We start from the raw sequence: 54,197 nt of genomic DNA on the forward strand, positions 1-54,197 counted from the left end.
CTTTTACCCACGAGGGGATGGGTAACTTTGGGTGCTTCATTTAGAAACTAGACTCTTTGCCTTACCTGTATTGTTTCCTAGTTTTATTAAAGTTCCTTCCCATTAAAGTCTCATATGTTTTGTGTTGATGCGGCGGATGGCAGAACCCATGTAGAATAGGCAGGTTTGCGGGGTTTGGGCTGCCCCTCTCCCTGCCCTATAACAGGAGAAATGGATGAGGTATGAAATTTCAGTTGTATAAAATAAATCTTGGGGCTGGAATGTACAGCATGATTATAGTTAATACTGTACTATGTATTTGAAAGTTTCAAATACTGTACTATGTATTTGAAACTGTAGATCTTAAAAGTTCTCACTGCAAGAAAAACATGTAATCATATGTTGGAAGTTAACTAGATTTAGTGATCAATTCACAATATAGTAAATCATTATTTTGTACAATTGAAACTCTCAATTATCTCAAAGTAACCCAAAAAAGAAATGCAGTGACCACAAATATTTTTTGATACTGCTAGGAGTAGGAGCAAGAAAATCATCTTTCCTTAAATGTACGCATACTACCTTGTGAAAGCATAGCTACAAGTTGTTAGGTGAAACAGTGCAATTTTTCAGTCACAAAAAACACTGATTAGTTGTGGATCTTAGGCAAGTTACTGAATGTCTTTTAATCTAATTTTTAAATGCAGTACTGTTTATTAAAATATTGTAAAGTGACTACAAACTATACATTAAAAGTCCGTAATTATTAAATCTCCCCCATGCAAACTTAAACTCCGAATATTTATACTTTGTCAAGGTAGACTGAAATGAGCCACAACCATTAAGAAAGTGGGAGAATGGGGCCTCCCCGGTGGCGCAGCGGTTGAGCGCTGGGTTGCGAAGCTGCCCGCGGCCTCTGTGGCGCCGGTTCGATCCCCGGCTGCTCCCCGGCCACCGGAGGAGGGTCCCACATGGCGCGCAGACCTCTCCTGCCGCCCTCTGCTCCCCTCAGCAGTGTACCTCGGTCCTTCTGCCTGCTCTGCTCCCCACCGAGGAGGGTCCCACATGGCGCGCAGACCTCTCCTGCCGCCCTCTGCTCCCCTCAGCAGTGTACTTCGGTCCTTCTACCTGCTCTGCTCCCCGCTCTGGCTCTGGTGAATTCTCTCACCCTCCCGCACTTCTGACTGTACCCAGTGCTTGTATAAACAAAACAAACAAACAAATAAATAAAAACATGCCTCTATAAAAAAAAAAAAAAGTGGGAGAATGACTTGTTAAAACAACAAAAACCACCAGATGTTTTGCATTCAAATCATGTTTCAAAATAGCTTTGTATTTCTTTCACTTATGTTATTACTGCTTGGTTGATTTTAGGAATGCTCCATTGAAACAGTTTTCTTTTGAAAAACTTTTTTCCAATGGAGGGAAATCTTAGTCTTTTGAGGGTAGATTTCCCTTGTGAAGACAGACATAAAATATTTTGAATCAGGTCTGATGAATAAAGTATGCACAGCCATTTAAGATTCTGTCAAAATTGATTCATGACTACAATAAGACATTTTCTTGAATGACTTACAAATGGAATCTTTAACTTATTTTCAAAAGAGGAGCTTCAAAGTTTTTTAGTAAAAATTAAATTTTTTTCTTAAGATTTATTTATTCATTCATTCATTTATTTACAAGAACTGGGGTGTAGGTCAGAGATGCAGGGGAGTGGGGGTGAGAGGAATCACCAGAGACAGAGTGGGGAGCAGAACAGGCAGATCTACTGAAATACACTGCTGAGGGGTGTAGCTGAGAGACGGGAGGAGAGGTCTGCTGTGCCATGTGGGGATGAAACTCGTTCTGCAGGGGCTGGCGCTAGCTTGATAGTGCTGTCTTTAACCCCTGTGCCAGCAGGGAAGTTCTCATCAAAGCTTTTTAGTAATGGTAATGTTAGGGGGAAAGGATGTCCTGAGATAATCTCATACAGGCTTTGTGGACTCCACCCCCACTCCAGACTAAAGCCATCAGGTTTTTCTTAGTCATCAGGTTTTTCTTTTTTTTTTTTTTTATTTAAAAAAAAAAAAAAAAACCTGATGGCTTTAGTCTGGAGTGGGGGTGGAGTCCACAAAGCCTGTATGAGATTATCTCAGGACATCCTTTCCCCCTAACAGTAACACTGCTTAAAAAAACAAAACTGATAGCCTCATGAGATTACTACTTAGAAGTGATGTCATTTTGTGGAGTTGTGGGGTCCTTGGGTTCACTCTGGGAAAGATTTCACCAGAGCTCCTGGTTCAGCAGCACACGGTGAGATCCCCAGGTGGGTTTCTCCACTAGACTGAGACATTGGTTATATTTAAAGAACAGGCTTATTAGGGAAAGGGTTAGGGACAGGTTTGCTAAGAAAGGCCTGCATGGTTGCAGGCAGGCAGCCTTGAGGCCTCCGCTAAGGGAGGTCAGTGAGAAGCCCCGGCATGGTACAGGTCATGGGCAGCCAGAAAGCTGCTGCCCTGCAAAGAGAGAGAGCTGGTGAAGAGGCACCTGCATAGTCATGGTGGGCAGTGGGAGTACTGCTCCGAGCCTGTGCAGAGACTGCACTGATACAGTCCTTTTCTCTTTGGGAGGGGTCACTCCTCCGTGGAGTGGCTGCCTGTTGCCGATGTTGGGTAACAGGCAAAACTGCAAAGGGATCAGAGATTCCAGGGTGGGCCCAATCTCTGTATCTTCACCCTTAGGCCTGTGCTCCACTCCCTAGAGCATCTGATCCTGCTTGGGTCTCATGCCTTGTGATAAGGCCCTGGTGCCTGAGGGTCACGACCTCTACAGCTGGGTTAATGGTCATGTTATTTCCCTCAACCCCCACCTCCTTGTGTGAGTCAGGTTTTAGTCGTGTGAGGTCTCCTTTCTAGCTTTTCTATTCTTGTCCTTCATCAGGACAACATTCAACTGAACTCATAAATAATCTCAGTTCTCTACAGCATAAATTCGTAATTGCTGAAGAGAACTGCCTAATCAGTCGCTATGATTAGTGAAACTGTTATAGAGCAGCCCCGATATTAAAGGGGTTCCTGGCTGTGGGTCCTCACCCACGCGCTTTAAAGGGACTTATGAATACTCCACTACAGACACACACAAAAGGTTAATAAAAGGTTTATTTACAAGAGAAAAGGAAATAAGGAAAATGTACATCTCAGGGAGAAAATAGGGAAATAAAGTCTTTAATGCGTCCTACCCGATCCGACCACCTGGAAACCCAAAGTCACTCTCAGAGCTGGCCGGACGCTGCGAGCTGGTGGAGAGCCAAAAATGGGGGATCCTCCAAAGCCCACGTGTCTGCCTTTTGTATCCACCTGGCTGCTTAACCCCACCCTCAGGTCCCAGCCACCTTCCCTTTGGTGGTGATGGGATTTGGAGTTCCCAGTGTCTTTAACTTTGACCTAGGGTGGGGGTGGAGTCCACAAAGCCTATATGGAATTAGCTTTGGGACATCTTTTTCCCCCTAACAAAACTACATCGGTTGCTTTTAACCTTTAATTTCTGGAAGGGTCACAAAAATTTATTTTCAGTTAAACATGAAGATCTGCAACAGGGTGGTCCCCAGGAAAGGGGGAGGTTCCCTGCCCCACCCAAGGGAGGGTGGAGCTGAGCAGGGAGAGGAGAAGCTGCAGAAGAGACTAAGGAAGGAAGGAGGATGGAGCCAGAAGGAGACCTGGAGGAGGCGCATGGAGCCTAGAGACACGTGAAGAAACTGCGCTTGTCTTTTGGTCGTGGACTGGGTGACACAGATGTGGGTGAGACCCATGGGGAGGTGACAATGGCAGCTTTTATCTTGATGTTGATTTTGCTCTTTTCCTTCCGGGCTTGTCCGGTTGTTTCTGGCCCTTTTCTGTGGGTCCCCACTGGAAGATGCTTTAGACTTGTGGCAGGCTTTGGGGCCTTGCTCTGGGCCAATCCCATATGGATGGACTTTTACCCACGAGGGGATGGGTAACTTTGGGTGCTTCATTTAGAAACTAGACTCTTTGCCTTACCTGTATTGTTTCCTAGTTTTATTAAAGATCCTTCCCATTAAAGTCTCATATGTTTTGTGTTGATGCGGCGGATGGCAGAACCCATTTAGAATAGGCAGGTTTGCGGGGCTTGGGCTGCCCCTCTCCCTGTCCTACAACAGATCCTCTGTAACAGGAGAAAAAAAAATGACAGCCAACCTACTAATTCTGCATTTGAGTCCTGGAGAACAAAGTTTTGATAGGATTATACAAAAACAATGAGAAGCAAAGTTACACAGATCTTAGAGAACGTCCTATTCATAATATATGAAAGGTTTGGCGCGGTAAAGAAAAGGAGAGCCAGGCTAAATTTCTCAAAGAAAGGGAAAATTTATTGCGCCCCGGGCGGACCTCATGGACCCAAGGTGGGGGTCGGTGAAGTTGCGCACGTTGTCGGGGGAGGCAGGCTTTTATAGGGTAAGGAGAGGTCAGGTGGGAAACTGGGTTCATAAGGCGGGGAAAAGGTTTGTAGGGCAGGGGGAGGTTCTTTGTCTGAATTCTCTAGGCAGGCTTCTGCATTCCTGCCCCCAGGTGGGTTTCCTGGCGGGCTTTTGCATTCTGGCCTCCTGCATCGACCTTTCAATAGATACTTGCAATATATTTTGAAATCAATAAATAGCACTGATGTGAACCCAACTCTGATTTTAGTATTTGGTGTATGAGATAATTTATTGCTTTAATTTGTTGGAGTGTTACAATACTTATAGTTTTCATACAGTTTTAAGAAAAATAGGGAAGTTTATTGCCACTTGTAACTCCACATAAAGGGGAAAAAGAGTCAATGACATCTCAGTAGGAACTTCTTTAAAAGTCTCATATGTAAAACCACAACAAACATTCTTAATTGTAAGACGAATTCAATTCTAAGTACATTATCACACAAGACAGGAAAAAAATTATCAAGTTTACATTTGTAAGAGTAGTTTATACAGTTTCAACAATCTTTAAGCGTTTAACAGCATTGTCAGTTCAAAATTTGAGAAATAAGAGAATACTCATTCGAAACAGTATGAAGTTTATTCAAACAAAAAATAGTTACACAGAACATAGCAAAATTAGTTAAAAATAAAATCAAGCAATTTGTTTTTAAAGTGACAGTGCAATATAGTAAAGCAGTGGCTAATGACTACAGGGAAGAACCATACAAAATACCTAGAAATAGCTCTAGCAATATGCAAATTTTAACTTTTTTTCTATTAACTTCAAAATTTTAGCTGCATTTTATATCACTTTTTGGTAGGTTACAGGCCTCAGAGCTAAGTGGCCATCTTCTCTAAAAATTCCCTCTTTCTAGGAGTACCATCTCTCAACAGCATGATTCTTTTAGTCTGGTTCTCATTTCATATCTCAAGAATGTGTTTTCAGTAAACTATGCATATTGACTGCACCATTTATTTTTTCATACCTTTGTCAGGTCATTCAAGGCTATGCTTCTGACTGGTTGTGCATCAACTAACAAAAATAGTCACATGTCCTCTTTACTTTATTTCCCATTTGAGTTCACATTTTGTGGGTACTGAGAGTACCAACTTAGTACGACTACTGCATAATAAAAATCAGAAATGGAAATGTAAGATCTTTATGCCCCTAAGCTCTATATATACAACAAAGGCAGCAATGTTTTTTAAAAAAAGACATTTTAAATAATCTTAGAAACAATGAGACCAAGATATCCTCCGCCACAAAAATATATCAAACATACTACTAACCATAGGAAGACAAACATTATAATACAAGAACTCTATTAAATATGAGAAATAGATAACTGAAGTCAGATTCTGAGACCTATTTTCCACATTCAGCCAGCTGTAACCAGTCCAGTCAGAGGTATAGAATTAAATGATTTTGGGATTGACTAAAGTATGGTTACAGTTATGTAAGAGAACACCAGCTCATATGCAGCAATGGCTGATGACAAAAAATTGCATAATTTGGGAACTTTTAAATGTGCTCAATGAAAAACTTTTATCTGCTAGCCTGAGCCCTTACAATTTCTTTCTTTTTTTGGGTCTCATAAACCCGAACAAGCACTGATTTGTAATGGGGCTTTTGTCCCTATTGTACTGACAAGCCCATGCTGCCATGTGGTGAGACACATCACAGATACTAGGTAATAAACTTCAGGGCTAGCTGGATAGCGGCAGTGTTCTTCATTGCCCCAGCTTCGCTGCGACCCACAGGACTGACCAGCAGTGAACTGCACTAAATCTAAGGCATGACTAAAGGAAAATTTAGGAAGGCCTGAAAGAAAAATACCAAGATGCATTGCAAATACAAAATAGAATGCTTTAATGTTCTTAATATATATAAAAATATACATAAATAGGTTATTTATAATGCTAGTTTAAATTATGAAGAACTGTTAATTCAGTGGTATATCAATATCCTGGCTTCAAATTAATATGTTGAAATATTTTCAATTAAAGTTTAATAAATATATTGAAGGGGATTAAATATAATAATTGTAACAACAATTTCTTTTATTGGTAATGACAGACTTGAACTAGTAAGTAAACTGCAGTCTATAAAGGTGTTTTTTTAATGCATCCATTTTCTTTTTTTTTTCTTCAAAGATTTATTTATTTTTATACAAGAGCTAGGGTATAGGCCAGAGGCGAGGGAGGGTGAGAGGACTCACCAGAGACAGATCAGGGAGCAGAACAGGCAGATGACTGAAAACACTGCTGAGAGGAGCAGCGGGAGTGACAGGAGAGGTCTGCCACACCATGTGGGAATCTCCCTGGCCGGCTAAGAATCAAACCCGCGCTGCAGAGGCTGTGGACAGCTTCACAGTGCTGCACTCAACCCGCTGCGCCACCAGGGAGGCCCAAAGCATTCATTTTCTGATAGTAAGTCCAGATTCTGTACAATTTGTAAAACCAAGAAGATGGCAAGCAGCAAAATTTAAAAAAAGAAAATTGGGTTCTAAGTCAAATGATTAAATCAAAGACAAACACTAAACATGTTTTCTGATGCCCTTATTAGGGAGTCATAGCACCATCCCTTCTCAAAGTCTTTCCACCGGACAGGAGAACAACATCTACTCTAAAGCTTTCTCCTCTAATATTTCCTCTGATTCAATTTTTGCTTACTACAAAACACATCCTTTGTACATGAGATGAAAAAATAAGTGTTAATTAATTCATATAGAATTAGTTCAGCTAGGTTTTTTTTTTTTTTCAGCTAGGTTTTTAGATGACCTAATAATTCAAACAGAAATTAAAGTCTTCTTACAGCACTCCTACAAGAGTCTGAAAATGTAACCAAGTGGTACTCAGAAAGATGAAACATTTTTTCTATCTCTGTAAATATCCAAGAAATTGAAAAACCAACGCCTAGAAAAACAGCAGGGTATAAATTCATCAGCACCAAGTAGAAATGATCTTCAAAAGGTCTCTTATATGTCCCAGTATTGTGTTGGTGAACAGGTTCTAATCTACCCTCTATGAAAAATCTGCTTCAGGGTAACATCTTTAGGCAAAAGAAAAGGTAAAACTCAGTGAAATGACCTGGCTTTACATTTTGATCAATCCAAGGCATTACAAGGTTTTGGCACTACTTTAAAAATTTTCCAGAGAAGGTATGCTTTCAGGTTAGACTCTCTTCCTTCCCTACTCCAATTATTTACTAAAATGGAAAGTATCAAATTGAACTTTGTAATTCTTCAACTACCAATGCAGAAATTGCATTTAGTTACAACAGTTTACATTTAAATAAGACCTTAGTAGCAGTTTGAACTGTTTAAAGGTAGTCACACAAAGTTCTGGTTGTCTTTCTTGTCTTCAGTTATGACTAAATAATAGTTGATGGTTGGAATTCAAATCACATACAATCAACCACATTATTGGATCCATGACCTACATCTCGAATTTGGCTAGTTAAACAGGCACACACGGCTACACCTGCTCCAGCTCTACAGTGAGACACAGATCCAACAAGTTCCCACCTGAAAAGAGAAAAAATGTTATGGGATTGATTTTGAAAGACAGCAAGCTTCCTGAGGGAGATAAAATATCCCAAAGGTTTTATGTTAACAACCACATTTAGCAGCATTTTAGCATTCTGAAGTAATCTGTTACTGAAATACTCCATTAAAACACAGAGAAAACAGAAAATTACCTATTCAGTACTGGATCAAATGCTTCTACTGTATTTAAGTATGCGTTGCCATTGTGACCACCAACTGCAAAGATTTTGCCCATCACTGTTGCAATCCCCACTCCACCCCTGGGAGTGGTAAGTGCTGCCACATAATCCCACTTGTTGCTTCGAGGGTCGTATCGCTCAACTGAACTCAGAGGAGAATTATCATCAAAACCACCTATATAAAGAAAGATTTTAAAAACAGTATTACATTTCAGAGATGTTAATTACTAAATCTCAATTCTATAGCTTCCACAACATAATCTTAAAAACATTTAGAAAGCAGAGAAAATATTTCCCTTAACACCTCTCACCACTCCAACCCCAATAGACATTTTCTGCAATTCAAAAGAATTTTTGTGTTTTACTTCAATAGTAGGATGAAAATCTTAAAGCAGGAAAAACTAGAATCCTTGTATCTAAGCAGATAATTTAGTAGGAAAGCAAAACAAAACACAAGCATTTAGGTATTTTGTTCTATGGCTCCTAGGGATAAGCAAGACAATATTGAGATTCCTTCTCTCTGAGTGCACAGTATTATACTTTTATTTTATTTAAAGATTATTTATTTATACAAAAACTGGGGTACAGGCCAGAAGCGCGGGAGGATGAAAGGATTCACCAGAGACAGAGTGGGGAACAGAACAGGCATATTGACGAAATACACTGCTGAGGGGAGTAGCGCGCGAGACAGGAGAGGTCTGCCACGCCATGTGGGACCCTCAACGGCCAGCTGGAATCGAACTGGTGCTGCATAGGCTGCGGACAGCCTCACAGCACTGCGCTCAACCGCCTGCACCACCAGGGGAGGCCCTATTATATTTTTAAATAGTAAGCGCTGGAGAAGAAAATTAACTACATCAAGTCATTTACCGCCAGTTAGACATGTTTTCCAACTTTCGTTTAATAATATAATTGCCATGATCACAGAGATGCTGGACTATTATTGAACTCTTACCAGCCAGCACTACATCTTCATTTTATATTTTCTCGATGGTAACAATCTTCTCTATAGGTCACTCTAACAGTGTTATGTATTATAATCCAGAGATTAAATATAGGGACTATTATTTTGACAGTGCTCTTTCCTTTAAAAATAAATGTCTCGGGCCTCCCCAGTGGCTCAGCGGTTGAGCACTGGGTTGCGAAGCTGCCTGCAGCCTCTGCAGCTCTGGTTCGATCCCTGGCTGCTCCCCGGCCACTGGAGGAGGGTCCCACATGGCGCGCAGACCTCTCCTGCCACCCGCTGCTCCCCTCAGCAGTGTACTTCGATCCTTCTGCCTGTTCTGCTCCCCGCTCTGGCTCTGGTGAATTCTCTCACCCTCCCCACGCTTCTGACTGTACCCAGTGCTTGTATAAATATATAATTTTTTTAAATAAATAAATAAAAATAAATGTCTCTTTTTAAGCTCCATCTCAGTCACATTGAGCAATAGCTCTCTTGGTGACTAAGCCTATCTTCCTAAGAAAAAGTGCTGATATTATAAGCAGTCTATTTGTAAACAATGTCAGTAAAAAAATAAATCAACTTCTTTAATGGGTTTAGTTTAATGAAATCAACCTAACTAAGGTATAATTTACCAAAAATTCCGTGAGTTTTGACATACGTACATAGTAGTATCATCACTACAATAACCATGACAAAACCCTTTTTTTCATTAAAATAAAGGTTTTAATTTTACTTATAGCTCATGCTAATATAAAAGATCAAGTTTTCAATAGTTACCTTTTTTGTAGTTTTCTTATCCACTGTCTACCTGTCATTTCCCTAGGTAAAACACGTAAATTTATAATAAAGAATTCAAAGAAAAGGAATAGAAAAGGCAGATGCAATTAGCTTGCTAGACTTGTGCAGAGATGCCTTTGACCTTATTCCAATCAGTTCTACCTGTTTTAAATACATTTAAGTGACCAAGAGGAAGGTTTCTGTTTTAACTATAAAGGCCCTCCAAATTAAAAAATAACAGTAAAAATGATACTCTGCTGATATATATGTGTCAATGTCCATGCTAGATAGGGAGCTAGGAAAAGTAGTTTACTGTAAGGTTTCTGGTCTCTCACAGAACCCAGTTAAAATTCCAGTCTTGCAACATGTTTAGACATGCGACTATGAGTAAATTATTCACTATCTCTGACTACCTTACATAACTGCTGTGATGATCAACAAGATAAAAAGCTACATTATGTTATTTCTCTTCTTCCTCAATACAAAGGCATTCTTCTATCATTTGAAGATCTTTAAATGCTAACAATACCCCACTCTTACTGCAAACTGTAAGTTAGGTAACACCAATTTACATCAACTTTAAGTAAAGGGGACATATGCTAATGACAACCTCCAGGAACTAATTTCCTCTTCTGCAAAAGCAGAGGAACACTGAAAGAGGGTTGCAACACTGCAACCCTTTAACTGGGCAACTATAAAGTACAAGATGTGGTTTGAGATGCTTATCATATATTATCTCTAATTCTTAAAACAATTCTGAAAGATAGGCATTATTATTATTCCTATTTGATAGTCCATTAATGTCTTGTTACTGGAAGTGTGTTGAGTGGACACAGGTAGCACCCATTATTACGTGGGAGCTGTCTGAAACACAGAATCTGGGCTCCCCTCTTGCATTTACCAGTATTTTCAGATTGTTCATATGCATATTAAAGTTTGAGAAAACAATGCTCTATGGTCCCCTTTGAGTATACAACTCAGTAAGTCAAAAAGCAATATAAAGATGCCAACAGCCACTATGCATATGAAGTATTGATGTTTGTTTAGTCAATAGTTCTCTTGAAATGAACGTGAGAAAAATATGTCTTAAATCATCTAAAGATTTTAGCAAAGCAATTTCAATTTGTGCCCTTACATTAAAAAATAATGTGAGAAGAGCAAAAGAGGGAAGGGTTGAACTCAAGGGACTTTGATGACGGTTCATGGGTGATACAGTGGTGGGAGAACTACGGGAATTACAATGATGTAAGGAAAAAAATTTAATTAATTAAAGAAATAATGTGAACCTTAAAAACTCAAAAGCAAATCTTAAGACTGTTTCCACTTGAGCCTAAAGGAAATATGATTTTCATTGTGCTGTTTTACGTCACTGTCATTGTGTGGACATGTACTCCCATAATAAACCAGAGAAATACCATCCACTTACCAACAACATACAAGCAACCATGAAGCTCACTAACTCCATTGCCTGCTCTTCGTTGACCCATTTCTTTAACTTCTATCCACTTATCCAGATGTGGATCATACCTTTCCACACTAGATAAAGAAGCTACTCCATCATTGCCACCTACTGCATAAACATGGTTCTAAAAACAAACAAACATGACATTAGATTTTGAGTTGATCTGTATATATTGTCCCAATACTGTATTGTATGTATTTGTATATATTGTCCCAATACTGCAGAATGTGCAAGAAAGCAGTATTTCATGAAATATGGTGTGCAATCAGTATTGGCATACTGGAGATATGAATTTTCAGTTAGGGATGTAATACAGTGAAATAATGAACAAATTACCACATAACTTACTACAAGAGCCACAGAGCCAACTCCTCCACGGGGAGTGTTCATTGGTGCCACTGTACTCCACTGATCAGATTCTATATCATATCTTTCCACATCGTTGAAGCAAGTATTGTCATCTAATCCTCCAATTGCATAAATTGGGCCACCTAAGGAGGCCAAGGCAATCCCTCGCCTGCAAAGACAATAAAACATACTTTAACATCTGGGTTTGTTCCCAGAATAAAAGCAGCAAAAAAAATTGCGCTAATTCAAGTGATTTATCACATTATGCTTCAAAGTGATGATTTCCAATTATTTTTAGAATTATCAAAGCTTCTGAATAGATGGCTACAGGGTTGCCAAATTTTGCAACTGTGTGAGCCTTGTGTAGTTTATAATACAAGGCCTACATAGATTACTTCAGTCAAATGAAATAATAAAAATCCAACAAAATATTATTAACAGAGTCCAAAACATTCAATTAGTAAAACACACAGCTGCATAATTGAGAGGTTAATGAACTGATAGCAGTGGTGTACTACAAAGAAGTCAATTTTTATTTCTAAATTATTGTAATTGCAGAACATGTTTTGTTGTAAGACACAAAGAAACATAATTTTTACATTGTAAGTTTTATATCACATTGCTTTACTTCTCAAGAACATTTATTTCTCTTTTTGGAAAGGAAGATTTCATTGTAATGACGACTGGGAAAAATTGTATCAATTTCTTAAAAATCAAAGTTTATTCTATAATCTTCTCTGTCACTACCTTGGTATGTACTTTGGATAAGGTTGTCTATTTTATAAACTTCTACTATCTTGCTTCTTCATCTATAATTCACTTGCAAGAGTAGATACAGTTGACATTAATGAGTTACTATAAACACTTAGAATAGTGACGTCCAATATTTAATACTATGTATTACCTATTATTATTATAAGAGCTGCTGTTCTGAGATTCTAAGAGTATCCTAGGAAACAATTCTTAAAAATATTATTTCTTTTGGTCTTTTAAACTTCCTTTCTCTTGAGTATAAAGCAATGACTTACAAAATACTGTGTTTATAAAGATTCTTCAGGTGTGTGAACACATGTGTGCACTCTAGAACATAAGGGTGTTACATTATGGCAGAATTAAGTATACCTAATAATTCCTCACCACCTCTACATCCCAAACCACAAGCACATATGATATTACTGACAATTTCCTATTCCTTAAAATTCTTCTCTTGATTTTCATGATACTGTATTTTGAGATCACGCTTGTATCTCTGGCTGGTGTTTCTCAGTTTCCTTTATCAATGCTTTCTCTACTTCATCATTAATTATGTTCCTTAAAGTTTCCCAGCATTTTATACTCTCTCTCCCTAGGCAGTTTCATTCTTTCCATGGATTTTCATATTTCCAGACATATATCCAACTTCAATTTCAAATCTGTCTTGCTTTCTCTTCAGTCTCAACTTTAATATGAAATTAAACTCTCTACCTACTTCTCTGAGGCAGAAGTTTAAGGTGTACCCACCCAACCATTACATTCACCTTCAGGTTTAATTTCCATGGCTTTGCTACATCTAATGGTAAAAGAGTGGTTATCTGGGCAAACATCTGTCCATGACACAAGACTTATAGAAGTAGAGTCTTCTCTAGCTGGTACAGGTTTCTCCCATATACTGAAGTACTAAGTTCTACTGGTATGATTTGGTAGGATATTTTTTGGGTCTCAGAATGCTATTATCATTAATTAATTAATTTTTTAAAGATTTATTTATGCATACAAGAACTGGGGTACAGGCCAGAGGTGTGGTGGGTGAGAGACAGAGCGGGGAACAGAATAGGCAGACTGACTGAAATACACTGCTGAGGGGAGCAGCGGGCAAGTCAGGAGAGGTCTGCTGCGCCATGTGGGTCACCTCCCTGGCCAGGGATTAAACCCGTGCTGCAATGATTGTGGACAGCTTCATAGGTTGTCTTAATCCCTTGCGTCACCAGGGAGGCCCTATTACCATTAATTTATATGACATAATTGTTAAACAGTCCCAGACCCAAAATTAACCTATCAAATCATACCAAATAGAATGTTTTACTTTCAGTTACCAGGGAAAACCTGTATCAGGAGAAGAGTCAGAAACTCAGAGGTGGATACTGCACACTGTAGCTTGTCTGAAAATAGAGGAGTCTACCTCGGAAGGCACTGAGAGCGGCCTGTAGGAACTGAGAGTGACATCTAGCTTACAGTAAACATGAGAAACTCAGTCTTATAATCACTAAATTCTACCAATAACGTAAATGATGCTGGGAACAGTTTCTTCCTCACAGCCTACAGATAAGGGCCCAGCCCAGCCAACACCTTGATTTTAGCCTTGTGAGATCCTAAGTGGAAAGCCCAGTCAAACCAACTGGACTTCTAAAATAAATAAATCATGGGAGATATAAAGTATAGCATGACAACTCTAGTTGATACTACTGTATTACATATTTCAAAGTTGCTGAGAGGAGATCTTAAAAGTTCTGATGGTAAGAAAAAGATTTTAGGGCCTCCCCGGTGGCGCAGCGGTTGAGCGCTGGGTTGCGAATCTGCCCGCGGCCTCTGCGGCGCCAGTTCAATCCCCGGCTGATCCCCGGCCACCGGAGGAGGGTCCCACATGGCGCGCAGACCTCTCCTGCCGCCCGCTGCTCCCCTCAGCAGTGTACTTCGGTCCTTCTGCCTATTCTGCTCCCCGCTCTGGCTCTGGTGAATTCTCTCACCCTCCCGCACTTCTGACTGTACCCAGTGCTTGTATAAACCAACCAACCAACCAACCAAATAAATAAATAAAACATGCCTCTATAAAAAAAAAAAAAAATAAATGTAGTTTGACTTTAAAAAAAAAAAAAAGAAAAAGATTTTATAACTATGTAAGGTGATTTATATTAGATTATTGTGGTAATCATTTCACAATAAAAACATACAAATGGATGTTATTTTAAGCTGTTGAGTTTATGTAACTGGTTACAAAGCAATAGAAATTCAGCCATCACAAAACAAAAAATTTATTCTGAGACAACTTGTTTTTCCCAATTCAGAAAACCATACCACAATCCATATCCAGTTAAGTCAGAAATGGAAGGATGATCCTTGAACAGCCTCATTTTTCTCTCTACCTCCCACATCTAATTAGCATAAAATCCTGCTCTACACTTTTGCACTATCTCTCAATTATGTCCTCTCTTCTTTATCCCAACTTGAAATCTTACTGCAGAATGGGGGAAAGGGGAGGGAGTAAGGGAGGGAGAGTAGAACAAATAAGGAGGGGAGCAGAAGGGTCTATAGTGACGGACTAGAGGTTCTTTGGTGGTGGGCACACTATGGCAACAATACCTGAGGGGGGGGTCATATGCTTTAATTATGGCAACAATGATGTAAACTAATGTTAACTCAATTAAGAAAAATAAAAGATACAAAGGGCTATGAACCAGAGAACAATAAAAATAAAAATCTTCAGCAGACTGCTGCATTTACCAACATATACCACAATTTACCATAGGTGATAATTCTAAATATTAATGCTAATAATAACAAAAATAATGAAAACAGAAACTGAGGGATAATTTCTTAAAAAATTGAACTACACCTTAGTCCTAAAGTTGGTATCTTATTTAATAAGGAAACACTAGACATTTCCAATGTCATCAGGAACATTACAAAAACACTATCTCTGCTAGTAGTATCTATTAAATTATTGGCCAATACAATTAGATAAGAATATGCCAATTACTCTAGTAACAATGCATGGAAAAATTGGTAAAAGTTCAATAAGGCCTCCAGACTAATTGATAACACTGTATAAGTATTAATTTCCTAGTTTCAATAATTGTATCACTATGATGTGTAAAATGGGAGCTGGGTGAAGAATACAGCAAAGGATTTCTGTACCTAAGCACTGTTGAGAACAGAACTGGAAATTCTCTGCTGTGGGTGGTTTCCTACACATTATAGGATTTTTAACAGCACCCTTATACTCTCCCAACTATGTGTCAGTAGCAACTTCCCAAACTCCTCGCTCCCAAATTTTGACAACCAAAAATATCTTCAGACATTGCCAAATGTTCCACAGAGGGAGTAAAATTATCTTTAGTTGAGAACCAATGGTATATAGGACCTCTATTTTTTGCTCTTTTTTTTGTTCTTTTTTTGCAATTTTGGGGAAAATCTAGAACTATTTCAAAATAAAAAGTTCTTAAAAATCTGCTCTAGATGAAAACTATGAGAATCATTATCATACTCAAAAACATGATGATCTTTTTAATTCTTAAAAAAATATAAAAAGTTGTAACAAAACATAACACTGAACATTTTACAAAATGTGCTTAAGTAGGTACTTAGCTTCTGAAAACATAAAAAGTATCAGCCCTCTGAATAATAGGAAACTTTATTTTCTAACATCAAATCAAAAGAAATTTCCATGTTCATCTACCTCTTTGTGTTCATTGATGCTTTCATCATCCATTTATTAGTGAGAGGATCAAACATCTCCATACTACCTAAGTGTTCATTTCCATCATGTCCACCCACTGCATACACTTTACCTGTCAAATAGAGAGGTGTTTCATTTTATTCCAAACAGTTTATATATAAATATTTATATAAGCAATATGTAATAGTATGACAAATTAATTTTCAGCAATTACTCTTCTGTTCAACATTATGTACAATGTCAGTTCAGAAGTCAAATGAAAATAAATATATGCTTCCACTTATTAAAAATCCCTTGGACCTACTATTTTACATAGAGTATTTAAATGCTTAAGCACTATCTTTCCCTGAGATTTCTCAACTTTTTATTACTTAATAGATGAAATCACTAATTATGCTTTCAAAAAATGTTTAATAAAATGGAAAAAAATGCCCTTAATGTAAATTTAAGAAAATATAAAGCCTTTGATACAGTGTGAGCAATCTTTTCCTAAGTGAAATAAAAATACACAAAGTAAAATTAAGACGATTACATAGTAAAATGTTAACTGTGACTACTGGGTTACAGATCATTTTTATTTTTTTTAAGCATTTACATTTCTTCCCACCAAAATTTTTATTTTTAGAATCAGAAAAGCCTAAAAAATGCCCTAACAATTGCAATTTATCTGCAATTTTTAGCAACCAGTAAAGAAAATTCTCATTGAACGAACAGGCATAAAAAAAGGATACATACTTATTATTTGGGTTCAATAATCATTTTTCTTCAGTTTGCTTCTTCCAATATAACTGAGATAATTCATTTTACCTCTTTAACTCCCTTTTCTCTGATATTCACCTCCTGTTAAGCACCTATATGCAAGCATCTGAGGGGCACTGCACAACTATGCAAGTAAATAATCACTACCCAAATATTTAGCAATTTTCTTAAAGAAATTCTCAAGGTTGAAATATTCAAAAAGAGCATTATGATCACCTGATGTGATTTAAGACAACAGTAGACCCACCTTCCACAGAAATTACACCCACATGTCGCCTTCGACTATTCATCTCTGGTCCAAAGAACCAACTGTTTTTGTTGACAGAATAGCATTCAATACTGCGAAATGGGTCACCAGATCCACCCCGACCACCAACACAAAATAGCACACCTACAGGTAAAGACACAAAATAGAGACAAAAATCATAGTTCTCTATGTATTTTTTAATTAGTATGGAAAAAATATTTAGGAAATAAAAATTTTAATGGCAGAAGGAAGTGAGCTGTATAAATATCAAATACCATTCAATGTCAGTATGTTACTAAACATCTATTTTTCATTTCATTCCCTCATTTGAATTTCTCAAATAAGATACATCACCAATCTCTGCTTGCTAACATTCTACAATATGGGTTATGCCAATTCTGTAAAATTATTCTTGCTATGGTCCTAACAAAATTCAGTAAACTCTTAATTTCTTACCGAACACAAATGCAACATTAAACATGTTGAGGACCCTGTTTTTTTTTTTTTTGAAACTCTTTAACTCTTCATTTCCATAATATCAGTCTCCTTTTACCTCCAGTTATTTCTCACCTATGTTTTCAATGTTTCAACCTTACCCTACTTCTCACATATTACATATTACTTCTCACATATCACATAGGAAAAGTTCGTTCCTTTATTTTAAATTCCACCTGTATCATAATTAGTCTTCCAATCTACAACTCCAAGCCACATTTCCACTTGATGTCTCACAGCCACCATGTTTAAAAGGATCTCCCTTACTCTGTATCTACACAACCTCTTCCTTCCCTAACATGTCCTCCCCTCTCTCTCTAGTCTGAATACCACACTGCCTTAGTTTAGGTTCTCATCAGCTAATACACAATTATTAAAAAATCCTATCCTTTCTCATTAGTCATCTTGTTGCTTTCAGATTATCAAAAGAGCAATCTAATTAGAAAGCTCTTTTCAGCAGCTTTCTATAACTTATATCAGTTCTTAAAAACTTCACTGAACCACTGAACTGTACATTTAAAAATAGTTAAAATGGCAAACTTTTTATGTAATATAGATCTTTCCACATTTTTTAAAATTCAAACTTTAGTGTAGTTCAGAATAAGCTGGAAGACATAAAACACATTATTGATGGACCTGATCCCAAAATCTTTAATTCAGTAGGTTTGGGTACAAAAAATTTCTATTTCTAGAAAGTTCTCAAGTGAATGCTGATACTACTGGTCGGGGGTCAACATTTTCCTCATACTTTGAGAAACAATGCCCTACAAGATAAAATTTTGGCAAAGCATAAGGGCTTTGCAGTGCCTCCCCTGATCTTCTCTCTCTCAAATGTCATGTTCCTGCAACATTAATGCTAATCCCTCTTTGTTCCAATAGCAACACACAGTATTGAAATGATCCATTGACAGAGCTGACAACTAACCAAAATCTAATTGAAGTCTGTGTGTTAAGCATTTATGAACTAATAAGGACAAGCACGGTGCCTGGCATGTAGTAGACATTCAATAAATGTAAAATGAAATGAATACAGCTCACTTGGACACCCAGGAAAAAATCTATTTATTATTCAAAACTATGAGGTTTACTTCCTCTATAAACTTTTTCTTACCCTTCCAAAGTAAAAAATAAGTACTTTTTCTTTTTGCTTCCCACTGTCCCCTGTGATTATATCAATGTACCTGTGATATTTTATTGCATATTTATTCACACGTCTTTTTCCCTAGATCATACTAAAAGTTCTCTCAACATAGGGCTGGCTGTATTTATTTGTGCTTGCATTTCCAATACCTTACCCAGAACCTAGCATTTGGTAGGCACTTAATGGTTGCATAAATGAGTGATCAGATTGTTTGTGCAATCTTTTCCAACAATAATTCATTCTTTTAAGTCAGAGAAATTTAAAGCTGGGAGAGTCAATCTTGTTTATAAACAACTGAGGTCTTCCAAGATTAAGAAATCTGCCCCAAATTACAGATGGTTAATGTCAAAGCTGGAATTATAATTCCAGAATGTAACCCCAATCACCAATTAGATTTTTTTAAGTGGACACTAATATTTCAGCAATATAGGTTACACAGGAACATGGTATGGAATTACAAATTGATATACAAAGATTAGGATGCAAGTCCTCTGCTCTTCTGTGTGACCTTGGGCTTACATTTACCTTCTCTGATTCTTAATCTCATTCATAAAATGGAATATTGCCTATTTCAAAGTAAGGATTGAATCCTTCACTAAAATCTACTTCATAAATTTCTTGCCATCATGCGAGAGATCATGAATCTGAGGGTTTATATATGGCACACAGGAACACAACTAGGCTGCCAAGATACTGTTTGAATTGCAATCCGAATGTGAAGAACTTCATTAAATACCTTGACTTCCTATTTATCTTCTCTACATTTGTTAGAACAGTTGGCTATGTTGAATGCATTTTCAGGATGTATTTGTTAGCTACTTAATGGACATACTAAGCCAACATTTACCACAATCACAAGACACCTAACAAACATTTTCTACTTAAATTCTTTTACATCTGTTAAAATAGCTTGCCACACTGAATACATTTTCAGAATAATTTCCTCAACTTCCTGAAACAAGATTCAAAACTTACAAAGGTTTTGTACACTTCAAAAAACTTAAATTTTTGATATTAACCTACAAAATACAGCCAAGATAAATAAGCAGTCTTACTCACATTAAACTACTTAGAGAACAATTTCTTGATGAGAAGATCTATGACATTCAAACTTATATTACTTAGATAAAATCCCACTATTCATAATCAAGTATTGTATTCTGTTGTTATTTTTAGGTTATTCCATAGATCCCTTTATCAGATAACTATATCAGGTAGCAGCAAATGTAGAGGAAGTCTGTTAAGAGTACCACTTCTTGAATTCCTAGACTACTTACTTTCCCTCATCCCTCAAATATATTCTGTATATCTGTAAAGAGCAATATAAGTGAACACAAATTATTTTATTGGGAAAATATAAAGTCTTAAATTGTAGTCATAAATGTAAAACTACATGCCTCCTCAAATATAATAGCTTTAGATTCTAAGAGTCTAATATGGTATTATACAAATATTATTTACATGTGTTTAGTGCCTTTTTTTGCTTTGATAGAATGCAAAAATGAATATTTAAATATGTAATATATATAAAGTTCCATTCTTGGCACTAAGGATACAAACCTAAATAAGATAGTTACCTGTGTCTGAAGATCTCAAAACATATCAAATAAATTTCAATATGAAAACAGTAAAATAAAACAAATGCAAACAAAGTACCCCCAAAAGCACAAATAACAAAGGAACTATAAATCTGCTTAGAAGAATCAGGAAGACCTCAAAAGAAGATATTTCAGCAGGCTCTTCATAGTATCTTAAATTTGTTATGGTTGTTTTAAAACTTGGCTTACTAGTAAAAGTATCTGAATCATGTACAGAAAAATTATGTATATAAAAAAATATATAGCATTATTTACCAATGATTACTTTAAGACAATCAGATACTAATAAGTTTAGCTACATATGACCCCCCCAAGTACAATAAAGATCCTTCCAGTAGAGTTGATAAAATGAGTGATTTAATTACCAGCAGTATGCTTCCTTGGGGTAGTCCGAATGGAGTATTCAAAGTCAGGTACTGCTCTGCTACTCAAATGAAGGTGGTAATTTCTTGCTTCATCCAATAAATCTCTACATTTTAGATTTTGCTTGACAATCTGTTCCTTTGCCACGACACCCATAAGAAAATCAACTGGCAACAGCGGCAAACGAACCTACGATCATGAATAGTTGTGGATATAAAATTTAAGTTGTAACTGGATAGCTCACTCTCAACTTTCTCTGCAAAATGTTCTCTTTTTAAAAGTCATTTTCTTCATAAGGTCTTTCTAACATGTGAATGAAATTCAATGTGTTAAGCTCAAAAGCAATTTCCAGTATTCATCAGCACAAACAAAATCAGATTATATGTTAAATATATCTCCCATTTTAAATACAGATTTAAGTAGACTATAAAATAAGCCAACTGTCATCATAATCGCAGAATCCTTGTTGCGAAGGGTATGATCAAAACAAAAACACCATTCTTTGTTCTTTTGCTTCTTAAAGCATAAGGCTTAACATATGGAAATGTGATTTGTTTGTTAAACACACAAACATTCATATCTAAAACCAGTAAGTGTCCTTTCCTTTGAATCAGTTATCTTGGAAGATTATACACTAACTCAGGAATATTCTTCTTCAGCAGAGGCACTCACCACTCTCAAGGATGCACTGGTTTTCTAGTGGATTAAAGGGGGTGATCAAAACAGCTAACACAATTTCAAGTTATAAGCACACAAACACACAGGAAGATTAAAAAAATCTGTTTTTCTTGATAAACTTATTTTCAAAGTAATTCTAAGGTCTATTTATTATCTTCCTAGCCAAGCAACTCCATTAACAGTAAATATAAATAAATGTTAAAAAGAGATACTGTTCTGACATTACAAAAGTAAAATTATAGTAAGGGAAGAAAATGGAAAGTGATGCCTTGTAGTTCTTTCCACAATAAATTCATATACATTAGAAATAAGTGTACTTTTATTAGCAACATATTTTCAGTAAATCTTAGAAACTTCATTAAAAAACAAGTTATAATTTAGAGTTTTTACATCAGAACCATTTTGTACTAGCATAAATATTCATTATTGCAATCCAAAAGGAGTATTTTAAATAATCAGGTAATAAAGCAGAGAATATTTCTAATTTAAATGAAACAAATTCAGATTTATCCTTAAATGGTACAGTAAATATATAGGAAATAAGAGTCAAAGTTATTTTCACACTGTATTATACCAATGATCTCTACATTTCTTTGGTTAATCTACACTTCTCATGATAAATGATGAACAGCGTACATATTATTTGATTTCTATGTGCAACCTTATTTCAGCCCCTACCTGGGCAAGTGTTTCATCCAACCACTTGGAATGATGCTGAGGATTGGCAAGAAGCCACTTGATGGCTGCACTATACACCTGCTTTTCATTCTCAATATTTAGATCACTTGAGGATAAAAGCTTGTGTAGATGCTGGGGGGACACACTTACAAAGTCTTCGCATTCCACAACTTCAGTAAAATGCTCACAGGCATACTGATCTGCCATGTCCATTAAGTCTATTCGATTATGACTTTCTGCAAAAGCTCTTACTGCCAGGCAATTGGAGGGATGAAAATGCAATTTCATGTATTCACAACAAGCTCTAGCCACCAGTTCAACCTGTAGAATACAGGCTGCATATAAGAGAGGCTGGACATTGTCAACAGTCAAAGTCAGTCGTGAAGAATAGACAAACTTGACCAAATCTTCTATAGCATCACCATCAAAGTCCCTGATCTCAATCAGTGTTTGCTTGGCTTCAGCCATTTCAGAGAGAAACATGGCTTTGAAGTAGGGAATAACACACGCTAATACCAGTTTGTGACAAGAGATGAGCTTTGAGCCAACCTGTTTAAAACAAACAAAAAAAGGAGACCCAGGTTAATATCAAAAGTAGTTTCATATCAGCATGGAGCATGTACTTTAGCAGGGACAAAAACCCCAGACAAATTAAGTGTATTTTTTTTAACAATGTACTCTCTTGGACAATTACTTTCAAAGTAGGCCAGTTCCTTGAAGTCAAGCAATTTTCTTCTTCCAAATTAGCCGCTTATCTTTTATATATGTATCATAATGTATGTGTATGTGTGTGGCATATGGTAAACTATGATTTCTATATTATCGCATAGTTCAGGAGGATTATGTGAATTAATAAAAACAACAGCAAACATCATCTAGAACTTGGTATGTGTCAGGCACTAGTCTTTATTTTGGTCTATGAATCCCTTCTTTTTTTTTTTAAACTTGTTTCTAGTTTTATTGATAAAATTGGCATACGAGATTGTGTAACATTAGGATAAACAACATGATTTATATATTGCATTTATTATGACATGTTTACCACAATAAGGTCAGTAAATATCACCACACACAATTACAATTTTTTTCTTTCCTTGTGATAAGAACTTTGAAGATCTAATTTCTCAGCAACTTTCAAATATACAATACTGCTAACCACAGTCATCATGTCAGACACTATTCCAAGTGTGTTTTATATGTCAATTCAAGTATTCCAATATTCCCGAGTCTGTACTACTATTACCCACAATTCATTAGTGAGAAAACAGCACAGTTAATAAATCATTATTTCACAATATTATGAGCATAACTATCTTTTTCATTTCCTATTTAAATTATTTTGAAATGATACATTTTACATGAAAGGAACTAAAAACACTGAAATCTAACTATCTTGATTATTGAATTAATTAATTGCTTCCAATAGTTTGTCATTACAGAAGACACAGAAGTGAAATTTATGTTCACTGAATCTTTGTTCATGTACACATTATTTACTACTGATAAATTCCTAAAAAAAAATGCTGCTTCAAACAATAGGTACACTTTGGGTACACAATGCTAAATTGTCCATTTCTGACCTATATAACAGTATCTGTGCCTTATTGGGTGTTAAGAAATATCTACCAATATGATGAATGAAAATATTATTAGCTTCTTGTTTTATCTTTCTTTTTTAATATGTCTGAATCATTTATAAATTTGGGGCTATTTGTATATTACCTATGAACTGTGGCCTTTTTTCTTATTTACTTGTAAGAAAGCAAACATTTTATAGCCCTTTGTCATATTGCTTTAAATTTCCCTTTTTTTTTTAAAGATTTATTTATTTATGCATACAAGAACTGAGGTACAGGTCAGAGGTGTGAAGGGTGAGAGGATTCACCAGAGACAGAGTGGGGAACACAACAGGCAGATCGGATGAAATACACTGCTGAGGGGAGCAGCGGGCGAGACAGGAGAGGTCTGCTGCGCCATGTGGGTAGCTCCCTGGCCAGGGATCAAACTCATGCTGCAGTAGCTGCAGACAGCTTCATAGTTTGCATCTTAACCCTTGCGCCACCAGGGAGGCCCCTAAGTTTCCCTTTTTATGGTGTGCCTTTTAATCTTATTTGCCCTCTACAGATTTGTATACACTCAAATCCGTCATTTTCTTTAATTTTTGTCTTAGATACTATGCATGAAATAGGAATCACTAATATTCCACAAATATTTACTTCAGATATTTTTTTTAGTACATTTATGGTTTTATATTTTACACTTAATCTTTATTTCCATCTGGAAATTTTGGGTGCTGAGTAGAGAGATCTTCTTTTTAATACAGAAGTTATCCAGTTCTCTCAGCATGTTATTAAATAAACAATGAGTACAAATAAAAGGAGAACAGTGTTTTAGCAATTTTCTTGTTTTCATATAGTGTTCTGATTACATTTGTTTGGGAACTAATTTTAAAATGAGAATTTCTAAAGAAAGGGGCTGAGGATTGTTACAATGCATAAATGATTTTGCTTATAAAATCCTCTCCCAATCTTTCCCCAGCAATTGGAGAAAGAATGAATGTCATTTATTTCAACAAGTACAAGATGATTTTGGTTTCTTATGTTTTTATAAGAATTCACATATCAGAACTTTGAGTCTATACAGACTCAATGTGTTACCTAGACTACGGAAGAAACCTTGACATATTTTCACATTACATCTAAAATGGGATCTGAAATCTGATATTGCACATTTTAAAATACATGGTCAATTAAAGAACTTGCCAAAACACCATTACATAATAGCATTACAGTGTTTTTATATAAGCATTATTTTAAGACTGCATTCTTATGCAAGCTATACACATCAATGATCTACAAATTATTTTCATGTTGTTTATAATAAGGTGCTGCCCCTCCAAAGTCTATTTTCTGGATTCAAATAAACATAGATATAAATGCACACAGATACACATGTAATCTTACTCCAAAAAAGATCTTTGAGGGCCTCCCTGTTGGTGTAGGGGTTAAGTCTCAGTGCTATCATCACTACAGCCTAAGTTCGATCCCCAGACAAGGAGCTAACCCACATATGGTGCAGGAGACCTCTCCAGTCTCGCCTGCTGCTACCCTTAGCAGTGTATTTCAGTAAATCTGCCCGTTCTGCTCCCCATTTTGTGTCTGGTGAATCCTTACGCCCCGCACCTGTGGCCTACATGCCAGATCTTTTACAGAGACACACAAAAAAGATCTTTGAGCCGTATGTATGAAATAGGAAGATAAAACATTTTCTTTTTTTCACACATTAATTTTCCTTTGACACTATGTAGTTTCATTTTATTTTTGAAAATCTATTTCTACATTTTTCTTCTCTGGTACATAAAAATAATTATCAGTTACCAAAGATATTTCATCAGAAATTGAAATCAAAGTTTAAAGATTAGGTGCTTATAGTTAGGTGAAAAAAACACAAACTACAAAATATCAGACATTACATTTTTAAAATTATATACAGTGTGTCCTTGATAGTAGTGAATTTTCTAATTTGTAATTTTTATTAGATCAGTGAGCCTATGACTAATTCAAAATGCTCAGGGAAAAAGACACGGCAAGGGCCTCTCCGGTGGCACAGCGGTTGAGCGCTGGGTTGCAAAGCTGCCCGCGGCCTCTGCGGCCACCAGAGGAGGGTCCCACATGGTGCGCAGACCTCTCCTGCCGCCCGCTGCTCCCCTCAGCAGTCCTTCTGCCTGCTCTGCTCCCTGCTCTGGCTCTGGTGAATTCTCTCACCCTCCCACGCTTCTGACTGTACCCAGTGCATGTATAACCAACCAACCAACCAAAAAAACAAAATAAATAAATAAATAAATAAAGCATGCCTCTATAAAAAAAAAAATCATTTAAAAACTACTTAAAACTTTTTAAGTCATTCCAACACATCAGATTGAAATGCTTATAATTTTGCATTTTAACAATAACTCAAGCAGGTGATTGTGAATTACAATGAAATAAAGTTCAGAACACAAATAGTGGAAGGGAAATAAAGACTGGAGGGGGAAAAAACCCACCTTATATATTCAATTCTCTTTATATGAACTGTATTCTAATTTTTCACTTGAATCCCTTGTAATTTTGCTGTCTTAACTCAATTAGCCAGCCGCTCTTTTCAATAATCTACCAATTGTAATAAGTTTGTATAGCCAAAAATATGTCATATTGTCAAGGTAAAGATGATGTTAGACAGATTAAGACTTAACATGTCTTGGCTTACAGTGAATTACCACGCAGTGTCTAGCCACACTAACTGTTCTGCAATCTTCTTTTTTTTGGGATGTATTTTATGTATTTTTACATCCAAGAACTGGGGTACAGACCAGAGGTACGGGGTGAGAGGATTCACCAAAGACAGAGTGGGGAGCAGAAAAGGCCGGTTGACTGAAATACACTGCTGAGGGGAGCAGCGGGCGAGACAGGAGAGGTCTGCTGCACCATGTGGGTTAGCTCCCAGGCCAGGGATTGGGGTTCGAACTCATACTGCAGTGATGCTGATAGCTTGATAGTGCCGAGACTTAATAACTTGCGCCACCAGGGAGGTCCTTTTCTACAATCTTAACCAATCTTATTGTATCCTTTTTTAAAACTGTATATAATGGAAATAATAAAGATTTTGTTTATTTTTGCATGGAGGAACTGGGTTGTAGGACAGAGGTATGGGATGTGTGTGTGTGAGAAGATTCACCAGAGACAGAGTGGGGAGCAGAACAGGCAGATCTACTGAAATACACTGCTGAGGGGAGCAGCAGGTGAAACAGGAGAGGTCTGCTGCACCATGTGGGTTAGAGCCCTGGAAGGGGGACCAAATTCAGACTGTCCCAGTGGTAGCATGGAGATTTAACCCCTAAGCCACCAGGGAGGCCTGGAAATAAGAATTCAATTAGACCTTGGGAAGGTCAAATAAATAATGATCTAAAGAGACAAATATTTAAATACCCTGTTGTGTGAGCAACATGCAAAAAATGTAATGATTTACTTACTAGTTGACTGGAGAAAATACAGGTGATCAGACTTCCCAACACAGATTGCTGCTGTGTTAAATATAGGATCACTTTTTCCCTAATCATTTCTTTTATTAGATTATGTCTACGTTCTGCTCAGTCAACTGTTAAATTTATAAGGATAATAATTTTATCATTTCTACTTCTTGAAAGCATTTTATTACAATACAACTTACATATTTTGTTTCCCTGTAATTTTTCAGAACCTTATTCCTACCTGATTGGTTAGAAATTTTGACAGCAAATGATCAAAAAAATACTTAGAGCCTTGAACTTTTTTTAGAATCCTGTATTTGTTTAAAAAAAAAAAAAAAAAACAACATAGAAACATGCACCGCCATCCAAAATGAAGTCAATCGTATAATAAAACAATCAATGGTGACATGAAGAGGTGATGTAGGGAGTTGTCCTAGTAAAATTAATTGTGATCTCTTTATAAGGACAATGCCATTTCTTCAGACTACATAAACAAAAACATCTTTGTAAATACTTTGCTTGCTGATCTGTAACATATAATATAAGCATTCTGAGTGGTATTCCATACTCTTTTCAAGACAAATTTCCCCTACCTTTTCTCAACTAAATTGTTGCCCTTAAACTTCTCCCATAATTTTAGAGCTGCCACTATTTATAAACATGTTCACTAATAAACACAGTAATATATAACTAAATTCTACTTCTTCCTGGAATGACCTCAAGGTAATACATAAATCTCCTATGTGAAGTCTTTATAATCTTCTCAGACATAATTTTCAGATCCTCTCCGCGCCTATGCTTCCACAAATATACCACAAAAAAATGGCAATCACTAAATTGCATTATACTTACTTCATTTGTACCTCTCTCTAGCTAAAGTTCAAACTCCCTCAAGGCAAGTACATTATTCATATTTATTTATACTTTTCATGTACTAGTAAATATTTGTTAAATCATTTGTTCCTACTATAGGTGTTCACCTTGAAATTCAAAATAAGTTAATAACCTTTTATATTAATAAAATACCAAAAATTTCCTTTTTAAAATGTCTTAAAAACAATGATTACAGGAAAAATAGTAAAAGATGAATTTATATCAAGAATACCCTAAAGGGGGCCTCCCCAGTGGTGCAGCGGTTGAGCGTTGGGTTGCGAAGCTGCCCGCAGCGTCTGCGGCGCCGGTTCGATTCCCGGCTGCTCCCTGGCCACCGGAGGAGGGTCCCACATGGCGCGCAGACCTCTCCTGCCGCCCGCTGCTCCCCTCAGCAGTGTACTTCGGTCCTTCTGCCTGTTCTGCTCCCCGCTCTGACTCTGGTGAATTCTCTCACCCTCCCGCACTTCTGACTGTACCCAGTGCATATATAAACAAAACAAACAAACAAACAAATAAATAAAACATGCCTCTATAAAAAAAAAAAAATACCCTAAAGGTTAATTGAATATAAAAAAAAATGAAGTTTACTTTGCAGAGAGCATTATAAATTATCCACAATCCTACATGGTTTAGGTCTGCAACAAATTCTGAAATTTCAAAAAATGTTGAATAAATCCAGTAACACATACCAAAAAATGAAACTGTACTTCTTTCTACTGAGTAGGAACTGAATTATTTCTTATATTTCCATGATAATATAAATTTATAAGAAATATGTATGTTGGTCACTTAGTTATTTCTCATACATATTTGGTCTTCATGCACACTTTGGCTCACAGTTCCCTGTGGAATTTCCTAAGTGTGGTGAGTGATAAACACATCTCTTGCTATGTTAATAAAGACAATGTTTGGAAAAAAGCAGGGGTGAGGGGAGAACCACGAAGAATAGGGGGTTGGAACTTGCAGTCCCACCCCTCGGACCTGTGGGGAGGAGAGAGGGGCTGGATGTTGAGGTCAGTCGTCAATGGCCAAGGAGTAACCCTGCCTACATAATCAGGTCTCCATAAAAACCCAAAAGAGAGCTTCAGGGTTGATGAACTGGTGAACATTTGGGGCAGGATGGCACATCTGGAAAGACAGCAAGAAGTGTTGTGCCTTTGCCCATACCTTGCCCTATGCAGCTCTTCCATCTGGTTGATTCGTGTCCTTAGGATCCTTTGTAATAAATGAGTGAATAGTGAGTAAACAGGTTTCCTGAATTCATGTGCATTGTAGCTCATTAATCAAACCTAAGGAGGGTATCCCAGGAGCACCTGATTTATAGCCACTCTGTGGAAGCACAGTTAGTAATCTAGGCTTGCAAAGGGCACCTGCAGTCTGAGGAGGAGGTCCTGGGACCTCTAATATGCAGTCAGTAGGTAAGAAGCACAGGCTGCCTGGGGCTTGTGGCCAGTGTTTGAAGTGGAGGGTGGTCATGGGAAAGACTAGCTTCTAACTTGTGGAACCTGCTACTCAAAAATGAGTTGACTTCTCAGACGCCCTTTTAAAAGCTTGAGGATGGCTTGTGGATGTGGGTCTCAGCACTTACACCCCCCCTTAGAATTGGGTCTTAGGACAACACCACATTTTGGAACAATGGCAGTAAACATAAAGATTCCAATAATTAGAGTTATTTGTTATGCACCAAGCTCTAGCACAAGGACCTCTATTTATCGATTCACTTATTTCTTACAAAAACTTAACCACTATCACAATTTTCCAGTGGAGAAAATAAAAATATAGTCCCTTTAAATTAGTAAATTGTTTCTTATTCCTAAATTCTAACAGGGTGGTCCCCAGGAAAAGAGGAAGTTCCAGGTTCCCTGCCCCACCCAAAGGAGGGTGGAGCTAAAGAGAAGAAGCTGCAGAGGAGAGTGGTGGCACAGGGGTGAAGTCTCAGCACTATAAAGCTATCAGCAGTGACTGCAGGAGTAGTGTCCATCCCCAGCCAGGGAGCTACCCACATGGTGCAGCAGACCTCTCCTGTCTCACCCGCTGCTCCCCTCAGCAGTGTACTTCAGTCAATCTGCCTATTCTGTTCCCCACTCTGTATCTGATGAATCTTCTCATCAGCCCTCCATCCCACACACCTCTGGCCTGCACCCCAGCTTTTGTATGCATAAATAAACAAAGCTTTAAAAAAATGAGTAATAAGAAACAACTGGAACACAAACACTTATATACTGCATTATCACTTATTTCCAATCGTATTAAAACTGTTTTTTGAGGCAGTGATCCCACAGACTACAGACTTAAACAGAATAAATTTCCAGAATAGAAAAATACAGTAAAACATTAGTGCAGGTGACTTCTAACCAGTATCAGGAGTAAATCAATACTTGAAGAATTTTAAATTCACAAGTTAAAAGCTTCTCTGGTCAACAGTGATTTATTAATTTTACTAATAATAACGATCTCATTTTATCTTATTTTAGTTTTAGGTTCCTGAATTCTCATAAGTTAGACATCATGAATATCATTTAATTAGTACAATCAAGTTGTCTTATCTACTCTTCCCTAGGTACCTTTCTCTCAATAAAAAAGGATACTAAAATTCTGACTAAAGCAAATAAGTGCAGCACTAAAAATTTGCTTTGTGTGATTTACAAACCCTCATTTTTCATAATTCACCGAAGAGACTGAGAAAACTAAGAAAAAAAGAGTCTTGCCTTTAGTGTGACATCGCAGAGTTCTCCATTTTCATAAAACCGAAGAAGAGATCCATGAAAATCTTTCCAAGCTTCATTAGCTTCAAAGGTAAAGGAGTCTTCTCCATCACCATCACTGATTGAAGATCTGTTTTTAATCTGCTGATGCTGTTGCCTTTTCCCTTTTGTGAAGTGATTCCTAGCTTGTTTTACATTCATAGATTCTGAAGCCATTTGCAAACAGTCTTCTTTTAATACAATTCTCTTCTCAAACATCCCATGTATTCTTTTGTCAAGGGTATAGAGAAGGCAGAAAGTAGCTGCAGCCCACTAAACTTCAGTTTTCAAAAAACATGTAACTGACATTGTCCAGTTCGCTAAGATTGGAAAATCAACCACGAATCACACATAAAAACAAACCAAAAGAAAAAGCTATCATTAGTAATTGTAGTGTACCAATAATCTATGTATCAAATAACCACACAAATTATCAATAGAGAGATAACTAACTTTTCTGCTAAGTGTCACATAAAGTTACTTCAGTTCATTATTTTTTTAATCAGTGAAGGAACTCCTTTAAAATTTAATTTGAAAATTCTTAGAAGATGGTGATGTGAGAACCACGAGGAATCTGTTAGCCCACGGTAAATTATGATCAGTTTTGGTGAATTGTAGCTCTATTAGTAGTTCAGTAGTGGCTACCCCTCCCACAGCATTAGGCACATTATCCCCAGTCCAACAGCATTAGGTACATTATCTCTGAGTAGCAGCACATTTAATCTTACAGCAAGTTTGGGAGGAGGGATGGAGTTCAGAGGTTGGTAGACTTTCAGAGGCTTAGAAGCATGCTTACTGGAAGGACTGCCATTGACTATTAAATAAACAGTCAAGACTCTCCTAAGAGTTTGGGAACTTGCTTTCATTTTTTACATGTAACCAACACACACATACAAATATAGTAAGGATACCTATTAATCACATAATTTTATAACTAAATTTCAAGAAATGAAAATAAAAAGATAGAAATATTATCAGTGGTAAGGGGAAATAATGTTTGTCTTTATTGGTCACCACATATACTGCAGATTCTGGAAATTCAAAGGTGAACATGCAAAGCACCAACAAGTGTTTTATAGCAGTGTTATTCTAAGTTGAGTCTGGTTCACAAACTTTTTTACAGGTCCAAAATAAAGTAAGTATGGACACAGAGTGTTTAGAAACACTTATAACAAAGTTGTATTTGACAATAATTTTGCTCAATGACTCTAATTAAAAAAATTGAAGTTTGCATTTTGTATGACTTTTTTTTCATTTCATTTTTAAAGTAATTCATTTTATTCTTTTTTTTAAAGATTTATTTATACATACAAGAACCGGGGTACAGGCCCGATGTGCCGGAGGGTGAGAGGATTCACCAGAGACAGAGCAGGTAACACAACAGGCAGACTGACTGAAATACACTGTTGAGGGGAGCAGTAGGCGAGACAGGAGAGGTCTACCATGCCATGTGGTTATCTCCCCGGCAGGCCCAGGATTGAACCCACACTGCAGAGGATGCGGACAGCTTCACAGCACTGCACTCAACCTCCTGCGCCACCAGGGAGGAGCTCATTTTCTTCTTTTATAAAAAATAGTTTCATAAACTGTTCTTCTGCCACAGAGAGTTTGAGAAGCACTACTTTAAAGAACTCAAGAGGCAGATATCCATAATTGATAAGGCTGTATTGTGTGTTGTTATTCAAAAAAGGCAAAAGGGATATGTATAACACACCAAACAAGTAAACACTTGGCATCAAATTTTGAAGACTGCTGCTGGCAGCTTAAAAGAAATCCCTCAGAAGGTGATAGAGCACACTTAACAAAGGATGCATCATAAACCTTCTACATGAATTAGGAGAGCATACCGTATGGAAAAACATGATTATGAGACAAAATTGCTTCAGTACAGTCAGACTCTCAATGTGAAATATTTAAGAATACCTCAACTAATTGATCTTTCTTATTCTCCTTTAAAAAAATGGATGCACAAAATAACCTAATTTTTAAGTTTTATAAAATACCCCCCCCACAAGGAGTTGAATGAAAGATAATTCCTTCCATTAAGGGGCTTGAATAAAGTAATCTAGATGGGCCCATAAACAGATGATAATAAGGTAAAAGCAACAGAAGAGATATATGGAATATAATGAGTGAACCTACATTTGGGTGATCAAGAAGGCTTCCCCCACTGAATGTCTTAATTCACATGTACTCAAAGTTCCCATTCTACTCTATTTAACTCTAACCAAGTTTTATACATTCTACTAAATGTTCATACATTCTACTTCCTAAATTCCTCTCATTTAGTTGGCTCTGCTTCTCCAACCACACCCTTTTAGTCATAAGTTCCATCATCTGACAGCTATATTGTGACAGCCTCTTAACAGCCTCATTTCTCAACAATACACTCTTTTTCATGCTGCCAGTAATCATTCCCAAGTTCAAATCATTTCACATCACCTCAATATAGCAGAACTGTTAACTAGCTGTATCACTGGGAAGTTACCTAATCTCTTCAAATCTCAGTTTCTTCATCTATAAAAGAACCTGTGGGTCTGCTAAACTTAAGCGGCCTGTTGGGCCACCATTATTGTTACCTGCAGTTCTGCATTCCTATACAAGGTCAGAACTGCCCTTTAGAACCAGTCAATCAGCCATAGGAGCCAAACCTTACAAGGTGCTTTTCACATCAATCAAGAGCATAAAGCGTGATCACCTGGGAAGGGTGTGCATCAAGAGGTACGACCAGGAACGCCCCAGGGGGCCGAGGACCGACGTATGGCAAGGGACCCCAGACGCTGACCAGTGGAATGCCTTGTTGAAAAGATTAGGACCATGGCCGGGGGTCTTGTTTCCATTGCAACACTTGGTCATCAAGCCGATAACATGGTCAGCAGACTCATGTCCCCCACCCCAAGCCCTAGATGACATTCCTTCGTTTCACCCATCCTTTTCTCCTTGTCCTCCTGACCCATGGAGTTGATGCTGTATCATTATTCTATCAATAAAAACGGCCAGGATCTTGCTCTCAAGCAGCATCCTGCATTACGTAGCCTGCTCTATGACTCCCGTATCTTTATCATTGTGGTGTTGCTTGATGCAACAAGAACAGGTTTGGTATAGGTGAGAAGTCAGTAATTTTTTGCCTGAGTCTCAGTTTTCTCTTGCAGTTGTTGTGAAGGTTACATGAATTAACATATGTATAGTACTTAGCCCTAACACTAACCATTCAGTAAGTGGACTTTATTACTTCTATAAATTATGTGACCCTGAGCCCTTGGTCTGGAACATAATTCTCCAAACAACATTTTTCCCAACAAAGAAATAAAATATAATTTACATGATTTATGATTTACATTAAGATGCACTTTTAACTATAATAAAAGATGAGGACTGGGCCTCCCTGGTGGCACAAAGGGTTAAGCACAGCACTATGAAGCTATATACAGCCTCTGCAAACGGCCAGGGAGCTACCCACATGGCATAGCAAACCTTTCCTGACTCACCCGCTGCTCCCTCAGCAGTGTATTTCAGTCAGTCTGCCTGTTCTGCTCCCCACTCTGTCTCTGGTGAATCCTCTCACCTGCCACACCTCTCACCTGTGACCCAGCTCTTGCAGGGATAAAAAAATCTTAAAAAAAAAAAATGAGGATTGACTATATCACCCTGCCATCTGCCATCTTATTTAATGACTACAGTCAGCATTGGGTGCTTACTATCTACTTATTAGCTACCTGTATGACCTTTGTTAAGTTACACAACTTGTCATTAGCCTCAGTTTACATATAAAAATGAAAAAAATAACCGCACCAACTTTGTTATTACTTTGTTATTTGGATTAAATGAGTTAATTGTCTGGCACATGTGTTATATTAAGTAATTGTTACTATTTAAGTTAGGTACTTCACATTGATTCATTTCAATTCTCAGGACAATCCAAAGAGGTATCAAACCTATTATTTACCACTGTGCATGATGAGACTCAGAGAAGTTAAGAAACCTACCCAAGGTCACAGATATTAAGTGACAACGTTGGACTCATTATAGGTACTGTTACAGGGCAACTCCGATATAAAACAGGTTGCCTGACTGTGGGTCCTCACCCACACGCTTAAAGGGGACTTATTAATGCTAAACAGCAGACACACACAAAAGGTTGATAAAAGGTTTATTTACAAGGGGAAATGAATAACTCAGGGAGAAAAAGAGGGAGATAAGTTCATAATGCATCCTACCTGATCCGCTGACCGGGAATCCCAATGCCCACTGAGCTGCTGAAAAACCAAGCACGCGGTGTGGCCAAGAGAGAGACTCCCGGCCGCATGGCCAGTTAAAAACTCAAACAGAGAACATAGCTGCTTAACTCCACCCTCAGGTCCTCGCAACCTTCCCTTTGGTGATCATGGGATTTGTAGTTCCCAGTGTCTTGATGGAGCAAGGTGGAGTCCACAAAGCCTGTATGGAGTTTGCTCAGGACATCCTTTCCCCCTAACAGTACCTCTAGGCCAAAGATGGCACTGACTGTATCTTTAAATGGTAATTATCATTGACTTCATGAAAACTAAAATAAGAGTAGTAATACAGACATTGCTCTTGAATTTTTAAAAAACATTTTTTCAAGAATAAGATAATGCACATTAAAGCACTGATTTTCATAAAATAGCAGCACTCCCACAGGTAAAATTTTTGCTGAAAAAAATTTTGCTGAAAAAATTTTGGTGGTGCTAGGGGTTAAGTCTCAGCACTATGAAGCTATTGGTAGCCACTGAACCACCAGTTTGACACCCAGCCAGGGAGCTAACCCACATGCAAGCAGACCTCCCCTGTCTTGCCCGCTGCTCCCCTCAGCAGTGTTTTTCAGAGGATCTGCCTGTTCTGCTCCCCACTCTGTTTCTGGTGAATCCTCTCACCACCACCACTTCCCCATACAGCACTGGCCTACACCCCAGCTCTTGTATGCATGAATAAATAAATCTTAAAAAAAAATTTTTGCTGAAATAAGTACCCTTTTCCATATCCAATTAATATAACTCAAATTTTCATTGTTAAAGTAATTAAGACCAGTTTTTTATTGATAAAGGAAGTGAAGAGATGATTTTTGAAGCACCGTGAGTCCTTGTTTTTCTTTCAGAACTAGAGTTGATATTTATGATACATTACATTCAATTCTCTGCATTAAAATAACCAAAGGTGCAGCAGAGTGATGTATCTTTTATACATGAATGCAAATTCTGGTATGCATCTCTAATTGATCTTTGAGATTGATATAGACTTCTCAGACTATTTTTTTAAAGAGTAAATCTGGAGAACCAGTTCCTGTTTCTTTAAAGCAAAATGATTTAGAACCTTGAACTCTGAAAAGCATTAAGATTTCAAATGAATATACTGACTAATATTAAAGAGTCTCAAGGAAAAAATATAAAAAAACATTATTCCAGTGGTCAGATTTATTACTCAGTTTGTATAGCATCACTTGATCCACCTCATAGTTTTCAAGACTTTGTGAATGTTCTTACTAGTAACTGACCGAGAAACAAAATTTGGCTCAATGCTATTAAATCTTATAGCCCCAGCAACCTAGCACTACTAAGAAAAATAGAGCAGTTTGCTACAGTTTACTTCCAAACTCCACTCCAAGCATGAATTCAAATTTAGGATTCCGACCTGGTTCTACAACTCACAAAACGCAAATAAGATTAATTTTAAATGTCACAAATTAAAATTATAATCTAATCTACATAAAAGAATACAAATTCCTTGAAAAGTACATATTGATGTTCTTTCCAAATAGGCAGTACTGAAAGTTGTATCTAATCACCAATTAGAAAATAATATAACTATACACTCAACAAATGAACTATGTAAATATTCCCTGATTTGAAAGATAAAATACATAATTTCCTTTAGCACCTGGCATTTTGTTGAGAAAAGAAAATATGTCCAAATTTTAGAATAAACAAAACAAATGAACTTTTATTATTTCAAAATTATATTCTAACATGCTGGATTGCATCACGGTGCCACTCAATATATTCTATTGCACATCGAAGCTGAGGGGAAAGGGAGGAGTGGACTATAACTGCCAAATGATAATGAATCAATCAGTGGTATCATCTCCAGGCACAAAAAGCAGCACTATTAATTGTATGAATGTAATAAATACATCATAATATCAATCTCTAGTTTTGAAAGAAAAAAGCAGTGCTTCAAAAATCATCACTTCCTTTCTCAAAAAGCTGATGTTAAAAATAACCTGCAAAATGTATAATGAAAAAAATTACGCAGTAACTGAAGCTGATGGTTCTTATTTCCTCAGGAAAAGATAGTCACGAATCCCTCTGAACATCATTTTGTTGAAAGCTATGGGTCTTCTCCTCTAGAGAAGTACCAATATGCAGTTTACAGACTCTTGGAAGGCCATTTATGAGCATGCCCATATACAGATCCAGGTTACGAACCTGAGAGATGAAGTAAAACTTTTGACTCTCTTCCATAATTTTATCTCTGACTCACAAGAACCAACTAAACTATTCATAGCCAGACAATGACCTCTTGTACAGACAGTCCTTTAAAAAAAAAAAAAAAGTTTGATGGTATTTACAGAAGCACTATTCATCAGAAAATAAACTGTACTGGCAGCATTTTACAATACAGCATGTGACTAGTGATATCAATGAATATTATATTCAATTACAGTTTATAAAATGATTACAATACTATATGACTATTCCTATCACTCTTTTACAGCTAATGAAACAATTTCAGAAAAGAACTTGCCATAGGAAACTCACAGAGAAGTGTAAAAGACTTCCAGGGGAAATGAAACTATCAGAAGAAAAAGGCACCTGACAGATGAAGGCTCCAGGCTCAGAAAGGTAGCATATTTACATAAACGTGGGTCAAGCTCAACTGCTTCCTTCACTTCCTGTTGTAACTGCAGCCATTTTCACTGGATTCTTTCTAGGGAAATTCATCTTATAGAGTAAAGAATGGGGAGAGCTACTTTTTCTTTCTCTTAACCAGAAAACGATGTGTTTACCTACCATTTCATTGGCAGAGTCCTTCCCCCCAATAGTAGTGTGGTCCATAGTGACCATGTGTGGTGTGTGTGCGTAAGGGTCTGTACTTGTGTGTCTGTAACAGCATAATATAGACTCTATCCCAGTCCCTTATGAGATTCATAAAGAATTGTTCTCTTGTAGTTTTAATGAGTTCAAGAATTGTTCAGTCTTGCAGATGTTATTTTAATTATTCCTTTAAATTTTATCTGTTGCTCTTACCTTTTGAAACATGATTTATTTAGATTGCTAATCCCACTCATTCAGGAAATTCCAAGAGGTATTATTTTCTGGGGAAATGGTGCCTCTTATCATGTAAATTTTCTCCTTTAACTTTACTAATATCACAGCAGAATTTTTCTTATCCTTTATGAGGCAGCTGTTGACTGCCTCATCCATACAATTCTGTCCCATGTTATTTTAATATTTAAAAAAAATAAACTGTTAACAATAAAAGAAAAAGAAATTAGCTTGCATGTTAACACACTCAACAAATCCAAGAGCTAGGATTCTAAGCCAGATTTATCCAAATCCGGGACTGAGGTTGAGTACATTATTATACCCTAGCACTTCTACAAAAGTTCCTCAGAGAGGGGAGAAGCCTTATAGATCACAATTTATTGTAGGTATCCTGACATTAGTAAAGAAAAAATTAATGTATTGTAAATGCTGTTTCTTCTTGCTTCATTGTTTAACAAGAACAGGTTTTTTGGAAAAATGATGAAATGGTCCAACTGATGAGTTTTGAGATTGAAAAATGACATTTTGTTATTTTATTAAGCATTTCTTCTCCCTCATCTCTATTTCCTAATATAAAATTGAAATGTGTAAATATCCAAACACAAGGCACCGAAGTTTAAATATCGTAACAAAAAAAATCTTTTTAAATTTTAGGATGCCCAAAATATTCCTTTTAATCTTTTTAAAATGGCAATACTCATTTCAGTTCTGTAAAACGTATTAAGTTCTTGATTTTTTTTTTACAATGTCACGTGTCTAAACTCATACAATGTACTCTAACATAAACAAACTGTACACTTTGGGTGATAACGAAGTTGTGGCTTCATGGATGGTAAACATGTATCACTTATGCGTGGGAAGTTTGAGAGTGGAGGAGGCTTTGCATATGCGGGACAGGAAGGGGCATATGCAAAAATCTTTGTACCTTCCAGTAAGTTTTGCTGTGATCTAAAACTGCTCTAAAAATAAAATACACTTTGAAGGTGGGGGAGGTGCATCAAAATTCACGTACGTTATTCTCTGCTAACAAAGGAAGAAATACTGTTTTTAAAAAGTATCCTTACTGTGTTAATAACGTGCAATATGACAGAATATATTGCCATCATATAAATAACAGTAATCTCATTTTAAAACAAAAATAGCAGTTTTAAATTGTAACATGATGATGCTAAGTGAATTTAGTTGAGTACAGTATGCTGACTATAAGTTTGAGGAGAGTCATGGGCTGAAAAACTAAAAGGGGGGTGCCGATACGAAGGAGCACAAAAAGTAGCAAATAGGAAAAAAATCATCGTAAGAAAGCTGAGGGCCTGACTACTTATCCAAGTGTACCGTTGAAAGCGCGGGCTGGGGTTAGAGGGAGGGGGAGGAGGTCTAGGTCTCGCCAGGGAGTTAGAAGAACATTTCCTTGGGCCTCCCTGGCGCAAGGGGTTAAGCACAGCACTATGAAGCTACCCGCAGACACTGCAGCACGAGTTCGATCCCCGGCCAGGGAGCAACCCACATGGCGCGGCAGACCTCTCCTGGCTCGCCTGCTGCTCCCCTCAGCAGTGTCTTCAGTCGGTCTGCCTGTTCCCCACTTTATCTCTGGTGAGTCCTCTCACCCCCACAACTGGCCTATACCCCAGTTCTTGTATGCAAAAAAAAAAAAAAAAAAAAAAAAACCACAAAAAAAAAAAAAAGATTTCCTCAATGCACCAGAATAAAGAACGCCAAGAGTAGAACAATTTTCCACTTACATGTGAGAAAATGCAAAGAAAGAAAAAGTGCCACCAGCAGCAGGCAAGATAAGATACCTGCGTCAGTCCAGGTTCCTTCAAGAACCTTTTCCCAAGGAATGCCCCTAGAGTGGCAAACTCAGCATAAGGTAAAAGTCCACAAAGAGTTACACCATTAAAATAGATACTAAGTTCCATTTTCGACGAAAAGGCATTGCATGAAACATTTCCCAGTGGGAAAATAAAGAAAAAGCTTTCCGAACCCAGGCGCCCAAATGCAGGACCGTGCAAATCCAGTGAAGGAGGAGCCCCGAGCTAGCCAAGCCCCACTACGCCGGCAAACTGACCTCCCTGAAGAAATCAGCCAGAAAAACCCGCAAGAGCGGGGGGCAGAGCTGCGCGGCGGCAGGAGGACAACTCCGCGGAGCAGCTGCAGGTCTGAAGGAGCTGCAGTTTCTGGAGTCGCACCCGGAGCGACGATTAGGTGCGGTCTCCAGCGCCGCGGAAAAAAGCCCGGGAGGGGGTGGGTCAGCGAGCCCCAGAAGGCAAGTCCAGAGCCGCTACGAGCGCCCCGGCCCCAGGCGAGCTAGACGCGCCCGGCCCGCTCACCCCAAAACCCGCGAGTCCCCTCCAGGCAATAAGCGGCTCCAGCGCCCCCGCCCGCCTCCGGCCCCCGAGCCGGCGCCTTCCCCGCGCGGCACCCGAGCCCAGTTCTTCTTGGAAAGACGGAGACGAGAGGATCCAGGGGCTGCCCGAGGCTGGGGCTCCCTTCGGGAAAGCGACCCCGTTCCTCCCGCCGACGGGGGGCGACAGACACCGTGCCGCGGCTGCACGGGCCCCAACCCCACTCAGCTGTAGTTTTCGCTCACGGCTCGCAGGGCTGCACTTTCCCGGCGCCAGGAGCGCGAGCACCGAGGCGCTGGGACTTGGGGCCCGGGATTTGGGGCGCGGTCCACCCGCGCCGCACAAAGAAGGGGGCCGAGAGGAGGGGCCGGCTACCTGGTTCTCCGCTCGTCGCTGCGCTCGGCTCCTCCTGACCTCTCCAAGGCTGCGGCCACAATGGAGCAAGCGGAGTCCGTGCGCCGCAAGCTGCGCCCCACCAGCCCCGCGCGAGCATCGGACGGGCGCGCGCCCTCCTGCGCGACCCCGCCGGTCTTCGGCGGGCGCCCGGCGTCCTCTCGCCTTCGCCTCCAGAGCGAAGGGGCGGGGCGAGGGGCGCGCGCGCGGCCGGCGCACAGCACTCTGGGAAGTGTGGTCTCTGGTTACCCGCCCCGGGCGGGGGTCACTGCCCGCGCGCGTCCGCCGTGGGCGCCGCGGGCGTCGAGGTTTCGGCCTGTTGTCCTGCCGGGTGCGGGTCGGCCAGGGCCCCGCGGACAGCTTCGAAACTCTCGTTGGGACACGACGCCGCAGAAAAACTTCTCAAGTTGTCCGTTTCTTCCCTTCCATGCAATGGGAAAATTGAACTGGTTTTTATAGTCACCAATTCTCCTTCTGCGTGTTGTGTTCTTAGGGCTTCGTGGCTGTTTCTTTGAAAAGGAAGGAAAAGGAATTCCTAAGTGACAGTATCCTGTGTCACTTTCGCCACAAGTTCTGCATAGGATATACAAAACAGCTTATGTTTATAAGTACAGATCCAGTTTATAAATCTAGGGAAGCAGTGATTGACCTAAGGAAGCTCTCGCTGCCAAAGCCCATTGCAAATAGAAATGATCAGCCAATTTTCACATAAAGTCCATGGATTGAGGAAGAAGTTTAAGCCTCTAGAGAGCAGAGGAAAAAAGAGAATCTCTTAAATGCGTCTTTTGCTAGAGAACCTCAAGTTTTCCCTGCTATAGAACTCTACTTCAGAATAAGGCAGCCCTAGGTACATTTATATTTATGCAGGTTTGTATTTATTCTCCTAGAAAAGAGCTTTTCATACATTACTAGCATAGCACATAAAAACCCCAAAATAACTCTGAATGATTTCATTCCACGAAAAGAAAATCAGCTTTTTATATAGTAGAAATAGAAATAAATCATTTCAAAATAGCTCTTCAGAGTATTATATTTTTCATATTTAATGCAAATGCCCTTAGAAAAATAGAGCAGTGTCAGTTTTAAATTATGCATTAGAACAAAGAAATTGTAAAATTTACGTAGAAACATGTTGTTACACTATATATTTAATAAGAGCATGTTCTAATAGAATTTTTTAATAGTCTGAACTTTTCTCCTTAATCAGGCGTACAATGTCTCCTAAAAATGTTTAAAGAGCAGAAGTGGACTTTGTTCTCTGCTAATTGACATTCAGTAGACTACTTGTAGTTATTAACTAGATCAAATAAACACGAAATTTCAATATTATCATTTACTTATTCAACAGTATTTTTTAATTTTAATTTTTATTAATTTTTTAAAGATTTATTTTATTTATACAAGAACTGAGGTATAGGCCAGAGGCGCAGGAGGGTGAGAGGATTCACCAGAGACAGAGCGGAGAACAGAACAGGCAGACTGACTAAATACACTGCTGAGGGGATCCCCCGGCGAGACAGGAGAGGTCTGCTGCCATGTGGGTTGCTCCGGGGCCGGCGGGGGATCGAACCAGCACTGCAGAGGCTGCAGACAGCTTCATAGCGCTGTGCTCAACCACCTGTGCCACCAGGGATGCTCTTCAACAATATTTATTCATCATCTACTGTATGTCAGAAATAGAGAGCTAGGAACTGTGAACTAAACTGAACAAAATTGAATAGTCCCTGCAACTCAGAGAGACTTGTAAACACATAATAACAAATAAAAACAGTGGCGGGCTTCCCTGGTGGCACAAGGGGTTAAGATGCAACCTATGAAGCTATCCGCAGCCACTGCAGCTCAAGTTCTAATCCTGGCCAGGGAGCTACCCACATGGAGCAGCAGACCTCTCCTGACTCCCCCGCTGCTCCTCTCAGTGGTGTGTTTCAGTGATCTGCCTGTTCTGTTCCCCACTCTGTCTCTGGTGAATCCTCTCACCCCCCCCACACACACACACCTCTGGCCTATACCCCAGTTCTTGTATGTATAAATAAATAAATCTTTAAAAAAATAAAAAAAATAAAAAATAAAGAGTGGCAAGAAGTGTGGGGAACACGCAATGTACACTAACCTGGAGCTTTTTTGTTGGGGGAGTGGAATCAGACGAAAGTTCTGAAAATTAAAAGAAATGCTAAAAGCAAATAACAAACTGGGTGTGTGTGGGGGGGGGGTGCTGGTCTTTCCCTAAAAAGTCACATATTCAGAACAGTATTCTCAAGTTAATTTTTTTTTTAAAGTGTGTATCTTCCAAAACAGGATATACCTTTATGGAATTCAGGACATGCAACCCCAAAATATGACACCTTGGCATATCGATATCTTAAACTGAAAGAATAATAAAATACAGAAGCAAAAAGGTGATCTGAGTATCTCCTCCCCATCCTTCTTCCTTGAAATAGGTCATAAAACTTTATGTGGGGTCTCCCCAGTGGCGAAGCGGTTGAGCTCTGGGTTGCGGAGCTGCCCGCAGCCTCTGCAGTGCTAGTTAATCCCCTGCCGCTGGGTGAGGGTCCCACGTGGCGCGCAGACCTCTCCTGCCGCCCGCTGCTCCCCTAGGGCAGTGTACTTCGGTCCTTCTGCTTGTTCTGTTCCCCGTTCTCGCTCTGGTGAATTCTTCACCCTCCCGCGCTTCTGACTGTGCCCAGTGCTTGTATAAATAAATAAATCTTAAAAAAAAAAACAACTTTATGTGAAGGGCACCCTCTCTATACCGAAGACATACTTTTCTTCACACTCTGACTCCTCTTAGCACATGTCTCCACAGTCAACATTAACTGTGGTGTTTCAACTTTTCTTAACACAATTACTTCCTTCTTTCTGCCTTAAGACATGGATGGCTGCCTTTTCTGGCCTTGACTCTGGCACATCTTATGTTATTTTAATCAGATTTGGGCGGGGGGGGGGGTGAGAAGGCTGTAAAAGCAAACCTTGTTAAACTAACATTGATCTATCCAGTTACTTCTTTATTTACTACCCTAAGCACAAACACCTTTGTCTTGTTAGTCCTTCACAAATTTACTGTTTCTTTATCTAAAAGGTTGTAAAAGTTTCTTGAGCTGGCCACTTCTTCACATCTTCATTCTCTTGTGAATGCTCCATAAACATGTAAAAATGCAATAAAATTTTTGAGATTAACCTGTTGTAGGGTAAGGAAAAGGTATCAGGCTTTTCTGCCCTCCCTCCATTAGGATAGAGGAGGGAACCCTGTGGTCCTGAATGCATGTCTGATGGCGGGCACCTGGAGTGGGTACACCTGGGCTGAGAGACTGAGTTTATAAGGGTGGCGTCATGGGGATGCCAGCAGAAGCAGAACGAGAAGCAGAGGAGAAGACGAGAGAAGAAGAGAAGCGGAGAGAACGCTGTAGAGTCCAGATAGAGTGAGGCTTTGCTGGGGGCTGGGAGGACTGCCAGCCTCCCGGCCCCCCAGCACCCCTGCCTGCTGTGTGCCTGGTAAATGTAAATATAAAACCTACAAAAAACCACTGAGGACTGTGACTCCTCCTTTACTCGGTCTGCTGGATCAGAAAACCCGCTCAGTGGCCTGTCCTACCCCTACACCTGTTAATCTTAGTTTAATTTTCAGACCAAGCCAGGCACCCTAATGGGAGTCAAGGAACACTTTCCTCCCTACAACCTCAATACATTTCCTAAATCTGACAGAGTATTTTTTTCCTCCTCCTAGATCCACATAAGAATAAAAAGACTTGGACCTTAATAAGTGTAGGGTAAGGTAAAAAATCTCAGGCTTTTCTGCCCTCCCACCATTAGGATAGATGACAAACCCTGTGGTCCCTGATGCATGCCTGATGGCGGGCACCTGGGGTAGGGTGTGGGCATATGTAGATGGGATTCACCTGGGCTAAGACTGGGCTTTTAAGGGCGGCTTCCCGGGAACGCAAGTAGAAGAAGCAGCAGAGAAGCAGAGAGAACACGAGAGAAGGCCAAGAGCCCAGAAAAAGTGAAGACTTGCCTCCTGGCCCCCCAGCACCCCTGGCTGCCATGTGCCTGGCAAATCCCAATAAAAGCCTGCAAAAGCCACTGCGGGCTCCAGGCCTCTCTCCTTTACCTGGTCTGCTGGATCGGAAAACCTGCCCTGTGGCCTTCCTGTCCTGCCCCTTACAATAAGTAAGCATCTTTTGCTGGAGACTCCTGTCTCCTGCCCTTCCTTAAAGTCCCATAAATTAAAACTGAAAGATACTTGATACCTATTAGATCATTGTCTGATTGTAACTTTGGTCCAAATAAACTGTAATGTTTTAACCTCAATTGACATTTGCATTTTAAGTCTTTAACCCTAATCCTGGAATAATAATAATCCTTAATAATTTCCAAAAGATTTTCAGATGTGGTCTGCAGAGGGATTTGTAAAGATTAGTAAAGAGAATATTTTTATCTTCATTGCAATGGAAGCAAAGCTTGCAGTCAGAGGGCAGTTCCCTGGAGAACTGCCTGTCAATAAAAACTTCCTTAAAGAGTTGAAACCACTGGCAGACCACCCTCCTGGTCTAGAGTATAATTAGTGTCTTACAGTAATTCATTTTCTTCCCACCCCTGACTCATGATGTTAGCACCTGCCTTCATAGTCAACATTTACTGTGGTGCTCTAACTTCTCTTAACACAATTACTTCCTTCTTTCTGCCTTAAGATACAGATGGCTACCTTTTCTGGTCTTGACTCTGGCACATCTTATGCTATTGTAATCAGTTAGTGATAAGGGCTAGAGAGGAAGGGAAGGGCATCATATCTAGTTTAGGAATCTGCACATATACGCATTGCATAGGCTACATGAAAACACCGTGTGATTAATAATCAGAGTTTTGAGCTAAAACTCTTGTTTTGAACTGAGAGCACTACCCCAGTGGTGCCTGAAGAAATGTTGAATATTGGCACCATCAGAAAAACAGGATGTTTTTCCCAGGCTCAGGAAAACAGAATATACCTGAGTCAAGAAAACCAACAAAGCAACAACAATCTCTGGGGACATGAAAGAGATTGGAGGGCCAAATGTGATAGGCTGCTGTGGTGGGAGGGTCACATGACTAACTGTAAAATACCCCTGTTCTCTCAGATTGCCAGCTTTCTGACATTAAAGTGCATATTACAGATTCAATTCCTGTCTCTGTTCAGTTGGCTTCCGCCGGTGATAGGCAGCAGAATCTGGCATTTTCTGATTATATTAGTTGATAGCAGTTCTTACATCCTCTACCCTTGCCAAAGATCTGACATCACTTTCATTTCTGAAATACTTCAATTTCCCTAATTTCTCTATGGACTTTTGTAGTTGGTGTGTGTAGGGTAAATGATTGTCAGGCTTTTCTGCCCTCCCACTATTAGGATTGATGATGGGTCCCTGTGGTCCTGAATGCATGCCTGATGGTGGACACCTGGAGTAGGGTGTGGGCATGTGTAGGTGGATACACTTTGGCTAAGACTGGGCTTATAAGACTGGCGTCATGGGGACGCCAACAGAGTGAAGAGGAGAGCGAAAGAAGCATAAAAGCAAAGGCCATGAGAGAATGTCAGAGAGCCCAGAGAGAGTGAAGATTTGCTGGGGGCTAGGAGGCCTGCCAGACTCCCACCCGTACCCCACCCCTACCTGCTGTGTACCAATAAAAGCCTGCAAAGGCCACTGAGGGCTCCAGGACTCCTCCATCACTCATCTGCTAGGATCATAAAGATGCTGCACTGGGCCCATCCTGCCACTACAGTGTGCCTTCTTCTTTGCCTGCCTAACTCCTATTTACCATCCAATATCAACTTAAATACTGTTCATTGGTAAGTCTTTCCTGATTGCAGTTCCCTGTCCTCAGTTCTGGGTTAGTTTTTCCTATATATGCTCACATTACAACCTATTTGTGCCACTTGTCAGTGGGCATATTAATTAGTTATCAATCTCTTTCATTTATCCAAAAACTTGTAAAGTAGAAAGTATGAGCACCATATAAAGGTTGTTTAGTGAATAAATGAATACTCAGGCAGTAAATGAATGACTTGCAACTTTGTGCAACAAAAAGGGATTCAGCAAGGATTTTCTGTGAAGGACCAGATTGTAAATATTTTGGGTTTGTGGACCAGAGAGTCTCAGTCACAAGGATTCAACTCTGCTTCCTAACGGGTAATGGCTAGACCTTAAGGTAATTCCAACTAACTATATAAAACAAAATTTGAGTTTAAAATTTGAGTGGAAGTATAATCAGATCCCAGTAGCACCCAAAGGCTGTGGGGCAAGGCTGCTTTGTTGGGCTGAGGCATCCCTGCCTAGCCCATTGCCTGTGGATTTTCCCTGGTCCTGGTCCCAGCCCCAGCAAGGCTGGGCCTCTGAACCTAAGTGGCCCCACAAGACTGCTATGACCTGAGTGCAGGCCAGGCTGGGCTTTCCCCACCTTTATATCTGGCTCTATGATCCTAAATGAACCAATAAGATTCAAGCTCAGTTCATTAGCTTATAATTTGGATTGAAAATTATAAATTGAATAGCCTGACTGGTGCTAAGTGGTCTAATCAGATGCTTAAGATTGAAAATGGTCCAATCGGGCTTGTTAGGTGGGGGACCCCGAAGGGGATATAAGGCAGAGTAAGAGCCAGCTTGAGTTATTGTGCTCCAGGCCTCCAAAGAGGAAGCATTCACAGGACCACCTTTGAAGATGGATTCCACAACTAGCCTCAGAAAAAAAAGATTCTGCTCTTGGCCTCTGAAGAGAGAAGCACTGAGTCGTTGACCTCTGTGAGATTTAGTGGATCACCTGTAAGATTTCTAAGATCTCAGAGCTCTGTAGAACTACACGAAAACTTGGCTGTTTCACCTGCCTCTTGCCTTGCCTCTGACATCTCCTGTAAGGAGACCAACTGACTCAGCCCAGCCTCCCAAACAGCCGGCCCCGGCCCCTGGCACCATCTCCTGGTGCTGTTGGTCCATCAGCCAAATCACTGGTTCGGCATCTTGCCTGGCCTTTAGACTGCTGCTGTGGGCTGCTGCAGTCATGATTGGCTTTTATTTGGGATTTCTGAACACTGTGGATGTTATCTAGGGTGAGAGGGTGGCCACGTGTGGTCGTAAGAACTCTTTCCTTTTCCCCAATCTCCTGTTTATTAAATAAACTCTGCTGTTGTTGGTCCCTAAGCCTGAGTGATCTTGCAGTTGAGCATGTAGCTGAGAACCCACTGACAGTGACCTGTCCCCACACCTTGGACACTACCTTTATAACCCTGTTTCAGTGCTGTCCCTTAGCACTTTGCTTTGGCACCATTTTCAGTATACTTTTGGATGGTTTCAGTACTGTTTCAGGGGGAGTGTGTGGGTAGTTCAATTAATAGGACACTGACTGGGGGTATATTTATATATACAGGAGGAACATTGTTCTCTTAGAATGATTATTTGTTTTGGTTTTGGAGGGGATTGGTGACTAAAGTTGAAGTGGAAAACATCCTTGGTATGGTCACTGCTAGTTCAGTTTGTGCACTGTTATTTTTATTTTTTGAAAATTACTTGGTGAGTTTTTTAAACTTATAATTTTTTTTTCAATTTCTCTCCCATTTTTTAACACTTCACTTTTGCTCATCGTACCTAAGTCAAATCACATTCCATTCCCCATGAACCTGTCCAGATGTGGTTGAGCTTTCAGGATGCATGTGTGTTGAGCTGTGGAACACTCTAGAGAAACCTATGAAATGACAGGATGAAAGCAATTTTTCTCCACACTCCAAAAGTGTTGAGACATTAATTATCAGAAAAACACATTTCAGAAGCTTCATTTTCTAATAGGGATATTTGAAATATGTGCGATATACTTTTGAACAAAGTTGTAGTTATATATATGGTAGGAACTGGCAGGGTGAAACAAATGTAATTACATTTCAATTCTAATAAGTATTCCAAATGTATGATCAGTACAAAATGTGCTTCTTTCATTAAGATATAGATCTACATTATATTAATTTTCTGATTTCTTCACATTCTCATAATGGAATCTATCTCTGAAAAGCTTTCTTTGATTTTTTTAAAATTAAAATACATGCATCATGGCTGCTACTGCTAACTACTTAAACAGTATTTTCTAATCTTCATTATTAATGATCCCAATATTTTTTGAGGGATAATTATGTATCCAACTAAGAGATTATTTTCCATCCCCCTCCCAGACTAAATTCTATCCTTGACACATAAGTACAAGTGTTATGTAAGGCTTTGGGGTGCTTCCTCAAAGGGAATTGACTTAGTTTTGGGAGAAACTTATTATGCTGCCTCTTCTTTCCTGGAAATAATGGTTTGAGTTTTATCAGCCATTTTGGACTATGAAGTTATTTGAGGGTAGAAATCATATGTAAGATGGAGGAAGAATGACAGAAGGAACCAGAGTCCCTGGTGACTATGGGGGTCACCAAATAGTCTCATAACACACTTTGAGTGACTGGAATTTACAGATGCAAAAATAATTTTTATATCTGATAAACTGTGACTGCTTCCATATTTTGGAACTAACACAGCAGAGTGAACTGTCCAACCTTGCAGGCTTTCTCTCCTTATTAATTAGCAGTTTAGAGCAGCTCTTTCACTGGGTCAGTGGAGAAAGAAGGTACAAGAGTGGGGAGCCATGAAAAAATCAGCTGGTGAAAACCTCTGATAGAAAAAGTTAAATCAGGGTTGAGCAGTCAGAGTATGTGAACTTACTTCCCTAGCTTTGAAACTTTTTGCATTGGAACTTTAAAACAATACTTTGCGTTTATCTTTGGCAACCGTTTGTAGATGATGTAATTTCCCCTGAATTGTTGTTGAATGTAGCCACAATCTAGAATTTATGCACCCAAAATCCTTTCTCAGATGGTAAAGAAAGAAGCTCAAATTTTTGGATCCTTTTTGTAAGTGATTCTCTTTAGAATTTATAAGTTAACAGTGAAAAAGAGAAATTGTTATAACTGCATTTCTTTTTCAAGGAAACAAAACCAGAGAAAAACTTTCACAATACAATAACTTATTGTTCAGTCTATATGGAGTTTTCGATGGCTACTTTTGTCATCAGCTAAGACTTGAATCACAGTAGCCCAGAGAGCAATTGGATATGTGCCTGCCTGGTAGAGGCGTAACAAAAACACTCTTCCTTTGTGCTCACAACTGTTAAGTTGAAGACAGATGGGGCCAAGGAGAGCTGAGGATAGAAGGTCCGTACTCAACTGTGCTGCAGGCTCATTGGCAAAAGACATTTACATGTCAGTGAAGCGTTTCTCAACTTCATACAGAATATTGCATCAGATCTGCAGTTCCAGTTTTTTCCTGAAAAAAAAAAAAATTAAAGAAATGTCCATCTTCCCTCCTCTACTTCTTAACATGAATCTTACACTTTGCTGAAAGTTTCACTTCTCTCTCAAGGAGCCCACACCCACCCTCTCAGTCAGGCTGGTTAAAACAACAACAACAACAACAAAACCACTACAGTATATTTAAGAAGACTTGAGGAGAACTTATTAAGATGTGGGCAGATTCTTGGACAAGCTATAATAAATAGCATAATACATCTGAGTTAGAAAGAAAGCAGTTACTAGAGCCTGGAGAAGAGAGGAAGCGGGTGTGAGGGCCTGCTGACTGTCATAAAGCCTTCATAGAGCAAAGTGACCTAACTTGTGGTTGACCTTGCCTGCAAAGAGGGAACTGAAACAGAAATATCACAATCCCTGTCTTCTTTTCTTTGACCTCAAGTGACACCCCATGCCAAAGGCAGCAGCTGGAAGCTAGAGGACAAGGACACCTGTTCATTTGTTCAGAAAGGTCAGCTTTTCTAGCACAGGGCAGGACGGAGAGGATGAAGAGTGTCTAAGAGACAACTGGAGGACATTCAGCCTACTTGCTATTACATTTTTGCTTCTTCTTGGCTCATGATCTAGAATATGTTCATTTTCAACCATTTACCACATTCAACCATTTATCAGATTAGTGTAATCCTCCGGTCTGGCTTGGATTTACTGTATGACCTACTTTTAAATCCAGAAATGCCTCTCTACTCATTTTTATATCACTCATAGTGACACTTAACTATATATTACCTTTACTGCCACATAAATATTTCATATGTGACAAGTATTCCATTATATTGTAAACTCTGTGGGCCAGAATTTATGAAGTAGACTTCTGTTTCTATAATCCCTAACACAGTGTTCAACGCTAACCAGTTGAAACAAATTGTAATCTTCTTAATTTCCCTCTCTTTTTTTGTCTCCACCCCCTACATGCTCCAGGGGAAGCTCATACCTTCATATTATTATGTGGACACTCAAGGGGAAAAATCACTTAAAAGCAGTATTAGAAAGTACAAGAAAGTCTTTAGATATTAAGATTTTTACATAGTTGTGTCATAGGGGTGTTCCTGCAGTTATGGCTTCCATCTGCAAACTCTTGTAACTTTACACCTGCAGGTTTTTCTGTCTCCTGCCTCTCTCTCTTTTTCCACCAAGCAGCGCTTAATCAGTGACTGGAGGGAGTTGGTGGCTAAATATCACAGTAACTTTACCTACCTGATTGGGTGGGAGGGGGGCATCTCTGAAGTACTTGTAACCTTGTTTTACAGAATTCCCTAGGAGACTGAGTCCTGGTGCCTGCAGGGGTGCTCTGCATGATGATGTGCCCTTTATTCCTTCCCTTTCTTCCTCACTCCCCATTTCTGTTGCCAATGCTTCTTGGAATTGTGTCTCAAATGAAATACTCTGACTTAAATTCTTACCATCAACTTTACCTCTAGGACAACCCAATCTAAGGCAGGATGTGGCTGTTGTACCAGCCTCCTATTTCCAAATGCCAGGAGAGGTCTGTGGAGCCATGTGGGTCACCTCCCTCATTGGGGTCTGCGGATTGCTTCAGAGCCCTGCATCTTAACCCCTTCCGCCACCAGGGAGGACCCTCTAACTTGTTTCCTTTTTTGTCTCTAAATCCAGTCAAATATGTTATGTGATTGCTTTGTTCACCATATATCACATATTTTTTCCCTAATTTTTTATCTGTATAATCACGGCTCTATTTCAAACCTGTCCCATTCTATCACAGTGATTTCTCCCTATCTAGAGCCAATATAGCTTTAAAGATACAAATTTATCAGGGATTATGAATCCCTAAAAAAATACACAATTTAGGGTCCCCCTCCCCCCCAGTGGTATAGCAGGTTGAGCACAGCGCTGTGAAGCTGTTTGCAGCCTCTGCAGCGTGGCTTCGATTCCCGACCAGCCAAGAAGATTCCCACATGGCACGGCAGACCTCTCCTGTCGCATCCACTGCTCCCCTCAGCAGTGCTTTTGGTCTCTCTGCCTGTTCTGCTCCCCGCTCTGTCTCTGGTGAATCCTCTCACCCTCCTCTAGATTGTACCCCAGCTATTGTATAAATAAAAAAAATCTTTTAAAAAATACAATTTAAAAATAATTGAATATATCTGGCATTTTACAATATGTGTGTGTGTGTGTGTGTGTGTATAAGTGTATAAGGTATAAAGAACAATTACATAGAACTTACTTATCTCTATGGACTCCTTTCCCAAACACATCCTTCTCTTTCCAAAGAGGTAAACACTATCTTGAATGTAATATTTTATCTTTCCCATATCTTTCCTTGTACCTATACTGTTGGCATTTAGTTTGTATGGTTCTGAACTTTAAATAAACAGTATCTGATATGAACACCAGTGACATGTACAAGCAAGTGTATATTCACAAAGAAAATGCAAGTTTCCCTAGAAATGGAATTGTTGATTTCATAGTATTTGTGATTTTGATATCACTGGATAATGCCAGATTACCTTCTAAGATGGTATTATCAATTTACATTTGTTCCATACTCTGGCAGTGCTAAGCTTTGCCAGACTTCTTAAAATTTTTGTCAATCCAGTAACTATAAAACTATATCTACTGGCTTTAATTCCCATTTACCTAGTTATGGATCCGATTTTAATGTTTCATATGTTTACTACCAATTCAGATTTCTTTTTCTGAAAAATTCTTCCTCAATTCTCCCCCATTTTTCTATTGGAACCTTGTTTTTTCTTATATTCAGTTTTATGGATAATTATTACTAATCTAAACAATAACCCTCTTTCTTATATGAGCATTATATATCGTCTTCCAGTTTATAGCTGGTTTTCTTGCTTTTTAATGGTATCTTTTTTTTTTTATAGAGGCATGTTTTTATTTATTTATTTGTTTGTTTGTTTGCTTTGTTTATACAAGCACTGGGTACAGTCAGAAGTGCAGGAGGGTGAGAGAATTCACCAGAGCCAGAGCGGGGAGCAGAGCAGGTAGAAGGACCGAAGTACACTGCTGAGGGGAGCAGCGGGTGGCAGGAGAGGTCTGCGCGCCATGTGGGACCCTCCTCTGGTGGCCGGGGAGCAGCCGGGGATCGAACCAGCGCTGCAGAGGCCGGGGGCAGCTTTGCAACCCAGCGCTCAACCGCTGTGCCACCGGGGAGGCCCTGGTATCTTTTTTTTTTAAAGATTTTATTTATTTATACAAGAACCAGGGTACAGGCCAGATGCGTGAGAGGGTGAGAGGATTCACCAGAGACAGAGAGAGGAACAGAACAGGCAGACTAAGGAAATACACTGCTGAGGGGAGCAGCGGGCGCGACAGGAGAAGTTTGCAGCACCATGTGGGACCCTTGTCGGCCATCCGGGATCGAACCGGCGCTGCAGAGGCTGCAGGCAGCTTCATAGTGCATCACTCAACCGCCTGTGCCACCAGGGGAGGCCCTAATGGTATCTTTTGACAATTAGAAGTTGCTAATTAGAATGTAATTCAATTTATCTATTTTTACCTAATTGGTTGAGATTTTTATGCCTTCTTTAAGAAACACTTTCCTTTTCCTGAGACATAAAAATACTTTCCTTTAAAATCTTTGAACTTTACATTTTATGTTTGAACACTTAGTCTGCTGGAGTTGGTTTTTAGTGAATGAAATTTTTATCATGTTACCTTTTATGCCTAAACCATAGCCAGTCCATAGAAGATACTTGATACTTTTCACTTTTTTCATTCGTTGTTGTGTTATTTTAAATAAATATTTTTAAAAGGTATTGCTAGCTAAATGTATCTTTTAGAAGCACCCCACAATGATTCTTTATCATTGTTTAAATGTTGTGCAAACTATGGACAAACCAACAATTTGCCACAATCAGCATTTAATTATTGTCAGGATCACAAGAGGGGAATGAATTCTGGGTATATATCGTAGATATATTTTAAATACTTGGCCTGCTAAATGAAGAAAATATAAAAATATACTTGTGTCATCCTTTGAAATAACTTGTGTAAGTTACACCTGGGGGAGGGGGGAAGGAGAGGAAGATGATTGTTAATCATTATCACTACCTCATTTTTAGCTTTAAATTATTTTACTGAGGAATTATTGGTTTACAACAATGTCCATGTTTTAGAGATATGGGTTCACACCTAATGTATGTAATCACATCA

General features: G+C 38.9%; 1 protein-coding gene across 1 annotated transcript; it reads right to left on the bottom strand.

Moving 5' to 3' along the window:
- Positions 1-4,251: 4,251 nt before the first annotated feature.
- On the bottom strand, positions 4,252-40,828 carry KLHL8 (kelch like family member 8). The gene is made up of 10 exons (XM_037529391.2): positions 40,703-40,828; positions 30,670-31,025; positions 22,084-22,632; positions 20,730-20,916; positions 17,131-17,274; positions 16,125-16,236; positions 11,693-11,861; positions 11,309-11,468; positions 8,133-8,334; positions 4,252-7,959 (listed from the first exon to the last, which is right to left on the bottom strand). Exons 2-10 carry the CDS (start codon positions 30,922-30,924, stop codon positions 7,836-7,838), a joined length of 1,902 nt encoding a protein of 633 aa, XP_037385288.1. The 5' UTR covers positions 30,925-31,025; positions 40,703-40,828; the 3' UTR covers positions 4,252-7,835.
- Between the last annotated feature and the right edge of the window lie 13,369 nt (positions 40,829-54,197).

This window comes from Talpa occidentalis, unplaced genomic scaffold, assembly GCF_014898055.3.
Source record: "Talpa occidentalis isolate TD23 unplaced genomic scaffold, MPIMG_talOcc4v2.1 talOcc4.6, whole genome shotgun sequence".
Classification (NCBI taxonomy): Eukaryota; Metazoa; Chordata; class Mammalia; order Eulipotyphla; family Talpidae; genus Talpa; species Talpa occidentalis.

Coding starts and splice junctions, on each gene's coding strand:
- KLHL8 (XM_037529391.2), bottom strand. CDS start 30,924: ATGTTTGAGAAGAGAATTGTATTAAAAGAAGACTGTTTGCAAATGGCT. Junction 8,335..11,308: donor TGGTTGCTTGTATGTTGTTG/GTAAGTGGATGG, acceptor TTCTTTATATAG/GTGGTTTTGATGATAATTCT. Junction 7,960..8,132: donor TTTGATCCAGTACTGAATAG/GTAATTTTCTGT, acceptor TTCTCTTTTCAG/GTGGGAACTTGTTGGATCTG.